The 58550-nt window shown below is 32.3% G+C and overlaps 1 protein-coding gene and 1 long non-coding RNA gene across 3 annotated transcripts; both read right to left on the bottom strand.

The window, feature by feature from the left end:
• Positions 1-10741: 10741 nt before the first annotated feature.
• On the bottom strand, positions 10742-27751 carry LOC114412445 (solanesyl diphosphate synthase 3, chloroplastic/mitochondrial-like). 2 transcript variants are annotated; one of them, XM_028376342.1, is made up of 13 exons: positions 27608-27751; positions 27366-27521; positions 26148-26237; positions 24106-24186; positions 23913-23984; positions 22792-22926; positions 15085-15171; positions 14884-14955; positions 14673-14758; positions 14300-14432; positions 13915-14004; positions 12215-12313; positions 10742-11296 (listed from the first exon to the last, which is right to left on the bottom strand). In XM_028376342.1, the coding sequence occupies exons 2-13, from the start codon at positions 27501-27503 to the stop codon at positions 11117-11119; spliced, it is 1263 nt and encodes a 420-aa protein (XP_028232143.1). In that variant the 5' UTR covers positions 27504-27521; positions 27608-27751; the 3' UTR covers positions 10742-11116. The 2 variants fall into 2 exon arrangements, with proteins under 2 accessions (XP_028232143.1, XP_028232144.1); XM_028376343.1 differs by having other exon boundaries at positions 24106-24155; positions 27366-27741.
• A 3786-nt stretch (positions 27752-31537) lies between these two features.
• On the bottom strand, positions 31538-36613 carry LOC114412444. Its single transcript, XR_003666746.1, has 5 exons — positions 36468-36613; positions 36337-36389; positions 35958-36083; positions 31809-31849; positions 31538-31725 (listed from the first exon to the last, which is right to left on the bottom strand). It is a non-coding gene; the product is annotated as an uncharacterized LOC114412444 (long non-coding RNA).
• Positions 36614-58550: the final 21937 nt, after the last annotated feature.

The raw sequence follows: 58550 nt of genomic DNA, 5'->3' as shown, positions 1-58550 counted from the left end.
CATATTAATGAAAAATTTTAATTTTAAATTAATTTGGAGAAAACTAAGGACATGTATTACTAAAAAACTAAATTTATTGAAATTTATAAAAGAAAAACATATAATCATGTTAAAGAATCATTCAAATATATATTGTCAATTAATATTAATAATTTAATGTAAATTGTCAATTGATATTTCAACTTTTGTAAAATAATTTTAAAAATACATTTTATTGAGGAATTCATGTTATAAAAAAGGTACATCTGCATCTAACAAAGTTAGTTTTACTTGGCTCTCCCTTTTCACCTTATATATACTTACCTAGTCTCTCAAAAACAAATTAATTAAAATATATAAATCAAGTTTAATAATCTATAGATTTCATTATTCATTTCATAAACAAAATCAATTATTCATGATCTCAAATTCACTATTGTCCCTCTAATTGATTTCTCTGTATACTTAACAACTTCAAGAAAATTCAATTATCATTAAAAATATAAAAAATATCTATTATTACTTTACTTCAAGGAAATTCAATTATTATTAAAAAAAAGTCAATTATTCAACCAACTGACTCATTAAAAAAATAAAATAAAAATAACTACATGAAAGATCTTTTAAATTTTAATTTACCACTAATTCAAAAATTGCTAGAACTTTTTCATTGAAAATATAACTGTTAAGACTAACTACATCCAAATCACATTAGATTATACCAAATAATTAAATCCTTAAGGTTGTGATGTTAATAAAATATAAATTTTATGTATTAACCTTCCATGTTTAAGCTACATGTTCATATTTATATCTATGAAATACAAATATAAAAATATAAACAGAAAGACTCTGGATAATAAACAAAGTATCAGTCAACGGACTATACTACTTCTACGTCCATCCCTAAAAAGACAAATGCTTTTGCACTTGGCTTGTAATACAAAAACAATGGAATAATTACTCAACGGAAAACAATCACAAGAAAGTAACGATTATAGGCTCAACAAGAAACTCATGTCATAGCGCACAGAAGGGAAGATTTGAATTATTTTGTCTTAACATTCTTAATTTATTTTGTTTTATGGTATTGACGTTTCCTTCAATTCTTAAAATGAAAGTCAGCTCTAAGCATGACAAGCTGTACTTCTTTGGAGATATACTACAAAAAGCATTTGTGGTCCCCACTCTCCCTGCACAGTAGTGACCTTGTGTAAAGTGCTAAAGCTATTAGACAACGGCTAGCTGGGATCTCTTAATGGATCAAAGCTTTGAAGTCTATATTGGCAAAAGAAACTTGAGCGATTTGAGTGAATTTTAGCTTTGCTAAGTAAATGAGTTTCATTGTATTTAAGCTTATCGGGTAAACACTTTTTGAGTGATTAAAATATATTTTCTATCAAACATATATTGTTTGTGAAAAACATGAGTGACTTAGTGACAAAGAATACTTGGGTATTAATCTCAGGGAGAGATTAAGTATAGTGTTAGGAGTGGCTTAGAGAGTACTCACTATAACTAGAAGTAACATAGAGAATACTTAGTTGTAATCAAAGATTTGATGAGTGGAACCCTTTAAGGTTTGAACGAGAATTTGGGTGAACCATTAAAAAACCTTTGTATTTTCATTACTACTTCTATATAATTGATTCTTTTCTATAATTCACTTCTACACTATCATATCCAAGTTTTGTGAATTGATTTTTTAAGCACAAAGTAATTTCAAACCCTTTAGACAAAATCATTCATTCATTGATACGTGTTTCAAAAAAACTTTTAATAATTTTTGAAAGACTAAGTTTTTATCTTTCACACTATTCAACCATTTTCTAGCGTATTTCAGGTACTTCAATAAGCAAAATAAAGATAGAAAAAGACATATGTATTTTTTGTGAAAAAAAATGATTTCAAATTGAAATTAGCACAAAGAGTGTAGATTAAGGGATTTTGACACACAAAAATGATAAAGGAATTTCATATTGAAAATCAAATTCAATTTTTATGATTTATAATAACAAAATACATTAAAAAATAACTTTGATTAATATGAAGAAAAAGAAATAGAGTGTTGATGAGATAAAAAAATAGCTGAAGAAAAAAAAACGTAAAAAATAAGATAATTTTGAGTATAATATTATTACAACATGAACGTGCATGTAACTATCAATATTGTAATCAGGTTATCACTTATCATCAAAACAAACACATAAAAAAATAATTTTAAAAGACTTAAAGCATGTAAGAAAAAAGAAAGTTTTCTCTTTTTTTACCAATACAAGAACACATAAGAAGAAATATATAAAAATATCTAAAAAAACATGAAGAAGAAAAAGAAACATATTTTAAAAAAAAAGGTTTTTTCTCTTTGTCTACCTTTTTCCTTCTCTATTTAGATCAAAGCATCAAAATATTCTCTTCACTTTCTTTTTCTTTTTTGAAGTTAGTAAACAATATTCAACTTTCAAGGGGGAACCATGGAACCAACTTGCTTCCCCTGGAGAAGGATATGTAACATTGATTATCTGAAAAAGAAAAAAATACATCTAAGATATAAGGGTAGTTACTTAATTTCAAAAATAAAGGTGGTTATTCAATTTCTTTCACCATCTAAGAATCTTCTTTCTCAATTTAAATATGTATCTACGCACACAAAAAAAAGTATCCTTTTGTGAGATAAATAAAAGTAAATTCATGTAAGGAAAACCCATCAAGAGAAAGGAGAAAAAAATATCATTAAATTTCCTAGAATCCACTTTCCCAACTCAAATATGTATATGCACATAGAAGAAAATAAAATTAGTATGCTTTAGTGAGATAAAAAAGAAGGTGCAGATTTAGATGAAGAAAGTTCAAAGAGAAAGGAGGTAGAAGATATTGAAATTTAGAGAGAAAATGATAAATGGGAAAAACTAACTTGAAATGAGTGGTGGGTAATTCATAATAAATTATTCACCGATTCAAATAATATATTAATATTATATTTATTAATTTGCTTTTAATTTGTTTTTAAAATTTATGATTGAATACATAAATGCTAATTTGTTTATTTTGATTAAGAAACACAATTGAAAATATATTTGCTTTTAATTTCCTTTTATATTATTAATTAATTATGCATGACTGATAATTGAAAATATATTTATTACTTTCCTTTATTAAACTCTGATATTTAAAATTATTAGTATATCATTTTTATAAAAAATAAAAGTAGTATTTAATTATCAATTATTAATATAAATAAAGATTGGTCTGGTTTTTAAATTAATTTTTTTGATAGAAAGATAAAACAAAGGTATGCAATTTTTAAATACAAAAAATTTCTGATATTTGTAAAAAATAATACAATAAGCATTAAACTTTTATTTTAAAAAATGTTTTTTAGTATAAATTATTATCTATTTAATTACAGACCGGAAATGTAAAATATAAAATATAAATTTTACATATCATGTTTATTTATTTAATTTATTATTTATTTCAATTTAATATGACATTTTAAATAAAAAAATAAAATGTTTTTAAATACAAAATATAACATTTTTAAATATAAAATACTTCTTAAATTACATTTTTATCTTTAAAAAGAATAGGAAAATTAAAATGACTATTTTAGCCTTAAAATTATGAGCAGGAAAATATTTTCTTTTTAGGATGGCAAACTATATAAAATTAATCTCTTATCCTTAAAAGAGCAGGAAAATTGAAGTTATATATATATATATATATATATATATATATATATATATATATATATATATATATATATATATATATATATATATATATATATATATATATATATAAGTAAAAAAAGAATACAAGAGTTTAGAGAGAATAAAAAATGTGTGTAATCTTTCTAATACGAGTAACCTATTTATAGGTACAAAAAATAATTGGAAAAGTTACAAAAGATAAATATAAATAAGAAAAGTGTTGGAAGAAAAACGCATTCATATCTTTAATATTCAAAAATCACACAATAAAGAACAAGAGATAGCATCGTAAACGAAATAAAAAAAAAATCAAAAATTTGTTTAACGTGGGTTGAGCCCTCACCCCTACATCCAAAATCTCCACACAACTACTTTTCATGATAAGTTGAACAAACTTATAAATCTTCCTTCAACATGACCCCCTTATCTCACCTAGGGTGGTGACCTCCTCTTCAAATTGAGTAATTCTTCTCATCTTAAGAACCTTTATATATAAACTTAACATCATAATCTTAGAAGAGGAAACAAATCTCTAATTTACATAAGATATCTTTAATTCTAAACAACATCCTAGAAATAAAATAATATTATTGTTTAAATCTAAACAATATCCTAGAGATTTGAAATTACAAATTTGAATTGTTTCCTAACAATTCTTTCCTTAATTAAAATTTAATTTCATCTTCAATATTTTTGGATGCTCATCACGCTTTCACTTTGCTTGCACAAAATCTGATAAGTTTCCAAATATGCTCTATGAGTACTAAATGGTGACACTTCTGGACTTTGCCAACTAGCTCCATTAGAACACGCCACTTGAGTATCACATCGTCAAATAAACTTGCGACACAAGGACCCACATAGATTCACCATCAGCTTTGAGCTTCTTCAATACTCTTCTCTCCTTGGTCATCGGGGCATAAGATTATTCAGCTCTGATACCAATTGTTGGGGGGGGGGGGGGGGACAGATTTATATCTTTATTACTAAAAAATTACACAATCAAGAACAAGAGATAACACCATAAACGAAATAGAAAAAAAATCATAAGTTTGTTTAACATGGTTTGGGCCCTCACTCTTACATCCACGATTTTTTCACAACAAATTTTTAGGACAAGCTGGACAAATTGGTAAACCTTTCCTCAACATGACCCCTCTTTCTCACCTAGGGTGGTGACCTCCCTCTTCAGGTTGGGTAATTCTTCTCATCTTAAGAACCTCAATATATAAACCTAGCATCATAATCTTAGAAGAGGAAATAAACCTCTCTCTATATATAGAACCTTTTAAGCATCTTTGTAATCCTCAACAAAATTTTGTCCTTCATAGATATTTCATCTCAAACTTTTTTCTCTAAGCAATCTATAAATTTTTTGGAAGCTCTTCAGGAGTTCCAATGATATTTATGAAAAATCCATTTTCAGAATTTTTCAAGGACAAGTGATATCCTTTCTGTACCATTTTTTTAAGAAATACTCATTAAAATTATTATGCTACATGCATCCTGGTGGTTTAATCAATAAAAAAGACTTATTCAATTTGGTTGAGTAATCTTCTCTAGAACTTGCACTATTGGGCAAATTAAATTCTTTGACGAGTTTTCATATAAATGTATTTTTCCATAAAGTCATACAAATTGGTTGTAACAACATCTATTATATGTAAATTGAGTCCTTCATGAACAACCATAATAACTAAATATTGAAAAATACTTGCATCCGCTACAGGTGAACATGTCTCCTTAACATCAATATTGGGTCTTTATGAAAATCCTTGAGCAACTAGTCATATTTTGTATTTCACAATTTCACCATTTTCATTTGCTTTAGCACAAAAAACCATTTGTATCTAATTGGTTTTACACCTTCACGTGTATGGACTACAGGTCCAAAAAACTTCGCTTAACAAGTGAGTCTAATTCTGCTTCAATAACATCTTTCCATTTTGATCAATCATTTCTTTGTCGACAATCATTAATAAACTTTGGTTCTTGATCCTCAATATAATTAATAACATTTAACGTTTATATTATATGCATACACTTTGTCAGCGTTGACTTCATTTTGGTTCCATTGTATTCCATTCATGACATAATTTATTGAGATCTCTTAATTTTCAACAACTTCATGCATCCACTATAGGTGAACATGTCTCCTTAACATCAATATTGGGTATTTATGAAAATCCTTGAGCAATTAGTCATATTTTGTATTTCACAATTTCACCATTTTCATTTGCTTTAGCACAAAAAACCATTTGTATCTAATTGGTTTTACACCTTCACGTGTATGGACTACAGGTCCAAAAAACTTCGCTTAACAAGTGAGTCTAATTTTGCTTCAATATCATCTTTCCATTTTGATCAATCATTTTTTTTGTCGACAATCACTAATGAACTTTAGTTCTTGATCCTCAATATAATTGATAACATTTATCGTTTATATTACATGAATACACTTTGTCAACATTGACTTTATTTTGGTTCCATTGTATTCCATTCATGACATAATTTATTGAGATCTCTTCATTTTCAACAACTTCAGGTGTCTGAGTTCTTCTGGAACTAAATCATTAATTATGCCAAGGAATCTTTTCAGATTTTCATAACCTCAATTTGGCCATTAAACTTCTAGCTCCTTTACTTAATTGAGAATTTTTATCTTTGGAACCAATAGGTCTATCACGCTTTATGCTTGTCTAAGACTCGTTTTGCAATATTATGTCCAACATGGTTATCAAAATTTATTGGAGTCTTAGCGGTTGATACGTATGATTTAACCATTTTTTTGACTAAACTTTATAAATGAATTATGTTTTTAAACTTTTGGTTCATATTGTCTTGTTCGAGGATCAAGATGATAATTCATTCAATTAATACCCCTTTCCAACTATTTATTCTCTCTTCCTAATGTTTGGACAACTAATTCAAAATAACAATTGACAAACTAAGTCATATAGATAAATATTCATTCTTAATATATACTCCCAACCTTTGTTCAGGACTCATCTTAGTGTGTTATGGTGAAATAAATGGAATATATAACACATCCGCAAATTCTCAAATGGGAAATATTAGGTTGCTCACCAAAAATCAATTTCAAAGAGGAAAACTAATTATAACTTATTAGCGTGATGCAAATTAATATTACAGTATGCATGATTGCATGTCCCCAATAAAACAATGGAAGTTTTGATCTATCATGAAGAATGTTCTTGCAATCAACTTTAGATGTTTAATAGGTGATTTCGCAAGTCCACTTTGTGCATGAGCATATACCACAAGATGTTCAATAGTAATTCTAATATATATACAATACTCATTAAACACATGAGATGTAAATTCACTAGCATTATCAAGACAAATTTTCTTAATTGGATTGTTTATGATATGAATTCTTAGTTGGATTAATTGATCTAACAATCTCTCAAATGTCAGGTTGCGAGTTATCAACAATAAACATGAGACCATTTAGTTGATGCATCATGAAATATTTAAATGATCCAAATGGTGGGTGTATTGATCCACAAATATCACATTGTATTCGTTCTAAAATTAAAATGGCCTCATTCCTAATTTTTTCTGGTGATAGTCTAATTACCAACTTCCCTTGGGAATACATAATACATGAAAAATCGTTGGACCAAAGAATCCTCTGACTCTTCCATGGGTGTTCACATGAATTTTCAAATATTTTTTGTATCATAATTGACACGAGATGGCCTAACTGGTCATGTCAAACAATATTTTTCTTAATAAACTTTTGGTTTACGACATTATGTGGTTCTATTATACTAATGTGTAGTACAAACCATAAGAAAAAACTCATAATTTTTTCAATACACATTTGTATTTAATTATAATGTGCAACTTTGTTTCTCTAGGTACAATACATAATTAGCTCTTCAATTATATTTATAATACAAAAAACAATACTAACATGGACTTATTGTTTACTAAACAAGAGAAATTTTTTATTATTCTTCAAAGAAATGAGGAGTACGAATAACCAATGCATTTAAATAATCAATGTGACAATTGGTTAGAAAAATATATTTAAAGGGTATCAATCTTATAATTAAAATATTTATTGTCTTATAAAAACTCACATAAGATTCAATAACATCAAAACATAAGTAACACAAAACATTCAACAAATCATAGATTCATGAACATAGTATGAGAGAATTTATTTCTTGACACTCTCATCTACAATGAGATAATCATTTTTTTTATATTACTTTTTCATTTTTGGTGAAAAAATCCTTAAACCTCCTTTCCCAATCGTGTTACGACCACAACCTCAGCTATGAGATTGTCCATAAGCATAATAATTAGATATTGTTGTATTCACTTTTGAAAATAAAACATAACCAATCGAGTGATCCTCATGATATTTTATCAAAAAGTCATTATTTTGTTCAACCATAAAAGACAAGAATTTAATTTCAAAATATGCCTATTCACATATCAAATCAATATAAATTAACAATCATAATATCCATATCTAATGATAATGTACTTATTCATATTCCAGGGAAAAGGTAACCAAAATAATATATATAGAGATAATCTATTACACAATTCAATTTTCAATAATATATATATTATCTTTTTAAATTATGATAAAGATCAAGATGCTATAATAAAAAGAAATAGAAGGAATATAAATAAAAATCAATAATCAATCATAAAATTGGCTAATATGTGTATCACACTCTGAAATTAAGAAAAAAAAAATATAGCCAAAGACGTAACAATACTAGAGTGTGGTATATAAAGTCTCTACTAATAATATCAATTAGGAAATAACACTTTAGGTGAAAGAGAGTATGGTTGCTGCAACACAAAATTAGAACGCATATGGTTTGCTTTTGATGATTATTATCATGTATATTTGGAACCCAAAGAATAGAAATATGTCTTGTAGCTTTTATAATCCTTTTATAAAATACATGTTCACTATAAACATCGACCACAGGATTTTAAAGTTAAATATAATGCTATTGAGAAATTAACCACACAAAAAGCGTCGAACCATTGTGAATAGCTGAAATTGATTGTTTTCAAAATAAAATCGAAAGTCTCGTAATATATATGTACACGAAACTCAATCATATGCCATATTGACTTATAACCCGCAATAGATAAATCAAATTGAAATAGAAAAACAAGATAATCATATGCGCTTGATCGAATTATTATAAAACTCATACGACCTCAATCATTACAACACTATTTTTTCACTGTGAGAAAAAACTAATCTTTTCTATTCTCATTCTTTAAGAATGAAAATTTGTTTATTTTTGAATTTGTTTTATTTTTCTCACTGATTTTTTTTTTTAAATTCTTTCTTTGATCAATCGGTCTTCGGGACTTTTTTACAAAATCTTTTTAAAAACAAAAAAAACACATAATTATTCTAACTTCTGGTATGCATTTTATTCTTTTTTTTTAAATTCACTTTTCACTTTTGATGAAAAAATTATTCTTTTCTCATATATTTATAAAGTATTCATACTCTATTCTTTTATTTTCATTTTTCACATAATTTTCTCAATTCTGTTCAAAAAATTATTTCTTTCTTCTCACTTTTACTTATTTGCTCACTTTTAGTGAGAAAGAAACAATCTTTTCTTTGTATTGTTTTTCCACGAGGAAAAAAATCTTCATTTTTTGTTTTCTTTGATAAGATTTTTGGGACCTTATATAATTTTTTTTAGAATTTTGTTACTTCTCATGAGAAACAAAAAAAAAAATTCTTAAAAAGTTTTTTGATTGATAAGATCTTCAGAACCTCATTCAAATATTATTAGAATTTTTTTATTTGATAGTATTTTTGAAACAAATTACATCTAAATAAATTCCGCATTATGTAAAGAATATGACTGTACACATGTAAAAACCAAATTAAACTCATAATATGAGTATTGTGGTTAGGAAGATTGGAAGGATCTTACTTTAAAACGTGAATTCAAAAAACATGACTTTCTTTGATGAAATTCTCTTCTATGCCTTTTCTTGGGGTTGAAATACCAATTGCAAATATATATGTTCAATTGAACAAAAATAATTGTGTTGATAGCGTCTTTGATAAAATATAACTCAAAACAAAAAAGAAGGAATATAAGAATTTAGAGAGTACAAAAATTATGTATATTATTTTCAATAGAAATAACTTATTTATAGGTATAAAAGATAATTGAAAAAGTTATAAAAGATAAATATAAATAAAAATATATTATAAAAGATAAGGAAAAATATGAACACAAATTTATAATAATTATAGAGATAAAATAAGCATAAAAATGTATAATCAAACATTTAATTTTGAAATTAATAATATTACAACACGTTAAATTTTTAATTTCATAAAATAAAGATATCTAAATTTATATTTATAATATTATTAAAAATAAAATTTATTTGAACTTATGCATATAAGTCTAGCTCAGTTGAATTTTCACGTTACTTTAGTAGGGAAAAATAGGTACTGCCTAACTATCTTTCCATGTTTTTGTTTTAAAATAAAAAATAATAGAAATTAGTGGATGGTTTGAAAAAAATATTTATAGAGATAAAATAAATATAAAAATGTGTAATCAAAACACCCTATTCCTTTTATTTGATTATAAGACTAAAAAATATTTATGCTTAGTGTTTTTTCTTATATTCAAATTCAGAAGTAACCTACTAAAGTTGATCTAGTGGTAGGAGTTAAAATAAGATGCATAAGATTATAGCTTCAAGCCTCAATCTGACCGCTGTATAAAAATAATAATTTAAAAAATCAGAACGAGTATAAAACATTATAAGGTATCAGGAAGAATATAATGATGCTATATATAAACAAATAAGACCTACTGCAAATTATATGTTTTATATTAAAGAAAAAGTGTTCTAATATAGCAAAATGAATTAAAATTATTTTGTTTTTCTTCCATCTGTATAATTTATACGTAATTATTGTTTGAGTAGTTTGTGAACTAAATGAATAAAATTGCTTTTCTCACATAAAATTGAGAAATCCTTTTAGTTTCACGGATTAATTGATTATAACCATACGTTTTACAAGATAAATTTATGAATAAAAACTCCACAGTTGTTCAATGCTCCAAAAATCCAAATACAAGCAGCAGCAAGATAAACTAGTAAGAAAATCAAGGGAGGCAAAACTAGCCCAAAGTCATTATTACAACAATGGAGAACAAACAGAGGGAAGGAGATTTAATCTAAATAAATAAGAAAAGCGAATGACGACATTAATCCTAGAAACAGCTTATTTTCCCCCACACATTCGGGCTTGGGGGGACCATTATAGAAAAATTGATGGTAACAAAACAATTTTTAGTCTTGATTTTACTAAGATCTTTTATCCTTTAGCTACCCACAAAAACAAAAAAAGGGAGGGGAGAGTCTTCCTTTCACTTTGTTCGTGTAATGACTCTGTGAGTTAGATCTATCAGGGCTTTCCTTGATTTTCTTACATCCTCGTCGTCACTCTCCGGTAAGGAATCAATTGCTGCTGCTGCAAGGTTAGCATGCTCCACGGCTAGCTCCCGTGTCCTCTGTATACCTCGGCTTTTTCCTAGATACTCCAGAGCCTACACAAGCAAAATTACAAATACAAAAATATGTGATCTTGCTAACAAGTAATAAGCAAAAGTATTAAAGTGATAATTGGTTAGGAAGTTTGTTAGGTAGAGAGTTCTTAGTTTGTTGTCTATAGTCTATACTAAGAAGGGGAGAGAAATTGAAGGGAAATTTCACTATTTAGTGTGAATCTCACACCTCCTTCACTCTATTTTAATTCAAATATTTGTTCTCTAATCCATTCCATTACACTCCACTCCACTCAACCAAACCATACCTTAGGGTTGAAACATGTATTCTAACAAATAAATATAAGTTCGTATGATGTGGCTTTTTGTACAGCACACGTTTAATTTAAATAATAGATCATACAGGTTTAATAGTAGTGTAGGTCCCCGCGAAAGATCCTGATATTTGCATTCCTGAACTTAGAAGTGATTATGGTACGAACTAAAAGTGTATATATGACTTCAAAAAAATATAGATGAAATAAATACAAAACTCATCATACTTACACATATAAAATCAACTGCAACCAATCATGTTATACACCCTAATTGCCAAATTAGACGTTTAGCTGCTCAAGCAACATATCTGAATTCTATTTGTTTCGTTATCCTACATACATGAAGAACGGCATTCATGTGGAGTAAAGCTTTAAATTTATTATCAAAGATGCACCTTAAGAAAATCAGGGAAAAATTGACCTCACTTTACAGGGATAGTATTCTGAACCACTTTATAGAGAGGCCATCAATGATCTTTTTGAACTAAAATCTTAAGTTGATATGTACCAAAAACCAATTCCAACCCCCTTAAGTGATAGATTCAGCACTATCAGAGATCTAAACGTAGTTATTGCTTTTGTTCAGAGGCATAAGAACAAATTATGTAGAATAAGTGCAGCCAAGCAACATAAATTAACTTACAAGATCAACATTTGCAGGGTTTTCGAAGCCCTCATCAACAATTGTACGCAACTGAGGGAACTCCTCCATGGCAAACAATATTGGAGCTGTAACAATTCCCTGCAATAATTTTTTGGACCAACCCCAAGTCACAGGATAGTATATACAAAGCACAACAACAGATCTCATGAAGAATTAAAGGCAAGGCAAACCATATAATCATAATTTTTATTTAAAAAGAAAAGAATTTCTTTCAAATGGAACCAACCCAAAAAAGGATTGTAACTGTTAGGATAGAAATTTAATCAGGGTAAAAATAAATTCCTAAACGCTGTCCAAAACAGGATCAAGAAAGAAGCAAAATAAATTACACATTTATTTACAGATATTACATGAAAACTGACAGAACTATACTGGACTTTTATTATTATTTTTTAATTTTCCCTAATTTGGTAGGATTTTTTGGAAGATTCTTATTTGTAATAGAATTTAACTTAATTGTAGGTTAATACATATTTTTTTATTACTGAATTACAAAATTGTAAATTACAAGAAAGATTGTTATTTATTCAAACCTAACCATAAACAATACAACAACAACAACAACAACAACAACAACGCCTTATCCCACTAGGTGGGGTCGGCTACATGGATCAACTTCCGCCATAATGTTCTATCAAGTACCATACTTCTATCCAAATCATTAAGTTCGAGATCCTTCTTGATAACCTCTCTTATAGTCTTTTTGGGTCTTCCTCTGCCTCGAATTGTTTGCCTTCTCTCCATCTGGTCTACTCTCCTCACTACAGAGTCTACCGGTCTTCTCTCTACATGCCCAAACCACCTAAGTCTATTTTCCACCATCTTCTCTACAATAGGCGCTACTCCAACCCTCTCTCTAATAACTCCGTTTCTAATTTTATCCTGTCGAGTCTTACCACACATCCACCGCAACATCCTCATCTCCGCTACACCTACTTTAGTCTCATGTTGGCTCTTGACCGCCCAACATTCTGTTCCGTACAAAATCGCCGGTCTTACCGCAGTCTGATAAAACTTTCCCTTTAGCTTGATCGGTACCTTTGCATCACATAACACCCCCGATGCTTTTCTCCATTTCATCCATCCTGCTTGAATGCGATGATTCACATCCCCTTCAATTTCTCCATCATCCTGTATTACCGACCCAAGATATTTAAACCGTGTGACTTGAGGGATAATATGGTCTCCTATTTTCACCTCTGAGTTAGATACCCTCCTACTTTTGTTGAACTTACATTCCATATACTCCGATTTGCTTCTGCTTAGGCGAAAGCCATGTGTTTCTAGAGCTCGTCTCCAAGTTTCCAACCTCTCATTCAACTCCTCCCTCGACTCTCCAAGGAGGACTATGTCATCTGCAAAAAGCATGCATCTCGGCGCTATCTCTTGGATTTGTTCCGTGAGGACATCCAGAATTAAGGTAAAAAGGTAGGGGCTAAGGATGGACAAACCTAACCATAAACAATGTCCATCAAAAATCATATATGCATCATGTAAGCGTGGACAAACCTAAAAAAATGAGGGATTGTGGTTCTATACATACAGTGTACCATTTTTACAAATTTCACCATCAACAAGGATTCATGTTTCATAGGCTTTCATCAAAATATTTAAATCATAACTGAACATCAAAATCAAGAGTGGATGAAATTTAAAATAAGAATAAATTATGAAATTACATGACGAATGTCTGATAAAGAACCCTTTCCAAGGGAAGCTGATGTGCCTGTGAAATCAAGCACATCATCTATCAATTGAAATGCCAAACCCTGCAAAACAGTGGAGAGGGAAATAAATTTCAAGGAAATTCATAAACAGAAACATACTGTACATAACATGTACAGACAGGAAAATAGATATTAACTATATGTTGCCAGATGAAATGGTGGATACATCCGTAACACTTAGCAAGAGGGCAAACAAAGTAAGAAAAAAAATATTAACTTCATTTTCCATTAATTCTCTTTATGCAAAGCATTCAACTATTAAGCATTAAACACACTATCTACAATAGAAAACATCATACTTTAAAGAGTAAATCTATGAATAATTGAATATACAAACCAGATTTTTTCCATACTCAAAAGCAAGCATTGCAACTTCTGCTGTTTGCCCTGCAAGGATGGCTATTGCCTTGCAACTATTTGATATTAAAGATGCAGTCTTGTAGTAGGTCTTTTGCATATAATATTCCATGCTGAAAATATAAACAATTGTGAGAAATCAATCTAACCATAGATAGGTGCCTTATATGTCCACATTTTTAAGAATTAGGACTGATCTATAATTGTGCGTTTGTGCAAAGGAAAATCAATGAATCTTTATAAAGAAAACATTAATTACCGATTACTGATACGATACAAATTGTATAAAGCAAACACTAATTTCCTAGCAAAGTAAACACATACATATATGACAGAAACAGACTCGAGCATACCTACACCGTTGATCAGATGTTGTAGTCATTTGCATGGTCTCCCCAGTTACAAGATGCTCTACAACTTTTGCCAATAAAGATACAACCTACAGAGATGAAGTCCTTAGGCAGATGCCAGAAACAAAATTGTGTGCACCATCAAGGAAACTAGATACATTATACATCTTTACAATTTTATATGTATACACAGCATATTACCCATTTACCTTACCTCTGTGTTTTTCAAAGAGGCAAGAGCAACACAAGCCCGAGAAAGCAAAAAATCTCCAGCCAACACTGCCAACTGCATTTTTGAATAAAAAAAACCTCAAGCAAGGTGCACCCACCATGTGACAGTATGTATTAAGTAAATATAACCAAACAAAAATGAACAGATGACATATAGGCAAACGAAACACAACTTCAGATATACCTTATTGCCCATTACAAAATTCAATGAACCAATACCACGTCTAGAATCTGCATCATCCAGTACATCATCGTGAAGAAGGCTTGCCACCTGTGACAACATTATGCCAACATTATTTTGTAATAGTGATAAATATTTTTTTTTCTTAAATTGTATAAAGAGGCACTTTCACCATATACCCATCAATTGGATATTAATACACAAATCTCATGCCTAAGACTAAAAATTTGAAGTGTGAAGTTTTCAGGATTGGACATTTGCCGGTTACCCAAAATAATGACTGAGATAGGCTCTATTACCATATTGTAACTGAGAACAAACTTGATCTAACTCAACCCCAAAAACTAGCTCAAGAGAGAAAGATTGTTCAAGTCATTGCCCATATGCTACTCTGATGTGGAATCTTAAAAAGTGTACAATAATGATAATCTTAATTGACAGAACAAATGGAACACTGAATTTAAGATTACACCAGCATGATTCTCATTTATCATGTACAGTATTTTTCAGTTTGTTAACATGACTAAATATAAATAATAAATAACTGTCTCTTCAGTGATCAACTACAAGTTTTATACATTTAAATGTAAATTGGAAGATATTAATATCATAAAACTGGAGGGTAAAGACTAAGATATCTATAGTTCAATCTCTGCTTCAGAGAATCTTTCTCATAGGCATCAGGAACAGGGAAACACAAATTTGGTCGTAAAATCATTTTCCAACAATCCGAAAGGTCAGGCACAGTGGCTCCAGGGGTTTATCAAAGTGATATTTTTCAAATGGATAAAAGGAAAATAAAACAAGGAGGCACAAGATATTAGGCAAAAAAAAAGTAAACAGAGAGAAAGAGGCTAAAATTTGCAACAAAGTTGTTTAGTAGTCTTTTTGCCTGTCTGAAATTGATATTCACTTTCCAGAGAAACAACTAAGCCTTATCCCCAAAATACATTGATCAAAGTCAAACAACGCCACTAGGTTCTATGAAAACCAAATTTACAATAAACACATTAAGAGCAAGATTTTTTTAACAGTTTCTCCTTAAGTCTTCTCCAGTCTTCCTCTGTTGATTTTCTCATTGGAGCCTCTGTTGCTCTTCTCACATGGCCGAGCCACTCTAAGCAAGTTTTTGTCATCTTCTCAACAGGTGTCACTCCAACTTTATTCCAAATACATTCATTCTTGACTTTTCTTTTTATCATATGATTCACTTGCTCTCACTCATCTACTGCAGCAAGCATAATCACAAATAGATAGAGACCACAATCACCATCCCACGCTTTCTTCAGATTTATGATTAGTAAAAGTCCTTTCTTCAAACTCTGACTACCAGTTAATAAACTGAGTAAGTGCTTGTTTCACTATTTGGACAAAACCTTCTCTAGAAGCACTTCTAAGAGAAGAAAATAAGAAGAAAAAATGAAATGGGCCTCTGCATAAGCTAATACCACAAGCTAAAATTAACTTAAAAATAAGCTAATTTTAGCTTATGTATAAGTTAATTTTTGAAGTTCTCTCATACAGCTTCTTTAAAGGTTGATTTTTAACTTATGCATAACTAATTTTAGTTTACGGAGAAACTCATTTTATTTTTAACAGATAAAGAGCCCAATCCATCCCAAAAACAACATTGTGCAGCAGTAGAAATGGGCCACAATGCACACTCTGCTACCTCATTTTTGCATTACAGAAATAACTGAATAATAGCTGTAAATAGCTAGCATTCTTCTAGAATATGTTGAGCTGTGTAGTGGTTATTCTCTTGTACTATTTTCTGACTTTTATTCATTCTTATCCACATGCTGTAGCAGTATATATATAATGTACATTTCTTTTATCAATAGACAAGAAAATTCATTCCAATATCCTCTCTTTCTTTCCTTTCTGTCTTTCCCTTTTATGGTATCAGAGCTTTTCTCTGAGATGTCAGGCTCAGCTTCTAATACGTCCAATCCAGGGTCCGATGAAAATTCTTCAAATCCCCCACCAGACCCTACCCAAAATCCTTCCAGTCCATATCACATCCACCCTAGTGAAAGTCCCTCATCAGTCATTATTGCTCCAGCCCTCGTTGGCAACAATTATCATTCATGGTCGCGGTCATTTCACATGGCCCTTGTCTCCGAAAACAAAATGGGGTTCCTCAATGGTTCCATTCCAGCCCCTGCTGCCACAGACCCGTTATTCCCTCAATGGGAACGATGCAACACAATCATCATGTCCTAGTTATTAAACTCTCTATCATCTTCCATAGCTCAAAGTGTGATCTACCTTGACAGAGCTATCGACATCTGGACTAATCTTCGTGAACATTTTTCCCAAAGCGATTTGCTCCGTATCGCAGAACTTCAAGAAGAAGTCTATGCCTTCAAACAAGGCACTCGAAATGTCACCGATTACATCACTGGCTTAAAAGCCTTATGCGAAGAACTGGATAATTTTCGACCCATGACTGCTTGTGGATGTTCTGCCAAAACATATCATACACAAGACTTCATCATCAGGTTCCTTAAAGGTCTTGATGATCATTTTTCAGTGGTTCGGTCTCAAGTGCTCCATATGGACCCCTTACCCTCCGTGAATCGGATTTTCTCCATGGTCATTCAACACGAATGTCAACAACCTGATGCTGTTTTTTCCACTAATGAGCCTAACTCATTTGCCAATGCTGCCATGGATAGAGCTCGAAGTACCACGAACAAAGCCAACTCCTCCAAAAAGTGTGGCTATTGTCATCGTCTCGGCCACACAATGGACGTTTGCTATAGCAAGCATGGTTATCCACCGGGTCATGCTTGTTACCCCGGAAGGCCAAAATTTAATCCTCACACTGGTTCCTTAGCTAACAGCGCCGTCAGTGATGCTTCTTACGCTAAGGAGAAGGAGACCAATGAGGGCTTCACTCAAGATTCTGGGCTTAATCTCACTAAAGTCCAATTTCAACATTTAATTAGTCTTCTCCAGCACACTCCTCCTTCTGGTAGTTCGAGCTCAGTAGACAACAACCAGCCCAAAAGTGTCAATCTCTCTCTAAAAAGCCCAATCCCTTCACCTGGTTCCAATTTGGGTATCCTTTTATTTTTTGCGCCACCACACACGTCCTTTCTCACACACATGCAATGTCTTTTTCTTCACACTCCACCCCCTGGATTGTAGATTCAGGGGCTACAGACCATATTGCATCTTCTCTTGCTTTATTTCAAGTCTATACCAAAATCAAACCCATTAAAATAAATTTACCCAATGGTGCCTCTGTCACGGCAAATTTTTCTGGAACCATACAATTTTCTCCTTCCTTTGTCATACATAATGCTCTTTATGTCCCAGAATTTAATTTCAACCTTTTATCTATTTCCAAATTGCTTTCTAGTCTTTGTTATAAACTCATTTTTTCTCATGATTCTTGCCTAATACAGGATATGAACTCCTTGAGGATTGGTTTGGCTAAACTACAACAAGGTCTCTACCACTTGGTAATCAGCAAGGAACCTTCAACCCTACCCACTGTTCCATCCTTTGTCAACTCCTCCACCACTAGTCCTATAACCATGAACAACATTTGGCATTTTAGATTAGGACATTTATCTGGAAAACGTCTTCATGTTTTACATGAACAATTTCCTTTTATTTCCAAAAATTTCAATGAAACTTGTGATGTTTGTCATTTGGCTAAACAAAGAAAATTGTCTTACTCTCCTAGTAATAGTAGAGCCTCCAAAATATTTGATTTAATTCACATGGACATTTGGAGACCCTTTTCTAAAGCTTCCATTCATGGTCACAAATATTTTCTAACTATTGTTGATGATTATAGTAGATACACTTGGGTTGTTCTATTAAAATCAAAAGCGGAAGTTCATTCGAATGTTCAAAATTTTATCGCTCTCGTTGAAAATCAATTTGAAACAAAGGTTAAATGTATTAGATCAGACAATGGTCCAGAATTTTTCTTAAAAGATCTTTTTTCATCAAAAGGAATTTTGCACCAAACAAGTTGTGTTACCACTCCACAACAAAATGCAAGAGTTGAAAGAAAGCACCAACACATTCTCAATGTTGCAAGAGCACTCATTTTTCAATCACATGTACCAATTCATTTTTGGTCCTATGCCATCAAACATGCTGTCTATCTCATTAATCGTGTTCCTTCTCCTGTCATTCAAAATAAAACTCCTTATGAGTTCTTACACAAACAGCAACCAGATTTTTCCATGATTAAAATTTTCGGTTGTTTATGTTATGCGTCCACACACACACACCATATAAAATTTGACCCGCGTTCAAGACCTGATGTGTTCTTAGGTTTTCAAAATGGCACAAAAGGTTATGTTATTTTGGATTTGGATATAAAAGAAATTTTTATTTCAAGAAATGTGCTTTTTCATGAAATGATTTTTCCTTTTGCTCCAGATAAAGAGCCCAATCCATCCTTGTCTCGTCCTAGCCCAACTTGGTCTTCATCAGACACTGATTTCCACTCACCCATTATCACCCAAGAGTCCCAACAAACATGCAGCAGCCCATATTCATCTACAGAAAGTGTCTCAGCCCCAAATTCACCTCTCATGACCGATTCGCCCAATCCATCTGGTTCCTCCTCCCCAAATGCAACCATGCCGCAACATAGCGAACCAGACCAAACAGCGCCCCTTCTTCGTCGCTCAACTTGCCCACATAACACTCCACCTCACCTTGCTGATTACGTCTGCAATTTTATGCCAACCCAATCATCCACAAAGTGTTTACATCCATTGGAATCTGTTCTTAGCTACACCTCTGTGTCTCCTTCTCACCGTCACTACCTCATGTCATTGTCTTCTGAGCAAGAGCCCACTAATTATCAGGAAGCTATAAAGCAACCTTGCTGGAAGGAGGCTATGAAAAGTGAAATAGAGGCCCTAGTGTTGAATAAGACTTGGGATCTTGTTGAAACTCCTCTGAATGTCAAACCGATTGGGTGCAAATGGGTGTACAAAATCAAATGACGACCAGAGGGGACTGTGGAACGCTACAAAGCCCGTCTTGTAGCAAAGGGATTCACACAGATTGAAGGTATCGATTATTTTGAAACTTTCTCTCCTGTTGTAAAGATGGCAACCAATCGACTTGTTCTTGCTCTGGCTTCTGTCAATAGATGGCATCTTCAACAGCTTGATGTCAGTAACACGTACCTACACGGTGAACTTTCTGAAGATGTCTACATGATTGTTCCTCCTGGTGTCATGGGTCACTGCAGTTTACAGTGTTGCAAATTAAAGAAATCTCTCTACGGTCTAAAACAAGCGAGCAGGAAATGGTATGAAAAGCTGTCTCTCTTACTCTTATCTTGTGGATATAATCAAGCTCATGCTGATCATAGCCTTTTCATTAAATCTGCTGCGCATGATTTTACTGCTTTGATCATATACGTGGATGACATTGTTTTAACTGGGAATTCTGTGCATGAGATTGCCCACATTAAGCAGATATTACATTCACATTTTCATATAAAAGATCTTGATCTTTTGAAATATTTTCTGGGTATAGAAGTTGCTCATTCAGATGCAGGAATCTCCTTGTGTCAACGGAAATACTGTTTAGATCTCCTCAAGGATTCTGGTATGACAGGATCCAAACCATGTTCTACACCCATGGACAGTGCACTTAGTTTACATCAAGATTCCATTGAACCTCTTGCTGATCCGCTTTCATACCGAAGACTTGTTGGTCGTCTATTGTATCTTACAAGCACACGTCCTGATATCACTTTCGCCACACAACAGCTAAGTCAATTCATGGGCAATCCTACTCAGATGCATCTTCGAGCAGCCATGAGGGTCCTTCATTATCTCAAGAGCAGCCCCGGGACAGGTTTGACGTTCAGACGTGATTCTCCTATCCAAATTCTTGGTTTTAGTGACGCGGATTGGGCGACTTGTGTTGATTCAAGAAGGTCTGTTACAGGGTATTGTTTCTTTCTTGGAAATTCCTTAATTTCTTGGAAAACAAAGAAGCAAAACACTGTATCTCGCTCATCATCCGAAGCTGAATACCAAGCCCTTGCTTCAGCCACTTGTGAGTTACAATGGCTGAATTTTCTGCTTAGAGATCTAAATATCCCTTGTTCCAAACAAGCTGTCTTCTACTGTGACAATCAAAGCACACTGCATATCGCAGCGAATCCCGTTTTCCATGAGCGGACAAAACATCTGGACATTGATTGTCACCTCGTTTGTGAGAAACTACAAGCTGGGTTGATGCGATTAATTCCTGTGTCATCCTCGAACCAGCTAGCTGACATCTTCACAAAAGCTCTCCCTCCAAGGCTATTCAGCTTAAACTTATCCAAGTTGGAGTTAATCAACATCTTCCCACCGCCAACTTGTGGGGGGCTAACAGATAAAGAGCCCAATCCATCCCAAAAACAACATTGTGCAGCAGTAGAAATGGGCCACAATGCACACTCTGCTACCTCATATTTTTGCATTACAGAAATAACTGAATAATAGCTGTAAATAGCTAGCATTCTTCTAGAATATGTTGAGCTGTATAGTGGTTATTCTCTTGTACTGTTTTCTGATTCCTTTTATTCATTCTTATCCACATGCTGTAGCAGTATACATATAATGTACATTTCTTTTATCAATAGACAAGAAAATTCATTCCAATATCTTCTCTTTCTTTCCTTTCTGTCTTTCCCTTTTAATTTTTTTCTTATTTCTTTCTCATAAAAATGTTTATGGTCTGGATAAGCTAATTCAAACAAGCCATGAGTTCAGGTTTATATCCCCCTCCCTCCCCTCCTGGAATTGTCATCATACAATCAAGAGCCAAAGAATCACACATAAAAAAATAAAAGCAAGTCTACCAGTGAATAATGCTGGTCACTGTACAAGTAAAAAGACAGATACAAAGAAACCAATACAATCAACTACAACATTCTATACCAAAAAAGTAAATGAAAACCCATAGTTTTAAAAACCAGATAGGCTGGTCCTACTGGAAACTGGTCCGGTCTATTAACTACAAAAAATTAGTGCAGAAAATTGGTACTCATCGAAAAACCGGTACAGAATTGATCATACTGCTGAAAATCAGTGCAGAAAACCAGTTTGAATCGGTATATTACAAAAAAAAAATCATTTTTTATTTAACCTAAAACATTTTTAAGACAAATAAAAATACATATGTAAAGATTACACAGATATAAATTATTTTTCCAAATATTATTATTTTTTACTCTATAAAACATAATTTAGTCATTTATATTAATCTATAATATTTTATTACTTATAATATTATATAATATTAAAAATATAGATTTAATCAATACTGGTTCGACCATAGTTGAAGTGTTGAACCAATAAACTGTGAAGTGTGAACTAGTACTTTCACCGGTTTGGTTTTTAAATATTAGTAAAAACAGAAAATCTTTTAGCCATTGTCAACATGAAAGAATAAAAAAAATTAAACTAATAGACAGAAGCAGAATAGGCAGTGCACCAAAGATAAAAATAAGTAAAAATGTAAAGCAAAATTGCAACAAACTCTTCACATATTCATCTTTTAACTTTATCATGCAAAGTTATTGGCATTCATATAATTAAATATATAAACATCCAATATCCCCTAAATAAGTGTCATACAATAAAATTTAATATTCTAAAGCTAATATTATCAGCAGTATCATGAAAGCATTACTTGATAAAAGAAAATTTCTGAAGGACTTACATGAATCATCTCTGTTATTTCAGCTATGCGTTGTTGTCTTGAACGTACATCAGTTGTCAAAGTACCTCCTACCTCAACAGGAGGAGGTGCTTCGTGTATTGATAGATTTAATGCAGTTGACATTAACAATAAAACCTACAGAAACATCCACTTGTTAACCTGAATACTGTACGTGAAAGAATGAAACAAAACTAACAACGGATAATACAGGAGAACAAAGACATAAAATAACAAAAGAGACATTTTATCACCTTATAAGTTATAACTATATGCACACTTTACACAAAAAAAAGATGGAGAAACAGTAAAGCTATCAGAGTTAATTAGCACCATGAAGTGAAGAATTAAGAATGCTAGGAAGGCCTCCTGATCCAGATGTCATAACAATTAACAAGTAAAACAAGTTTGAATAGCAGTTGTAGCTATTGTTAAAAATATCCTAGTACCCGACATAGCCCAAACTACTAAGGGCACCTTGCATTTTTCAATGTGTCCACTAAGGGTGCATTTGGAAGAGTTTATTTACAGCTTATTAAGACTTATTTTATGATATAAGCATTTGTGTAAGTGTTTAGGAGAAATTATGAGAATAGCTTATGATGTCTATTATTACAAGCTGTTTTTAGCTTATTTCAATAAACTCAATAAGACAACTAGTAAAAACAGCTAAGAACTTAGAACTTAAAACAGTATAACCTCATTACTTCTTTGATTATTAAAACAACTTATAAATAAGATCTTGGTTGATAAAAGTTTATTCAATAAGCACTTAATTAAGATATTTACCCAACCACACACTTAAAGCATGTGTCAACTGTCAATGATCATATTTCACAGAATGGGATAAACCTGAGCTCGTGATAGAACAGAGGAGATGAGTCAGTATGTAAGGACGTGTTAGCTTGCTTGTATTAATTTTAAAGAGCAACTTGAAAGGCAAGTGATGGTCAACAAATTCACAACTTTCCAAGTATAAGTTAACAGTAGTTTAGTTCCTCCTACAATGATGATATGCAAATATCAATCCAAAGAAAAGCATTGCTGCAGAAGGATAAAAGATCTGCAGCAAATTGTTGCAAAAGCCTACAAGAACATCTGCATAGCATTGAGAATATGCTTACTGTAGGGCGAAATCTTTTTCCTTCCACTCCAATTTTGAAGAAGTATTCGGCAGCTGAGGCAAGCTTAGGAACCTGTTACATAATACCCAATTCTCACCATGAATTAGACCATATTTCTAAGTAGAAAATGACTCAGGACAGATCTTTTGATTCAATGCATACACTAGAAAGTAAATGAAGAACAATCAGATACCTCAGCAACTACCATTGCTCGCAACTTGTTACCAAGAAGTGACAGTTCATCTGCAACCAGTGAAAATGGATCATGTTCATCCTGAGAACAGTACATGTATCATAATGGAGAATTAGGTATAGACAAACAATTGAAAAACACATATAAAGGTCTTCAATGAAATCTTTTATTTTATAAAGGGTGTGTTTGATTGTGCTTTTTTTTTTTTAGTTTTTAAAAATAAGTTTTCAAAAACTAAATTTTAGAGAGTAGTAGACGTGAAAGTGTGCAGAAACATGATCTATAATTTTCAAAAACTATCAGTACTAGTCAAACACAAAAAGGTTCAAGTTGTTCCTCAGAACAGTTCAGGAATAACTCAATGGATATAATGAGATTTATATTCCTTATAATCATAATTGTTAATCACACGCTATAGTGTTGCTAATGCATAACAGCCCTAGGCCTCTATCCATTTTCATGTTGTGGATATCATGGCTGCTATCATAGCAATGTAAATTGTGTGATTTCGCAGCACTAGCGGGAGAAACTTAGATTAATGGTGAAAACCCCCTGTTTATGCCCACAATACTGTGCAGCTTAAGGTTTATTTTGAGGGACAATTTCATGATTTCACTTCCCTTATTCAGGGTTTGAAATTGAAAATCCTATTCTGAAACTGTCATGCAGCCTTGTGTCTTTGAAACATGACCCATTATTGTCTGTTACCATCTCCAGCCATTTCTGACATTTTCCGGCTCTTCCTGATGTTTTGAGCCTTGCTCTGTTCTCTGGCACTATGTCCGATGTTTTGTGCTGCTGTTTCTGTTCAGTTCACTCTCTCACTGTCCCCTTATCTCAGAGATTGTTCTGGACTTTCATTTTGTTGCAGAAAATGTTCTCTTACACATCTCTTATGATTTCATCTTTGATAGTTGTATCTATTGCCAACATATGAATGTCTAATTTTGGATAATATTTAATATTTGAGTGCTGCAGTGCACGTATGGACACCTAATATAAAAGGATGAACCAAATTACATATAAGTTATGTCAACTATTACATCATTCGATAACTTTTTATTAGATAAATTTATCTCAAAATCCACCAGTGGGTTGAAAACTCTTATCATATAGATCATACCTACAAAAATTTATATTAATCTAAAATTCTTTAATATTCCATTGATATGCATCAAAATTGATGATATAATTCAACGGTTGGATTGATAAAAAAACACATTTTGTATAAATTTTTTGATGGTGTAACTTGTAGTGTTGTATCTACAACTTCACAGTAGCAGTCATCCCACCATAGCAGTCTCAGAGTTGGCCACTCCACACTACTATCCAGGATTGATAACTATGCTTATAATGCTCTTGCCTTTTTCCTTTGAATAAAATATACATATGAGCGCACACATACATGCACTAACATGATTACGGAAACTCTTTGTAACTTGGGATTTTTACATCATTCGTTAGAGAATTTACTACCTTAGGAGTTTAGACATGAAGAATATAAATGCTTAATTGAATTTTTAGTCTCTTGGGTATTCCGATTGCGCAATTTTTGTCTTTGAAGTTCAAATTACACCATCTGAGTTCCTCAATTTTTCTCTTATTTACAATCAGGTCCCTCCACCCTGTTTCCATCCAATATTTAATTTGCTCAAAATAGAAAGACATTCCTTTTGTTGTTCATTGTTGTCATAAAAACAATAATTTACCCACAAGCATCATTAACACAATTAAGTCAATACAGTTAAAACACCATTTTAGGTCATTGTAGTTCAAATAGTTTGTATTTTTAGCTGATACATTGTATTTACTCACTGCCATGTCAGTTTGTCAAGTCAGCTAATTCCGTTAAATATTAGATGGAATAAGGATGGAGGGACTTAGATTGTAAAAGGGAGAAAACTGAAGGGACTCAATTGGCATAACTGGAAACTAGGGAATCAAAATTGCACAATCACGAAACCTAAGGGACTAAAACTGTAATTAAGCCATATAAAAAACATAACTTTGAAAATATAGAAGAAGCAAGAAATAGGGTTCACCTCAACTATGGAGCTGCTTTGATGATGGATCAGATATCTACTACTATGCAATGCTGGCAGGCCCTTTGAAATAATTAAACTTCTCATAACCTGCATCACACAAGAATCATTTACAAGTAAAATTAAGTATTACAAAACATTTTTCTTCAGATAAAATAACATGTTATGAGAATGAAAGAAACTACATAACTGAAGGACAGAAGAAAGATAAGATATTATCTTTAGACAAATTGATAAGGACAGCCACAATCAAGTTTTCAATTGGATACTAACTCCAACATACATTCAGATAATGGAGAAAATTTCCCCTTCCCCAAATAGTCTCTTGGAAATGGTGCAAAATGTAGTTTGATCTCCAATGGGGTTGCTTAAATTGGTTTTTAAAGTTAAGAAACTTGAGAATACCATTGGATTGGAGCAAACAAGTTTTTAAAGTTCTTATAGAAGTTGCTTATATAAGCAACTGCCACTAAAGTTGCTTAAAAATTAAAAAACAATTTGCTAAGTAAAAATGATAATTTTTTAGTAAGTGGAGAGATAAAATGGAATCCACTATATTAAGTTAAGAACTCAAGTTGGATTCTACTATTGGAATAAAAATATTAGTGAGTATACTTAAATTCTATACGGCAACAAGGGACCACCCAAAACAGAGTTAATCCAAATTGAGTTCTTGTATTAGAGATTCTCTTAACCAATCTGACCTAAACCATTATTACAATAGAGCTCTCAGCTCTCTAGAACCTCCATATCTATCAAAGAGACTCCTCAAAGTAAGAAACAATCTACCAAACACAAACCTTCATCACTAAATTATACTATTTGACGCAAACATAACTGTTGGCCACTAAAAACATAAATTTACCGGACAAGCATAGTGACCACAACAGATTCTTACTTCATCCAAATGTACAACAATAACCATACTAAAAGTGCTTAACTTTCTATTCGCAACAAGACAATTGGAAGCCTTATTAAAAAAACTCGGAGTTCTATCGTTATAACACCAAACACTTGGTAGGCACATCGCTCAAGTTTACCAATAGAAAATTCAGAAAGCAGTTATCCCGAATGCCACATTGCCGAAGCCATTCCAATTGAGAGAAAAGGGGCGAAAGCAAAAGCAATAAAGTTCGAAACTTTAAATCGAACCACAACCAATGAAGGATCCTAGAAATGCGCATGTTAAGTAAAACAAAAGGGTCGAAAGCTGAAAACCTGTTGAGTAGAGTCTCCACCACGTGAATGAAAATTGTGCAGCGAAAGGAAGCGGTGGTTGTGGTCTCCGATGGACAGAAACCACCGACATGAGTTGAAGCTGCCTCTGAGGTTTCTCGATATCCGAGAAAACAGCATCGTATTCGACGAAAGACTCTGAGGCGGCGATGGAGAAGTGGGATTAGTAGGAGCCGTCAAAAGAGAAAGAAAGAGGGAGAAACAATTAAACAAACTCCAACCACCGTTTATTATGAATTAGAAATGTAGTGACGACGCCGAAGCACAACCATATACTCCTTCATTTTTTCCTATTTTCTCGCTGACTACTAATAAACCATTTTTTAAGGTTTGTCAAGGCGAGCTACGTGCAATTTTGCTCGACCGTTCCGGACCCAACCCCAAAGGGTTAATTTTGTGAGCACTTTTATTTTATGAACTCGTCTAAAGAAAAAGGGGAAAAAATATATCTAAGTGCATAAAAACCCTTTTGATTTGTATTTGTATTTTTTGTTTTTGTTTCTTATTTTTATTTTTTGAAAATTATTTTTATTTTTAAAAGATTAAAATTCTAAAAATATATTTAGTTTGAATTTTAAGAAATAAAAACACTAAAAATACATTTTTAAGATGATATGTATTTTTAAATTTGCTTAAAATTATATTTCTTGTGGTCGCGTTTTTATTTTACCTAAAATTAGTTCTTTATTTCAACTGAAAATACTGGAAACAAGATTTTATTGTTTTCATTTTTTGATTCGTTTGAGAAAATATTTTTACTAAAAACATTTTAAAAAATTCAATCAAACACATTTCTATCACCATTTTTTATTTCCAATAAAAATGAAAATAGAAAATAGCCAAACCAAACATCTTCTTATTGTTTCCATCTTAGTGCATACTAAAAATGTAAAGACATATTTACATGTCTTTTTGTTGTTTTTTTTTTGTTAAGTATGGTATTATATATCTTTGATTTTTGAGTGGAATTTTGAAATATTAGAGTGTATTTCATAAGAATTAAATTTAAATTTTTTCTTACAAATTCAATGTGTTAACAATTGAACTATAATAATTGTTAACAATTGAGCTATAATAATTTGGATCGTTGTTATTGTTATTTTGTTTTTTACAGCTATCTTCTCATTATGAATTCGTTTAGTGAAAAGGCAGAAACAATTAACATGTCTTCTCGTATTAACAGGTTATAATAATTTGTTAGTACATATTCTCAAATTTTTTGTACATATTAAATCCTGAATTGAAAAAAAAAATTCTTTTTAAATTAATATACAAATACCGACAAAATTTGACTTAAAATACTATTATAGTATACAATAATTTGAGATCAATTTAGTTTAATAGATAATTTTGTAATTAATTTTCTTAATTTAATTTATAATTAGTTTAGTTAATTGTTTTTCTCTTTAGTGTAAAAATGAATTGATTGATTTTTTTTTTTAAAAAAAAGAGTAAACAAAAATACCATAGCCTTCAATGAATATAAAATGAAATTTGATAGTTTGAACAATTGTTTCTCGTGAAAAAAATAAATGAATAGAGTTAATAATTATTACACTAGTGAATGTAAATAATCATAGAATTTAAATAAGATAATAAAAGAATAAAACTTACAATTAATTAGAAAAATTAAATAGGTATTTATACCATCTCACAACATGCCATACCAGCTGCCTAAAAAAAAAATAAAAATGCTATACCAGCCGTACCGTGTCAACTATGTGTCAACATTTTACTCTCCACACTTTACATTAGAGTAGTCTCTAACCCGTGCGTATGCACGGGTCACTCGATTAACCAAACTTCAAAGGTTGATGTTCATCTGAATTTGAAATCCATTTTTATGCGAATTTAAAATCTGTGCATACACATAGATCACTTGATTAAGGAAACTTGATGTTCATGCAAAACAATTGTTTCAGATCACAAAATTAACAAACTATATTAAGATGAATCTCACAAGGCTCAAACATAATAAACAAAACAAGTGTTTAAAACTAAAAGGGTTAAAAAGTAAAAAGAAAGTGTAGTTAAATTGAGAATTGAAATTTCAATTAAGTCAAATAGTTTTTTTTTTATAAATATATCACAGTATGTCAATTATAATATAAATTACTCCATATTTACATTTATCAGGTCACATAACAATTGTTAATTTACAGTTAAACACTTGAATTTCAAGCACCTCAACAATGACCACACTATTTTCTCTAATTACCTGAAATAAGAGAAAAATTATCAATTTCAAATCCATGTTCATGTTCTATTAACTGCATTTAAAGAAGAAACTATAAACATATAAATAAACAATTCTAAATACAAATCTATTAAAATGCTGAAATGAAAATATATCCCATGTGAAAAATAAATAACTTTTAAAGTGCCACAAATTTAAAATTACTCACTATTAATTTTTAAAGTGCCAAATAGATAACTTTTTATATAATTACTCACCATTGTATATGTCTGATTTTAAAAATAAAACACAAAAAAGGATATATAATAAGTTGAAAAGTTAATAAGATAAAAAATAAACACATTTGCTAAAGTTAAATCAACAACACATAATAATAATAATAATAATAATAATAATAATAATAATAATAATAATAATAATAATAATAATAATAATAATAACAAAATAAATAAATTACTTAATTAAATACAAAAAGAGAAAATAAGGAAAATTGCTACTTTTCATTGCACTACCGACACGATTTGTCTCCCGTGTGAATCTCAGCATTAAAGTTGGTAGAGTATTTTCAATTACAATAAATAAGAAATTCAGAGTATAATTTGTTTTCACCCATAAATATAAAGAGAAATAACTAAAATACACAGAAGATCAGAAATATATTATGTAAATAAAAATGCAGGAAGCAATCACCAAGATAAAAATAGAAACATTATTAATTAACTGAAAAAGAAAAAGGTGATTTAAAAAATAAAACATAAAAAAAGATATATAATATGTTGAAAAGTTAATCAGATAAAAAAATAAACACATTTGCTAAAGTTAAATCAACAATACATAATAATAATAATAATAATAATAATAATAATAATAATAATAATAATAACAATAATAATAATAACAAAAGAAATTAATTAATTAATTAAATACAAAAAGAGAAAGTAAGGAAAATTTTTACTTTTCATTGGACTACCGACGCGATTTGTCTCCCGTGTAAATCTTAGCATTAAAGTTAGTAGAGTATTTTCAATTATAATAAATAAGAAATTCAGAATATAATTTGATTTCACCCATAAATATAAAGAGAAATAACTAAAATACACATAAAATCAGAAATATATTATGTAAATAAAAATGCAGGAAGCAATCATCAAGATAAAAATAGAAACATTATTAATTAACTGAAAAAGAAAAAGGTGATTTAAAAAATAAAACATAAAAAATGATATATAATAAGTTGAAAAGTTAATAAGATAAAAAAATAAACACACTTGCTAAAGTTAAATTAAGAACACATAATAATAATAATAATAATAATAATAATAATAATAATAATAATAATAATAGCAACAACAAAATTATAGCAGTAGGTCACTCGATTATTATTAGTAATAATAACCAATCTCCCTTTTAAATTTGTGGCACTTTAAAAATTATTTATTTTTCACATGGGATATATTTTCATTCCAGCATTTTAATAGATTTGTATTTAGAATTGTATATTTATATGTGTATAGTTTCTTTCTTAAATAACACTGATATTCGAGCACTATGAATTTATATATGAAATCCTCTTTTGACATGTCTATTCCCATTGTGTGCAGGATTATTTTTAGTAACACTTTATTTAATTAAAGACCAAACCTTATTTTGTAATCATCAAAGCTCAAGGGAACATAAATATTTAACTTTGTGTATATCATTTACGTTGAATTATCTATGTAGCCTTATGCTCGTAATTTTTTAATTTGCAAATGCTTTGGCCAGTTCTTTTGTGGCATGAAGTTTTGTAATATGGAAGATGATATAACCAACAAAGTTTTATATAAAAGAGCATAACAAAGCAAAAAATGATCAAAACATAAAATGTCAATTCATTCCATTGATCATTTTAAAAAAAAAAATAGAAGAATAACAATCATATGAATTAAGAGAACAAATAAAAAATTAATAGCAACTTGAAGAACATGAAGACACAGGTAAATGATTAATTAAATTTATGATAAAAATAAGAAGGAAAAAACAATAACCTACCAATAATATTTCAAAAAGACAAATAAATTACAAAATTTATAACATGCAGATACAATTGATGGAGTGGTCACTTCTATTAAGGAGCCAAAGTGTTCTTTGAATTGAGGAATCTCACTGCAAGAATACAAATGGCTGTACTCATTTATCATCTAAAGAAGTGTAAAATAGACCCAAAAGAAGACAATTCACCCAATTACCTCAAAGCTCCTTCCTTCACTATATGTTTGATGTAATGTTCCTGCATAAGCAACCATAACATAATGAGCAGACACATCAATCAAAGAAATATAATGTAAGTAAAATCATATCAATTATATATATCCAAGATTTTCAATTAACTTTGACTTAAATAAACTGAAGGACCACCAAATTTTATAACTCAACTCTATAGCAAGGTGCAATCTCACTTTTCTGAATTTGTAATCCATTCCTCATTTTTGGGGGAAGGCTAACCTCTTCTCTACAGCCTACCAGGTCCATGTAACCAAACCAAATTCTTAGAACAGCAAGAGATATATTACAAAAATTATTACCTTTCTTGTTTTTGATAACCAAACCAAATTCTTATAGCAGCAAGCCTAATTTTAAAAATGATATATTTTCAAGAGAGTAAGCAAAAAGAAGAAAGATTCATCGCAAGTTCATATCCATCAAGGCATAACAATCTCAACATATGCAGTGAGCTTAAACACATTTAGAATGTTTACACATGGATATAGTCATTTTCTTGGTAACACCCGTGCATATGTTGATAGTAGTTATGAATTTTTAAGATTAAAAACTAAAACTTCATTTAGGCATTTCATCAAACACATAACTTACAACCCATATGGGGAAGATGACGAAAAAATTAGCACGGGAAAATAAAAAAGGAACCAAAAACAGAGTTGAAAAATCACTAAGAAAAAATAACTATTATTAAGAAGAAAACATGCATAACAACAAACAAAATTAGAACCTTGCAAATAAAAACAAATAGTAATGAAAGAAACATGCATAACAGCAAAAGAGGAAAAAATGTGCCTGTTGGATGCTTCTTCGTCGATAGCCCGGCAAAATAAAAAGAAACCAAAAACAAAATTGAAAAACCAATAAGAAAAAATAACTATTATTAAGAAGAAAATATGCATAACAACAAATAAAATTAAAACCTTTCAAATAGAAGCAAATATCAATGAAACAAACATGCATAACAGTAAAAAAGGGAAAAACTTTCCTGTTGGATGTTTTTTCATTGATAGCACGGAAAATTTAAAAGGAACCTCATTTTTGGGGGAAGGCTAACCTCTTCTCTACAGCCTACCAGGTCCATATAACCAAACCAAATTCTTAGAACAGCAAGGGATATATTACAAAAAATATTACCTTTCTTGTTTTTGGTAACCAAACCAAATTCTTATAGCAGCAAGCCTAATTTTAAAAATGATATATTTTCAAGAGAGTAAGCAAAAAGAAGAAAGATTCATCGCAAGTTCATATCCATCAAGGCATAACAATCTCAACATATGCAGTGAGCTTAAACACATTTAGAATGTTTACACATGCATATAGTCATATTCTTGGTAACACCCGTGCATATGTTGATAGTAGTTATGAATTTTTAAGATTAAAAACTAAAACTTCATTTAGGCATTTCATCAAACACATAACTTACAACCCATATGGGGAAGATGACGAAAAAATTAGCCCGGGAACATCAAAAAGGAACCAAAAATAGAGTTGAAAAATCAGTAAGAAAAAATAACTATTATTAAGAAGAAAACATGCATAACAACAAACAAAATTAGAACCTTGCAAATAAAAACAAATAGTAATGAAACAAACATACATAACTGCAAAAGAGGAAAATACGTGCCTGTTGGATGCTTCTTCATCGATAGCCCGACAAAATAAAAAGAAACCAAAAACAAAATTGAAAAATCAATAAGAAAAAATAAATATTATTAAGAAGAAAACATGCATAACAACAAATAAAATTAAAACCTTCCAAATAGAAGCAAATATCAATGAAACAAACATGCATAACAGTAAAAAGGGGAAAAACTTTTCTGTTGGATGTTTTTTCATTGATAGCCTCGGAAAATTAAAAGGAACCTCATTTTTGGGGGAAGGCTAACCTCTGCTCTACAGCCTACCAGGTCCATATAACCAAACCAAATTCTTACAACAACAAGAGATATATTACAAAAAATATTACCTTTCTTGTTCTCAGTAACCAAACCAAATTCTTATAACAGCAAGCTTAATTGTAAAAATGATATATTTTCAAGAGAGTAAGCAAAAAGAAGAAAGATTCATCGCAAGCTCATATCCTTCAAGGCATAACAATCTCAACATATGCAGTGAGCTTAAACACATTTAGAATGTTTACACATACATATAGTCATTTTCTTGGTAACACCCGTGCATATGTTGATAGTAGTTATGAATTTTTAAGATTAAAAACTAAAACTTCATTTAGGCATTTCATCAAACACATAACTTACAACCCATATGGGGAAGATGACGAAAAAATTAGCTCGGGAAAATAAAAAAGGAACCAAAAACAGAGTTGAAAAATCACTAAGAAAAAATAACTATTATTAAGAAGAAAACATGCATAACAACAAACAAAATTAGAACCTTGCAAATAGAAACAAATAATAATGAAAGAAACATGCATAACAACAAAAGAGGAAAAAATGTGCCTGTTGGATGCTTCTTCGTCGATGGCCCGGCAAAATAAAAAGAAACCAAAAACAAAATTGAAAAACCAATAAGAAAAAGTAACTATTATTAAGAAAAAAATATGCATAACAACAAATAAAATTAAAACCTTCCAAATAGAAGCAAATATCAATGAAACAAACATGCATAACAGTAAAAAGGGGAAAAACTTTCCTGTTGGATGCTTTTTCATTGATAGCCCGGGAAAATTAAAAGGAACCTCATTTTTGGGGGAAGGCTAACCTCTTCTCTACAGCCTACCAGGTCCATATAGCCAAACCAAATTCTTAGAACAACAAGAGATATATTACAAAAAATATTACCTTTCTTGTTTTTGATAACCAAACCAAATTCTTATAGCAGCAAACCTAATTTTAAAAATGATATATTTTCAAGAGAGTAAGCAAAAAGAAGAAAGATTCATCGAAAGTTCATATCCATCAAGGCATAACAATCTCAACATATGCAGTGAGCTTAAACACATTTAGAATGTTTACACATGCATATAGTCATTTTCTTGGTAACACCCGTGCATGTGTTGATAGTAGTTATGAATTTTTAAGATTAAAAACTAAAACTTCATTTCGGCATTTCATCAAACACATAACTTACAACCCATATGGGGAAGATGACGAAAAAATTAGTCCGGGAAAATAAAAAAGGAACCAAAAACAGAGTTGAAAAATCACTAAGAAAAAATAACTATTATTAAGAAGAAAACATGCATAACAACAAACAAAATTAGAACCTTACAAATAAAAACAAATAGTAATGAAAGAAACATGCATAAAAGAAAAAGAGGAAAAAACGTGCCTGTTGGATGCTTCTTCGTCGATAGCCCGACAAAATAAAAAGAAACCAAAAACAAAATTGAAAAACCAATAAGAAAAAATAACTATTATTAAGAAGAAAATATGCATAACAACAAATAAAATTAAAACCTTCCAAATAGAAGCAAATATCAATGAAACAAACATGCATAACAGTAAAAAGGGGAAAAACTTTCCTGTTGGATGCTTTTTCATTGATAGCCCGGAAAAATTAAAAGGAACCTCATTTTTGGGGGAAGGCTAACCTCTTCTCTACAGCCTACCAGGTCCATATAACCAAACCAAATTCTTACAACAACAAGAGATATATTACAAAAAATATTACCTTTCTTGTTTTTGGTAACCAAACCAAATTCTTATAGCAGCAAGCTTAATTTTAAAAATGATATATTTTCAAGAGAGGAAGCAAAAAGAAGATAGATTCATCGCAAGCTCATATCCATCAAGGCATAACAATCTCAACATATGCAGTGAGCTTAAACACATTTAGAATTTTTCCACATACATATAGTCATTTTCTTGGTAACACCCGTGCATATGTTGATAGTAGTTATGAATTTTTAAGATTAAAAACTAAAACTTCATTTAGGCATTTCATCAAACACATAACTTACAACCCATAAGGGGAAGATGACGAAAAAATTAGCCCGGGAAAATAAAAAAGGAACCGAAAACAGAGTTGAAAAATCAGTAAGAAAAAATAACTATTATTAAGAAGAAAACATGCATAACAACAAATCAAATTAAAACCTTCCAAATAGAAGCAAATATCAATGAAACAAACATGCATAATAGTAAAAAGGGAAAAACCTTTGCGAGAAACAGGAACGTTCCGATAATAGGAACTTGCGTGAATGATCCTAACACCGATTTTCATGTTGGGCCGAGACCAATTGTAAGCGATTGAACGTGAAATACCACTGAGCCACAGACACCCTGATCCAAATAAAAATCGCAAAAAACACAAAAAGATACTAAGAGGTGCAAAGCTTGCATGCAAATCCAGATAATTAAGAACTAAGGAAAATGCATAAAAACTCATAGAATTTCCTCTAAAAGTCTGAACAAAATAAAAAAATATGAGTTTTATGGAAAAACAACAATGAAGCATAAAAAAAACACAAAAAATTAGACAAAAAACGATGATAGATTAACGATTAGAGATTGGCGATAAGCAAAAGGGGCTTACACGATCAGTATGTATATCCTTTGTAACCTTTGATGGCTTCACGAATCTCGTTCCTGTGGAGGAAAACGATGACAAATTATTGAAGGAGATAGAAGGAAGGGAAAAAAGAGAGGAAAAGAGACATGCACAACCTCACATATTGTATTGCAAAAAGCGGGTGGCTTCAACATTCTGGGGAAATTTCAGTTTCCGAAAAAAAAGAGAAAAGAGAAAGAGATAAACAGAGGATGATACGTGGAGTTGGCAGCAGAAAAAAAAAAGTTCATAGGAAGACACATGGCAGTGAGGTGTCACAAAATCAAAGCAAAGCTGAGGGCTATAAAATGACCAAAAAACAAAAAAAAAATGGACAGGTGTCAAGCTCTCAGCTTATAGGTATTTTGACCAAAAAACCAAAATTTTGGACAGCTGTCAACCTCTCAGCCATGGGTATTTCAGTATTTTCAATTTCCTTTTCTTTTATATATAGATATAGATGTCTAAATTCTAGAGAAATTACATAATCTACAAGTGCTAACGCCATCTAAAAATAATGAAAATATGTACATGGCCCATCTTCCATGTGTTACGAATAGCAATTATTGCCATACATTATTGTAAATTGAATGCAGTTACGTTTGCAAATATAAACAAAAAAAGAAAAGGAAAGCTCATCACCACCGGGTCTTTTCATAAAGCACTACCTCAGACTCAGTTCATCAGTGTCCTTATTCCTTAAGCTCCCAAAAAATAAGTTTAAAGCCATTCACCAATTTCTTGGTCTTTTTCACTCTTGTATTGCTTTGCCTGGTCCGTTCAAGTCACACTAAGTGTGATTTTGATGCAATCCTACCCGCCAAGGACAACATTGGATAGAAGACTCCAAGAAGATTGAGCCAGAGATGCAAGAGAATTCCTTAAGATTCTCATGAGCCTTAAGATAGATTTTGGATCCATGAGCTAAGTATGAGTTTACTTATCTTTGTACATATTATATTAAGGTTTCATTATTTTTTGGCCTTGTATTAAAGGGCTCCATAATGTAGGTAGGGTACCCTAGAAATGTAGGATTTTTCAGCTCTTGTATTTTAGGGCACCTAGACATAGTTTTTGTATTACGGATAATTTTGTAATTTCATATGCATTAAGTAAATATTTGATGTGTGTGTTGGGAAATAAATTTAATTGAATTGGGAGAAGCCCAATCCAATTAAATTTTAGAGGGGGAAGTGAACATTTGCTTGCTATACCCCATTGCCACATCATATAGTCACACTTTGTGCATGTCCTTCATGCTTTACATGCCTCATGACACCTAAGCACACTTAGTGGAAAATTTTGGACTTGATCTTGGATTAGTGGGCTGAACCATAGCTAAAATTTACTAATCATAATTAGTAAAATTTTGGTTCCACAAATTCAATTTCAAATTCAAGTGAAATTTGAATAGAAATTCAAATTTCCCTCCAATTTTGTGTGACACTTAGGCTATAAATAGAGACCATGTGTGTGCATTTTTTCAACTTTAATCATTTGAGAATTACACTTCAAAGTTCAGACCTATTTTGAGGCACAAAATTTCGTGCTCATTCTCTCCTTCTCCCTTCACTCATATTCTCCTACCTTCAAGCTCTTATCCAAGGCACTCTTTTGGTGGTGAAACTCCTTCCATGGCTTATTCCCTAGTGGATGACGCCTCCTCTCACCTCTTCTCCTTTATCTTCCACTACATCTCCATAGTGGAAAATCACAATTGAAGGACCTCATTGAAGCTCAAAGATCCAGCCTCCATTGAAGCTTCACAAGCAAGCTTTCATCATGTGGTATCAAAAGCATCTTCATCTAGGTGATGTTCTTTTACTTCTTCTATCTTTTTGTTTGCTCAATTCACTTTAATTCATTGTTCTTCATCTTATTCTCCACGTATATCCTTCATTGTCTTGTGGTTTGGTGTTGTTTAGAGTAGATTCAAAAAAATAAACCGATTAAATCTTAGATCTACACTTGTTCTTGCATTTCTATGGTTCAAATTTTATAGATATACTCTTAAATCATGTTTTGGTGTTGATTTTAGGTTCTATCATTTTTCAGTCATAATCTTCTTGTGCTGAACCTTTAGATCTAAATTTTCTTCCAAAATATTGATTAGAAAAAAAACACAAAAATCTAAGTGTAAATCACTTAATCCATGTTGTCTTTGAATCATGTTTAGTCATAATAATTGTCACATTATGTTCCAAGTTTGTGTTGAATTTTGATTTTGTTGATTGAATTCTAGATACATTTGTTCATGTATTCTTGTCATTCTTAGCCTATCTTTTGAATTTTGAGTCTAATTCATGCATGTTATTTAGTTCATATCATGTTCTAAATCAATTCCTAGAAGTAGTCTTGTTGTTGAACTTTCTTTTTTGTTTTCTAAGTTTCCTACGTGATGCCTATGAAGAAGTTGATTTGTGGTGCTGAGTTGTGGTTGGATTTGTGAATCAAAATAAGTCTTAAGCTCTCTTGAATTGTGTTATTCAAGATAATTGAGCATAAGCAAACACAAGTTGTAACTATCCAAGCCTTAAGCAACATAAACACTACTCTTGATTGCTAGGCTGAAATCGTTGGTGCTGGCAGCTTGAACATATGAACATGTATAAATTATTGGGAATTGACCACTACGGATTTTGAGCTGAAAGTTTTACTGAATTTTATAGACATCTGGACCAAAATTATAAAAAAAGAACCAAGTGATTTTGATAAAAGGAAAAAAAAATACTAAAAATTACACAAGTTGGCAAAAAAATTAGTGTTCAGGAAGAAAAAAAGTGAAAGGGAAGTGTGCTTGTTGTTTTGGCTCAAAATTTATTCTATAATTGGTGCCTATTTTATAGTTCTGAAATTTCAATTGAAAATTAGTGTGAAAACAAGTGCCAAAACTAGAGGTTTCTTGAGTCTTTTTATTTTATTTTATAGTTTTTCTACTCTACTCTAGAGTCATTCTAGGTTTCTCTTTGAGTCCTAGTTTGTTTTTATGTGCTTGTCATTGCTTTAATTGTTGAATAATCCTTGAAAAATTGTCTTGAAAAAACTCTATTTTTTTAGCTTTCATTTCATTTTTTTTTGGTCTTTGGTTATTGCTTGTCTCTTTGTTTCCTTGTGTTGTGAGTTGCCATATAGGGAATTGCAAATGAGGATTGGTGCCATCCCTTTAAGAATTTGAGTCAAGAAGCATGGGGCCAACCACTTTAAGAGCTATTGGACTAAGAAGCACTCTAAATTGAGTGAATCACCAAAGAGAGAACAACCACCAAAATTGAGGACCTTTTTGTAATTTTGTAATTGACAATTTACTTACCTTTATTGCTTTCAAATTTTGTAACAAAAAGGCCTTTCGTTGGAAGTAAGTTGGGAGCCTCCAATAGGTCACCCTACTTCCATTTGTGTGTAATAATTTAAGGCAATTTTTCCTTAGGATAGTGAGTGTTTTGTTGGGAACCTTAATTGAGGTCATCCAAACACTCTTAAGAACCGCCTAGTTTACATTTCTTTCACTTTAATTTTTTGCTTACTTTCATAGCTTATTTTCTTTACTAGTCACACCTAGCTTATCTTGTTATTGCATAATACTTTCTTCTTGTTATCACACTTATCTCCAGTTCTTTTGGAACCCTAGATTTTACCTTTTTTTCAAATCCCCAACAAGAAAGAACCATAACTTAGAAACCAACATGAGTCATCATTCATCTAGTGTTAATGGTGAGGGTACTAGTCATAAGGACCCTTTTATCTAGAATCTTAGATGAGTTGAGTTCCCTCAAGTTATGGAAAGAAAAACAAGAAAGAAAAAAAAGGAAAAGAGAGGATAAAAATAAATCAAGATGAAAGGGAACAAATAAGGGAAGAAGAAACAAGGAAAATACTAAAAGAGTTAAGAAAAGAAAAATATGCCTCCTATAGTAGTCATAACTCTTGTAAGAGCCTAAGTGTAGAACTTCGTGACTATTATGAAGGAAGGCATAGGTCACATCTTAGACCTCACTCCCATAGGAGAGAAAAGGAAAGAAAGCCTCAAGAGGCTAACATTAACCTCCCATACTTCCATGGGAAGGATGATGTAGAGGCTTACTTAGATTGAGAAATAAGGGTAGATGAACAACTTAAAAGTCTACTTCAAAATCTTATGGCTTTTACTCTTATCCAAAGAAAGACCAAGGCCAATGCATCTTAGAGGTGAAACCTTCTAAGCCCAAAGATGATAAGGGGAAGACAATAGAAAATCAACCCCTTAAGGCTAGTATGCAAGAGAAGACTAGCTCTATAATGTGCTTTAAATGTCTTGGAAGATGACATATTACTTCTCAATGCCCCACCAAGAAAACCATGATTATGAGGGGCCAAGACATTTATGGTAGCCAAGATGAGGCTACTACTTCACCTTCCTCTAGTGAAAGTGAAGAAGCAAAAGGGGAAGATTCTAGTGAAGAAATCTACCCCCAAGAAGAAGGACAACCTTTAATGGTTAAGGAGGAGTGTAAGGAGGTAAGTGTCTCCTCCAAGAGGTTAGCTAAGAAGGAAAGTCATTTTGAAATAAAGACAAATATTAAAGAAACTTCCTCTCTTAGACAACCTCCACATCTTTTCCTTTGTAAAAAGACACTTGTTAGTATTGCCACACCTCTTAGGCTTGATATTATTCCTCAAGTAAAGGAATTGTTGGATGAGGGTTTGGTTCGTAAGAGCTTAAACCCTTGTGCTTTGTTGGTGCCCAAAATATGTATTATTAGGCATCAAATCCCTAAAATATGTGATATGATGAATGTGTTGAGTGGTGCAACCCTCTTTTGTAAAATCACTCATGCTCCCAACATCTTTAAGATTCATGTAGATAGGGACTCATTAGGTAGGTTTGTTCTTATTTTTAGTTTCAATACAAACTTAGGTGCTCATATAGGACACCTTAGGTTTGGCGTACTTTTTGGTAGGAATGGTCAACATGAAAATACAAAAAAGGTATATTTTATTGCAATACTCTCTTTAATTTTTTAAATAGTAATCAAGGGGTTCCCACAAATACTAAGAGAATAAAGGTCATTCCTGAGTGGCCCATTCCACCAAGTATAAGGAAAATTTGGGACTTCCATGACTTAACAAACTTTTACAAAAGGTTTGTCCCATATTTTCTATACTTGTAGCACCACTCATTGAGTTGGTGAGGAACCATGTTTCCTCATGGGAAGATGCCTAAGAAATGGGTTTTCAAACCTTACCTTACTCCGACATACCAATCACCACTAATATATATGTTTTTCTTCTTTTTGCAGGTGTCGAGAAAAGAATCCTAGAGTTTCAAGAACCTCTGGATTTGAGGTCAAATCCTTTTCAAGGGGGAAGGAACGGTACAATCCTACCCACTAAGGGCATTGGATAGAAGACTCCAAGAAGATTGGACCAAAGATGCAAGAGAAGGCCCTAGGATTCTCATGAGCCTTATGGTAGATTTCGGGCCCATGGGCTAAGTATGGACCCTCTTATCTTTGTACATATTAGATTAAGGTTTCATTATTTTTTGGCCTTGTATTTAGGTCTCCATAATGTAGGTAGGATACCCTAGAAACGTAGGATTTTTCAGCCCTTGTATTTTAGGGCACCTAGACATAGTTTTTTTATATTAAGGGTAGTTTTGTAATTTCACATGCATTAAGTGAATATTTGATGTGCGTTGGGAAATAAATTTAATTGAACTGGGAGAAGCCCAATCCAATTAAATTTTAGAGAAGTGAACATTTGCTTGCTACACCCCATTGCCACATCATACAGTCATATTTTGTGCATGTCCTATTGTCCTTCATGCTTTACATGCCTTATGACACCTAAGTACACTTAGTGGAGAATCTTGGACTTGATCTTGGATTAGTGGGCTGAACCATAGCTAAAATTCACTAATCATAATTAGTGAAATTTTGGCTCCACAAATTCAATTTCAAATTGAAGTGAAATTTGAATAGAAATTCAAATTTCCCTCCAATTTTGTGTGACACTTAGGCTATAAATAGAGGCCATGTGTGTGCATTTTTTCAACTTTGATCATTTAAGAATTGCACTTCAAAGTTCAGACCTCTTTTGAGGCACAAAATTTTGTGCTCCTTCTCCTCTCCCTCCACTCGTCTTCTCCTACCTTCAAGCTCTTATTCATGACTTCCAATGGTGCTGAGCTTCTTCTTGACTTATCTTCTCCTTGAAGTGGCATCTCTAATCATCTTTCTTTCATCTCCATTCCGCTGCCATTGATCTTCAAGAAGCAAAGGACTCTATTGATGAAGAAGATCCAAGGCCTACAAGCTCCACATGATGTAACTCCATGAATGGAATATAGATGCTCAAATAGAATACAATATCATGAATACCCTTCAGCATATGACCATGGTGGCCACGACATACCAAACGTCCTATAAGTGTCCAAAAGAAACAATTGTAGACATTCTTGTGGTGGAATTCATTCTCTGGTCAATTAAAAGGTTGGTGGCATAATTATCTCATTAATGAGGAAAAGTAAAAAATCTACAGTGCTATTAAAACGGATCCCAATGGGACAGTCATTACAAATGACGATAATGAAGAGATCCCTGACGCTGTCAATACCCTTATTTTTACAATAGCCCAACATTTTATTGGTGACCCATCACTTTGGAAAGATAGGTCAGCAAAATTACTATATAACCTTAAGTGTAGGACTTTAGCAGACTTTAGGTGGTACAGAGACACCTTCCTGACTAGAGTTTACACTAGAAAAGATAGCCAACAACTTTTCTAGAAAGAGAAATTTCCAGCCGATCTTCCAAGATCATTAGGAGATAAGGTTAGAGATAAGATCCGTAGTCAGTTTGTCAACGAAGATATTCCATATGATAGTTTATGTTATGGACAATTAATTTCCTATGTCCAGATGGTAGCCTTAAAAATTTTTCAAGACGACAAGATTCAGAGACAACTGGCCAATGAGAAAGCTCAGACTAAAAGAGATTTAGGGTCTTTCTATGAACAATTTGGATTGTCAGCTTGTCCAAAACAGAAGAAAAAACAAAACCCCAAAAAAGCATTTCATGAGAACAAAAATTTCAATAAAAAATTATTTCCAAAATAGAAAATACTTGCACAAATCCTCAACCAACTGAGACACCAATATGCCAAAATCGGTTATCAAACCTAGAACCAAAGTAGTATGCTACAATTGTGGAAAACAAGGTCACATAAGCAAATATCGTAGGTTGAAAAACAAACTAAGAAACCTCAATCTAGATCCATCCATAGAAGAGCATATTAATAATCTACTCATTGAAACCTCAGATGAAGAAACTGGGGAAGTATCTTTGGAGGAAAATCTTAACCAAATCCAACAAGATGATCAAGTATCATCCACGGAGGAGGAAGATATCCAAGAGGTCAACACTTTAACAAAAGAACGTGATCTCTTGTTTGAAGCAATCAATTCCATACCTGACCACAGGAAAATAAGGTTTTCTTGAATAAACCTAAAAAATCTTTGGAAGTCAAACCCAAACCAAAAGAATTTATCACCAACAACAAATTTGACGTTAGTAATATTCTCAAAAGATTAGAAAATACTTTTGTTAAACCAACCACAATCCACGATCTTCAAATGGAGATTAATAACCTTAAACAAGAAGTTAAAAACTCAAACAACAACAATAAATTCATCAAATCATCCTTCTCATTTCGAAGAACACAATGATTCAGATAATGAGGTCAAAGAAGAAAAACAGAAAGGTCAAGATGATGAAATGTTCATGGGATTAATCAACAAAATTAAAATCCAAAAGTTTTATATTGATATTAGAATCATTATAAATGATTTTGTTTTAGATACAATGACTCTATTTGACACATGAGTTGACTCAAAATGTATTTTAGAAGGACTAATTCCTACAAATTCTTTGACAAAACCTCAGAGAAATTGAGTACAACGAATGGCTCAAAACTAAAGATCAATTATATGGTATCCAGTGCAATAATAGAAAACTAGGGTCTTAGGATTGAAACAAAATTTGCTTATGGTAAAAAACCTTAAGAACGAAGTAATCCTAGGAACACCATTCATCAGATCTTCGTGCAATAATAGAAAACTAGGGTCTTAGGATTGAAACAAAATTTTCTTTTGGTAAAAAACCTTAAGAACGAAGTAATCCTAGGAACACCATTGATCAGATCTTTGTTCCCCCTCCACATATCCAAGAGAGGAATAACCACTTGGTGCATGGGAAGAAAAATCACCTTTGATTTCTCTACTAAACCAATTTCATGAAACACAAGCTTCATAGAAAAGAAGATTAGCCAAATCAACTTTTCAAAAGATGAAGTTTCTTTTAGTAATATTCAAATCCAACTAGAAAAACCCCAATTGAGGGAAAAGATCCAATCTCTGCAACAACACATCCAATCAACAATTTGTTCTGATTTTCCACATGCATTCTGGAATAAAAAAAAGCATATAGTTGATCTCCCTTATGAAAAAGACTTCTGGGAAAAAAAAATTCCCACAAAAGCCAGACCAATCCAAATGAATGAAGAACTCCTTCAATATTGCCAAAAAGAAATTAAGGATCTCCTTAATAAGGAATTAATTAGGAAGAGCAAAAGCCCTTGGTCTTGTGTTGCTTTCTATGTCAATAAGCAAGCAGAGCTTGAACGAGGAACACCTCGTCTAGTAATAAATTACAAACCTTTGAACCAAGCCTTACAATGGATTAGGTATCCTATTCCAAATAAGAAGGATTTACTCAATAGGTTAAACTCAGCAAAAATATTTTCAAAATTCAACATGAAGTCAGGATATTGGCATATCCAGATAAAGGAAACCAATAGGTACAAAATTGCCTTCACAGTTCCCTTTGGGCAATATGAATGGAATGTTATGCCATTCGGCCTGAAGATTGACCCTTCAGAATTCCAAAAAATCATGAATGATATCTTTAATCCATATTCAAAATTTTCCATTGTTTATATTGATGATGTCTTAATTTTCTCTCAAACCATTGATCAACATTTTAAACACCTGCACACCTTCATTAATATAATAAAACAAAATGGTCTTGCAGTTTCTCAAACCAAAATAAATCTTTTTCAAACAAAGATCTGATTCCTTGGTCACAATATTCACCAGGGAACAATTATACCAGTGGACACGTCAATCGAGTTTGCCAATAAATTCCTGAATCAAATCTTAGATAAAACCCAGTTACAAAGATTTTTGGGATGTATAAATTATGTTGGTGAATATGTACCATACTTGAACAATATTGTCAAATCGTTACATGATAGGTTAAGAAAAAATCCTCCTCCTTGGTCTGATATTCACACCCAAGTTGTCAAAGAAATCAAGCTCAAAGTTCAATCTATAAAATGTCCGTATCTTCCAATTCCGCAGGCATTCAAAATTGCCAAAAAATTGTCATGCCACCTGACTATCTTTTAATTCCGCAGGCATTCAAGGGCACTTCAAACTCTCTACCTGACTATCTTACCCATGAATTCTTACAGAAAAATTGTCATGCCACCTGTCAGACCCTTATTTCGTCTGGGGAATGTTTTTATCGTTTGACACTAGTTGCAACGCAAGGTCGAGGGATCGCTCAAATTGATTGTCGGATCTAGGAACGAAAACCACAAGGAAATGGGCAAAATAGTCATTTTATGGAATTTTCTGGGCCCAAGCTCGTTTAGGCTAGCATTTGGCTCACCTTGGCCATGAAATATCTTCAACCTTAAGTAACCAGCTCGCCTGGGTGAGCTCCAGCTTGCTTGGGTGAGCTAATACCTTCAGGATGAAGCTACCCCTGCCCCAAATGGCTTTTTTCTATAAATAGACATGCAGGGGAAAGGTTTTGGGGGTTCAGATGTTTTAGAGAGGAAGAAAAACAAAGGGAGAGGAAGGAAAAAGAAGAAAAGCGAAGCCAAGGCGCTGCCAAATTGCAACCGAGGATCATTCCCTATCTCTTGCTAGCCTTGTACCTGGGGAAGCAATGTTTTCCAAGATTATTTTGATGATGCCAAAGAATCAAGAGTTAAGCAAGTTCTAAAGAATCAGGAGTCAAAAAGCTTCAAGAATCAAGTTTCAAGATTCAAGAATCAAGATTCAAGAACAATCAAGATCAAAATTCAAGAATCAAGAGAAGACTCAATCAAGATAAGTACTAAAAAAAGTTTTTCCAAACATTGAGTAGCACAAAATTTTTTCACAAAATCTTTTACCAAAGAGTTTTACTCTCTGGTAATCGATTACCAGAAGTGTGGAAGTAATGACTTCCAAGATTATTTTGATGATGCCAAAGAATCAAGAGTTAAGCAAGTTCCAAAGAATCAGGCTTCAAGAATCAAGTCTCAAAGAATCAAGATTCAAGAACAATTAAGTTTCAAGATTCAAGATTCAAGAACAATCAAGATCAAGATTCAAGACTCAAGATTCAAGATTCAAGATTCAAGAAAAGTTGATTTCAAGATTCAAGATAAGAAATCGAGAAGCAACAGTCAAGACTTCACAAGGGAAGTATTTTTCAAAAATCCAAACATAGCACAATTTTGTTTTACAAATTTTTTTTCTAAGTTACCAAAGTATTTACTCTCTGGTAATCGATTACCAGTTTCATGTAATCGATTACCAGTGACCGAATTTGATTTCAAAATGTTTTTTAACTGATTTGCATCGTTCCAAAATATTTTTCAAATGGTGTAATCGATTACACTATATTGGTAATCGATTACCAATGTATCTAAATGTTGGAATTCAAATCCAATTGTGAAAAGTCACAACTTTTCATAAAATGCATTGTGTAATCGATTATATAATTATGGTAATCAATTACCAGTGATAAGTTTTGAATAAAAGGTCAAAAGTTGTAACTCTTGACATGATTTTCTCAAGGTTATAACTCTTCCAATGGTTTTCTTAACCAGACATGAAGAGTCTATAAAAGTAAGACCTTGACTTACATTCAAAAGAACTTTTACAACTTTTTAACAATTTTTGAGAACTTCTAAGAATTCCTTTCTACTAATCTCTCTTCTTGTTCTTCCTTTGCCAAAAATCTTTCTAAGTTTCATTTTTCCAAACCTTGTTTTTCTGCAAGTGAAAATTCTGCAGAAAACAAAAGTATGCTATCTTTTCTTCTCTTCTTCCTTTGCCAAAAGAATAGATGGACTAACCACCTAAATTCTTTTGTGTCTCCCTTCTCTCTTTCCAAGAGAATTCAAAGGACTAACTGCCTGAGAATTCTTTTGATTCTTCCCTTCCCCTTAAACAAAATATTTCAAAGGACTAACCGCCTGAAATATCTTTTGTTTCCCCTTACAAAGATTCAAAGGACTAACCGCCTGAGAATCCTTTTTCCTAACACATTAGAGGGTACATCCTTTGTGGTACAAGTAGAGGGTACATCTACTTAGGTTGTTATACTGAGAACAAGAGAGGGTACATCTCTTGTGGATCAGTTCAAGTAGAGGGTACATCCACTTGGTTGTTCAAAGAGAATAAGGGAGGGTACATCCCTTGTGGATCTTTGGCTTGTAAAGGATTTTACAAGGTTGAAAGAAATCTCAAGAACCGTTGGTTGCTTGGGGACTGGATGTAGGCATGGGTTGTTGCCGAACCAGTATAAATCTTGTGTTTGTCTTCTTCTTCCCTACACTCTTTAATTTCCGCTGTGTACTTTTAATTGCCGCTTTACTTTTGATTAAGTTATTGTTCTTTACTTTCTTAACTTAGTAGTAAAGCCTAATTGAATCTAGTAACATTAAGAAGGATAAAATTTTAATTAGTCAAGAGACATTAATAATTAATTCAACCCCCCCTTCTTAATTATTTCGAGGTCACTTGATCCAACAAGAAGGCAGTAATCGATTACCAGTAGCCAACATTGTTTTCAAACTGATTTACAAAGCTGTAATCGATTACCATAATCATGTAATAGATTACCAATGTTTTAAAATGTTAGATTTCAAATTTCAAGAGTCACAACATGTGATAAAACCTTTTCAAATCATTTCAAACTTGTGTAATCGATTACACAATACTTGTAATCGATTACCAGTATTTCTAAACATTTTGGTTTTCAAATTTAAACATGAAGAGTCACATCTGTTGATGTGTAATCGATTACACTATGATAGTAATTGATTACCAGTGACTGATTTTGAAAAATAAATTACCAAAAGTCATAATTCTTAAAGTGACTTGTTTCTGAAGAGTTTTTAAAAAGAGTCACAACTTTTAAAGTGACTAGTTTTCAAAAGAGTCATAACTTTTAAAAAGTGACTAGTTTTAAAGAAATTGCCAAGAGTCACAAACTTTAACTTGAGTCATCATATGATTATAAATATGTGACCATGGCACGAATTTCAGAAGACTGATTCCTTTCATGATTAACAAATTTCTTTCATAGAGTTTTGGTTCAATACTTTCTCTTCCAAGAAAAGTTCATTGTTCAAAAACTTGTTCTACTCTTCTTCTTCATTCACTTTTTTTCTTGCCAAAAGATTCAAAGGACTAACCGCCTGAGAATTCTTTTGTTTCTTCCCTTCTCCCTCTTGACAAAAGATTTCAAAGGACTAATCGCCTGAGATATCTTTTTCCCTTTCCCTTTATACAAAAGATTTCAAAGGACTAACTGCCTGAGATATCTTTCGTATCCCCCTCATAGAGAATTCAAGGGACTAACCGCCTAAGAATTCTTTATCTTAACACATTGGAGGGTACATCTTTTGTGGTACAAGTAGAGGGTACATCTACTTGGGTTTTATACTGAGAACAAGAGAGGGTACATCTCTTGTGGATTAGTTCAAGTGGAGGGTACATTCACTTGGTTGTTCAAAGAGAACAAGGGAGGGCACATCCCTTGTGGATCTTTGGCTTGTAAAGGATTTTACAAGGTTGAAAGAAATCTCAAGAACCGTTGGTTGCTTGGGGACTGGATGTAGGCACGGGTTGTTGTCGAACCAGTATAAATCTTGTGTTTGTCTTCTTCTTCCCTACACTCTTTAATTTCCTATGTGTACTTTTAATTGCCTCTTTTACTTTTGGTTAAGTTATTATTTTTGTTCTTTACTTTCTTAACTTAGTAGTAAAAGCCTAGTTGAATCTAGTAACATTAAGAAGGATAATTTTTAAATTAGTCAAGAGACATTAATAATTAATTCAACCCCCCCTTCTTAATTATTCCGAGGTCACTTGATCCAACAAGTGGTATCAGAGCAGGTATCTTGAGAAAAGTTTCACAACTTCAAGATAAATGGACTCTTTAAATTCTCTGTTTGTTAAAAGAAATTTCAGGTATAGGTCAAATCTGAAATCATTTCAAGATCATGATGAAGATCAAGCCAACTTATGTCTCATGACAACATCTCATGAGAACAACGAGGAAGAATCTATAAGGAAGAAGTGGTACATCGATAGTGGATGTTTGATCGAGGTCGTACCCGAATCAAATAAATATTAAAATGTAGTAACTAGGAAGTGATCCTAGGTCGTTTTGCCAACGAGTAATGATACACCAAATGTTCATAACAGATAGTAGGAAATAGTAACAAATTGGGGGGGGGGGGGGGGGAGTTGTTTGCTTTTGTAAATTAAACAGCGAGTAAAATTTAATTAGAAATTATCAGAATTAAAATACGTTACTTTTCCTTGATTCACAAGCAAGTCTCTTATCCTAGGTTGCGATAATTTATCCTTTATCAGTTCAACCACTTAATCCAACCCTAAATTAAATTACTAAGTGAAATTTAACATAAAGCATTCATTATGTGATTAAGCATCACACACACCAATTACTCATAAACGATCATTAAGCATGAATGTAAATTAAGCGCAGAGACAATTAATCAAGCACTAAGCATGCATGCATTAATAGCAACAAATTCAGAGTAATTAGTGAAAAGGAAAAACTGAACAGAATTTAACAGTAATAATAAAACCTCAAAGAGAACTATGCTTGATCCTAAAGAGAAAACAACGCTGCGGACTTAGCCTTCCATTAATCAAATAGAGAACGAAATTTTATTGATAAAACTAAAAGTCTGAACTGGAATTGTAAAAAATGAAAATAAAAGAGAAAGAGAAAAGAGACCAAAACTAAAAACGAAAAATAGAAGAGAGAGAGGAGAGAGAAGAGGAGAGCTACACAAATAAATAAAAATTAGAATTTTTCATAAATTCATGCTGAAGGTGTGCACTAAGCCAGACAGCTCGTGCTGAGCCCAATTTCTCCTTAGGTTAGAATTGGGCTAAGCCAGACAACTCATGCTAAGCCACTAAAGGTGTGCGCTAAGCTAGACAGCTCGTGTTGAGGCCACTGAAGGTGTGCGCTAAGCCAGACAACTCACGCTAAGCCCAATTTCTCGTTGGGTTGGAATTGGGCTATGCCAGACAGCTCATGCTAAGCCATTGAAGATGTGCACTAAGCCAGACAGCTAGCATTGAGCCCACTAAAGGTGTGCGCTAAGCCTAATTTCTACTCAAGTTGGAATTGGGCTAAGCCAAATAGCTCACGCTAAGCCTGACAACTCACGCTAAGCCCAGGCGTGTTGTTCAACAATCTTCAACGTGCTCCAATTCAGCTCCTTGTGATTTTCTCCTTCCGTTCTTTTTATGAGTAGTCCATCCTTGATCCTCTTGGCCATCTCTTCTTGTAGAAGCTTGACTCTAGACCTTGTTATTGGCCCCTTCAACTCATGAAGTGTTTCTAGGTCCTTGTGCTCTTTGGATAGCCCTCTATCATTAAGCAATCACTGGCTACCTTTTGCTGGAATACATTATTTGTATGCAATTTATCAAACATTAATCATAATTTTATTCATTCAGATAATGCATATATGTCATTAGCCAAGTAAGACGCGGATAATGCAAAGAGTATAAGATGAATTAGGTGGTTAAGGAAGAAGGGAAAGGCAATAGATCGTGGGTGTAATTTCTCTTGCTAACAAAAAACTAACAATCAACAACTAACATTTTTTGATAAAAATAATGCGAATAATGCCTCATATTGGTATCATAGAAAATGGAATTTTCACACCCATAGAAGAGTTCATAGTGAAGTTTATACTACATGTCCTAGGTTGTTATTTGGTACCAACATTCAAGGTAATTGCCCAAAAAGAAATAGTATATTTATGTAAACATAACTAGACAACCTACATAAGGGACTTCATAGTGGAGGGAGTTAAAAAATTAAAGGCGTAAGATTACCAAGGATTGTTGTGGCTGTCTTTACTTGCTATTGATTTTATATGCTAAAAATATTGTTTTATGAGGGTATGTGTTCAAAAGTCTGGCCCAGAGTGGCAATTTGATGTCTCAAAGCTCAATTAGTTGCAAAGATGTGCAATCAAACGTATGCTGATTACAGTGATACAACTTAAATTGCTTGCTTTGGTTATTAATTACGACACTTAGGTCATTGGCCATTATGTTAGTTAGACATTTAGGAGTTGGTTAGGTAAATTCAATTGTGTTTTTTAGGATTTGGTATGATATCAAGTGAAGTTAACAATTCTTCATTTGGTTGATGTATTTATTTTGTAGTTTATGTAGATGATATAGTTATGATAGATAATGACCATGAGGGAATATCCCAATTAAAGAAACATTTGTTTTGTCACTTCCAAATCAAGCATATAAGAAATTGATTGTCACTTTCTTAGAGAAAAATTATTCCCAAGGAAATCACAATTGTGTCATTCAACTTATGTGATCGACTTGCAAATATCCTTGCAAAGTATCTTTTGGTTTGAGTGGTTTCTCAAACCCATGCTATTTCTAATGAACGTAATGCACATGATTCGTATGCTCCAACTCGAGGGGGAGGATTGAAATATATCTTATTTAGGGAAATATACTCTATTTAGTATTTGTATGTTTGCTATTAATAATTGGAATTTAACCTGAATACTTTATGATATATTTTCCTGTTTGCCTTGTTTCCTAAACTTAAAGGCTATGAATGTTCTATATATACTTAATAGTTCTAAGGGTTTCCTTAAGCAATTTAGAAATCAATTATCCTTTTTCAAGTATATTTGGTTGTTAGAAATATGCAAGTGTGGGACACCTTTTAGTGATTCAAATATGAATTGGTAATATATTAGTACTTTTACTGATTAAAAAAATATATGAATTGGTAATTTGCTTTGTCCCTTGCTAGGTCTTTGGTTAGACAAAGAAGGAACCCAAAATATTCTTTAGAACTCACTAGTGTTCAAGAGCTTCTTGACAAGATCAATAGCAACTATGACCCTGGTATGATTCTAGACTACTAAAAATGATGACTCTGTTTTGTGATGTAGTTTGATTTGGAAAATGTTTCCTACTGACATCTATCCTATAGGCATGACAGACATCATAAGGCATTCCACATATGTTGGAATGGCAGATGATGCTTTTGCTTTGATTCAACATAATACTCGTCTTTATCTTGCAAATGTTGTAAACTTGAGGTAGAGATTTTGTTTTCGTCAATTTATGTTGAAAGATAGAAAAATAGATGCAAGAGATGTTGGAAACATGTGTATGAACTACTAAACAAAGAAGATGATAAGAGATCATACCAACACTAGACGAAGGAGAAGATCGAACTACTCAGCTAGTGAACTTGGTAAGAACATTTGGTGCCCATCGTGGGACCAAGGAAAATTTTTCCTTCTGCCACATTAATCAGATGGAAGCCACGACAAGAGGTGATCATAGTTCATCTGTGAGATCAACAATGGCAGAAACCTTGGTGATGGAAGAAGTTTGAGCCAGATGGAACAATTATGTAACAAAAAATGAAGCCGATTTAGAAGTGTTGAGACAAAAACATGATGTAGAACTGCAACAGTTACGAGCGAAAAATGCAACTTGTTAGAACTGGACGGCCCATCACTAGACGATCCATTCAGTCCCTTTTGGTTTTGATGAATAACAAAGATATAAGTTTATGATTACTAATGATTTACATGTAAAAGTACATGACACATTATATGGAAGCATTATGGTAATAACTTCCTATACTTCAATTGCATTTATGATTATCGTCCACTCTACAATTTTGTACCTATTTTTAAAAAAGTAATACACAATGTCCAATGCATTGCTAATAGAACAAACATTGAAAAATAGCGAATCATTCACTAAGCTTTTATCATGCGTCCAGAATGACTCTTAAACACTTACATAAATATTTCTATCTTTTGTAAGTGTAGTCCAATAGTGAGTGGATTCATTCATACTACAATTTGTCTACCTTAGTTAAACTAAAATTTGAATATAGCATGATTGGGATAGATTTAGAAAGGATCTATTGAAGATTAATCGCTACTAGAATTGTGAAGAGCTTGCCTTATTTAGAAAGATTCACACCTCTAGCTTTCAATACGCCATAAAGATTGACAATGGTCAAATATTGAATGCACTGATCCCAATGAAGATCTGCTCCTCCAAAAGCTATAAAAGGCAACTCATTTCAACATTCAAAAGTGATCAAGCCAAGAATTGAAAGGAAAAACAATAGGATATCATTTCGAGAGAAACTCTAAGCTAAGAGAGTTCATTCTTTACCTAGCAAAGCTTTGTTATGAGATTAAGTTCTTTATTGTAAATACATTTTGTGAGTGTTAGAATCTTTGATTCTATTTCAAAGAGTTGTTTGAGAAAGCCATGAGTGGCTTAGTGATAAAATAATACTTGACTGCCTTAGATTCAAGGGGAGTCTAAGAGTTGTGTCAGTAGTGGCCTAGAGAATACTTGTAAGCTAGGAGTGGCAAAATAAAATGCTTGTTATAATCAGTTTGATTAATGCAACCCTTTAGTAAAAGAGAATTGGACATAGCTTAGGTTAAGTGAACTAGTATAAAACTAAGTGTTTCTACTACTCTCCTTCAACTTGTCATAGTATTTTTAAGGGATATTATTGACACATCTTTGCACCCAAGTTTTTCATTAATAATTGTTGTCTATAAATCACTAGATGACAATCTTTTACTACTGAATCTACTTGTCACTGGATGATAGTCCTTGTGAACTGTTTTGTTTATAAATCACCTCTATTGCGAAGAGTTTCAAAAAGATTATCTAACACACTATTCAATCCCCTTTTCTAGTGTGATTTATTGTATTTCAAAACTTTCAAAGAGCGACTTGCTACTCTTCATCCACCACCACCACCACAACCAACACCTCCACAGTCCCTATCCTATCAAACACCTATTCATGTTGAAACTAGACACAATGATGATCGCACTCAATACTCATCCCACAATACCCAAGAAGAAACACTAGTTCATTAAAGACTCAAATCTCTCACCCTAAATAATGATACAGTTAGACTACACCCATTTGTGGATGGAATTATGGATATACCTTTGCCCATAACCTGGAAACCATAGAATATCAAAAGATATGACGACAAATCAAATCTAGACGAGCACTTTGATGCGTTCACAACTCAGGTAAATTTATACTTTAACGATGATGTTGTGTTATGCAAGGTTTTTCCCACTTCTCTGAAAGGACCAACATTGACGTGGTACAAATGCCTTCCTCTGAGATCCAACGATTCATTTACAAAATTGGCACTATGTTTTGGAGCACAATATGCAACTAGTCTTCCTCATCATGAAACATATATGGCACTAGTCAATTTACATTAATCCAACGATGAATCTTTGTGGTCTTTCATGGAGAGATATACAACCATCTCAGCTAAAACCAGAGATCTTGATCCTTGTATTGCTCTACTACTCCAAAACCAAAATCAGTTCTTGACAGCTTCTGTAAAAAGCAACCTAGAGACTTAGACGATTTGAGAGCAAGAGCAACAAGGTACATTCAAATGGAAGAATTATCAAACTTCTACAAAAAAATTCAATTCAGAGAACAAAAAAAGGGTGAATCTAGCGGAAAATACAAGTCTTTCAAAAGATTTGCCACCAGATTACCAAAATACAACCACTACATATCATTAAACATCAGTGGAGCATGTTTATTGGAAGAAGCATTCAATGCAAAAATCATGTCTCTTCTTCCTCTAGCCAGGTCAGTTAACTCAATAGATAGATCAAAGCAATGTCGTTACCATCAGAACTATGGTCACACCACTAAGGAATGTGTTGCCCTTAAAGATATGATTGAAGAATTAATACAAGAAGGAACCCTCAATAACTATACTTACAGGGCAACACATTGTAAGTATGGTCACACCACTAAGGAATGTAAGTATAGTTATTGTGGGTTCCTTCTTGAATTAATTCTTTAGTGGTGTGACCATTGTAAGTATGGTTACACCTCCAAAAGTTGTAGAAAAAGCAAAGCCTTTCTTTAAGTTATTGAAGCTACCAAAAGATTTTCAATGGAGTGAGAAATGTGGAAAGATGTTTTCTGAGTTCAAGACATTTCTTGCAACTCTCACAGTTCTTACTCGGCTAACCCCCAAAGTCAAGTTGCTATTATACCTATCTGTCTCAGACTCGACAATAAGCTTGACCCTTTTGTAAGAAGGTAAAAAGTAGAAGTTAATCTACTGCACCAACAAAGTTCTTCAAGGACCAGAAAAAAGGTACCAGATGATTGAAATCTTGCTGTAGCATTGATCAACTCAGCTAGAAGGTTTAGACCGTATTTCCAAAACCATTAAATTAAAGTGATAATTGATCATCCCATTAAACAAGTAAAGAGAAAATCTAAGCTTACAAGTAGAATGGTAGCGTGGTTAGTCGAACTTTTTGAGTTCGGTTTGAAATTTGAGCCAAGAGGTGCCATCAAAGGGTAGTACTTGGTCGACTTCATGGTCGAGCTCCTTCCCAATGAAGGCAACAACGAACGTTAGTGGACATTATACATTGATGGAACTTCAAACAACAAAGGTAGTGGTGTTGGGGTTACTCTGAAAGGACCAGATGCCATCTCAATAGAACAATCATTGAAGTTTGATGGGAAAGCTTCAATAATCAAGCTGAATACAAAGCCTTTATCGCAGGTCTAAAGTTAGCAAAAGAGGTAAGTTTAAAAAAATTGAAGTGCAAAAGTGACTTAAAGCTCGTCACTAAGTAAGTCAATGAGGTCTTCCAAGCTAGAGAAGCACAAATGCAAAAATATTATCATTTGGTCAAAAGGTTGTTAGAACACTTTGAAAACTATAAACTAATACATGTTGATAGAGAGAATAATGACCGAGCTAATGCTTTAGCTTTCCTTGGAAGCACCAAAAAGTCAGGTCAACACATAACTCTCATTCAGGAAACAAAGCACCAAGCACAAACATTGCTGAAATCCTATTTGATCAAGTCGTTTGAAGTGTTTAGATGTCTTCAATATGGACCTACCTCATCAACAATATTTTACCTTCAGAAGAAATGGAAGTAAGCAAGGTAAAACTCAAAGCCTATCATTATGTTATCATAAATAGTGAAATGTTCAAAAAAGGAATCAAGGCTCTTGATGAAGTGTATCAGTGAAGATCATACACAATATGTCATTGTTGAAGTGCATAGAGGAATTTATGGAATGCACACAAGAGGTAGAAACATGGCAACACAAGTTATACATGTTGGGTACTATTGGCCAACAATCCGAGTAGATTATGTTGAGTACATCAAGAAATATAAAGAACATCAAGAGTTCAACAATATTCAACATGCTCCCCTTAAGGAACTTCATAGCCTCACATCTCCTTGGCCTTTCGGCATATGGGGAATGGACATACTTAGTCCATTTCTAGTTGCTAAAGGTCAAATCAAATTTCTCCTTGTTGCCAACTACTTCACCAAATGGATAGAAGAAACTCTGGCAACAATCATGACCTAGAAAGTACAAAAATTCACATGGAAGAGCATAATTTGTAGGAATGGATTGCCTCAAGTCATTGTAACTGACAACATGAGACAATTCACTGACAAAGGGTATGAATAATTCCTCAAACAACTCAGAGTAAAACATCTTGGATCATCGGTAGAACACCGACAAACTGAAGCAACTAATAAAGTTATTCTTACCGAGTTAAGAAAACGATAATCAAAAACACAAAAAAGACTCTAGGTTGGCAAACTTCCAGGCATACTTTAGGGCTATTGTGGTACTCCACAATCAACCACGAAAGAAACACCTTTCAGGATGACCTGTGGCACTAACGCCATGATCCCAATAGAGATTCACAAACCCTCACATAGAAGAATGATGTATAATGTAGTAGGTAATGTCCAAGATTTAGCAGTGGATTTGGATTGGTAGAAGAAGTTAAGAATGAAGCAAGAATTCAAGAGGAATCATGCAAAAGAATAGTAACCAAGAAATACTCCAAGCTACGATGAATGAATTTCATAGTAGGTGATTTAGTTTGGAGAATGAGAGGTGATGCTCGAAAAAACCACAGAAGGAAAGCTTGCAACAAACTAGGAAGGTCCATTCTGAGTAGCAAAATTGCTACAAAATAGGGCATACAAGCTTGAAGATCTAGCAGGAAAGGTTATTCCCAGGACTCAGAATGCAATTGATTTAAAGCCCTATTATAGTAAAATCCAGGTGATGTACTCTTTTTCCTACTTCAGTATTTTTTTCCCAAATGTAAAAAAAAGTAAGGATTTTGACTAAAGAAATTTTAACAAGGCACACCTAAGTATCAATGTAAAAGGATGATCTTGCATGTACATGTCGGTTAAGATCTAAATTATCAATGAAATGTTTTTACATTTTACATTACATCTGAGTTACAATTATTTTTGATTAATTTCATTTTTTTATCTTATTATCCTACTTGATTCCACATGTATATAATTCTAAACTTAATATCATTCTACACTTAAAGTAAAAGGTCATATTCGAACCTTATTTGAGCTTTTTCAAGCAACTCTCCAAAGGTCGTATTCAAACCTTACTTGAGCTTTTTCAAACAACTTTCCAAAGGTCGTGTCCAAACTTTACTTAAGATCAACTAAACAATTTGATTTATTTTCATGCAACTTACTTTAGCTTCGTTTATCTCTCTTTGACTTGATTTAATTTTCAGTTTATGCAAATTTACAATGTGCATTTACTGCAACTTGATATAGCCATGTTATAACTCGATAAACTCATAAGATAGTACTAAATAACTTGTCATCTCATTCATTGTTAAACCCATATGTCAATCTAATTAGTGTTGGTTACGTAAACATAAAACACAACCAACACTTAAACAAAATACAAAACACTATATAAAAAAACATTC

Source organism: Glycine soja, chromosome 5 (genome assembly GCF_004193775.1).
Source record: "Glycine soja cultivar W05 chromosome 5, ASM419377v2, whole genome shotgun sequence".
NCBI lineage: Eukaryota > Viridiplantae > Streptophyta > Magnoliopsida > Fabales > Fabaceae > Glycine > Glycine soja.
Note: the sequence above shows the minus strand (reverse complement) of the source record. Positions and strands in the feature narration are given on the sequence as shown.

What these genes read in the sequence shown, in the direction of transcription:
- LOC114412445 (XM_028376342.1), bottom strand. Translation starts at nt 27,503, where the DNA reads ATGCTGTTTTCTCGGATATCGAGAAACCTCAGAGGCAGCTTCAACTCA. An exon ending in GTGGAGACTCTACTCAACAG is followed by an intron (nt 26,238 to 27,365) that starts GTTTTCAGCTTT and finishes TGTGTGATGCAG; the next exon opens with GTTATGAGAAGTTTAATTAT. An exon ending in ATTTTGTAATGGGCAATAAG is followed by an intron (nt 14,956 to 15,084) that starts GTATATCTGAAG and finishes TCAAAAATGCAG; the next exon opens with TTGGCAGTGTTGGCTGGAGA.